This window comes from Phytophthora infestans, genomic scaffold (assembly GCF_000142945.1).
Source record: "Phytophthora infestans T30-4 supercont1.9 genomic scaffold, whole genome shotgun sequence".
Classification (NCBI taxonomy): domain Eukaryota; phylum Oomycota; class Peronosporomycetes; order Peronosporales; family Peronosporaceae; genus Phytophthora; species Phytophthora infestans.
This window is the reverse complement of record NW_003303750.1, coordinates 865108-926180: the sequence shown is the minus strand read 5'-3', so window position 1 is coordinate 926180 and position 61073 is coordinate 865108. Positions and strand designations below refer to the sequence as shown.

Below are 61073 nucleotides of genomic sequence, written 5' to 3'. Positions count from 1 at the left end.
GGCCAGGGGTAACATGAATACGCAATTACCCAGTGAATGTTGCTTGCAGAAACTGGGTGAAACAAATCTATCTTTTGATATAAGAATAACCCAATGGGTCAATGCCAATAAATCTCTACCAGTTGTGGCAGCAGTGAGACGACTGCTCATTCGGTAATGCTAAGTTCCAATTACAGTAAGCTCGGTTGCAGCGACGCATTCATGATCCTTCTTAAGTTTTTGGTTACGGCGATGGTCAGGTGCAAAATGTACTTCGGTCGCATCTACAGAAGCTACATCTCTATATCCCATCACGACTAGTGCCCTCACTTCCTACACCTTCCTTTATTTCAGCTCACTAATGTGTCGGAAAATGGACCCCTCATCATTCAGAAGTTATGGGTTTACTGTGGCATGATTGGAGTACCACAACACCAGCTATGCTATGGAGATTGAGAAATAAAGCAGTACTTCCTCTGGTTGGAAATGATCACGCGAAATTAGTATGATAGGTCAATAGTACTGTTATCAGCTAAAACCTTTTATTCGATTTTTATAAATTTCTAGATCACATTAGCTGTCTATTAAGATGATGTTGAATTGAATAGCAGTGCACTGCCACGGTTTGAAGAATTAGTAGCGCGACAACAGACTCATACAGCGCTTTGCTACACGACAAACTAACAGGAAGTTGTTTCGCTCTCCAAAGTTTTGCTTTCCCCCAGTGCGGTAGCTTGTACAGGCTGCCTCCTTCTTCTCGTAACAGTCCTAGCATACATACCTGTAAAGTAAAAAAATATAATCTACTATGTCAACCTTCAGCTGCTGAGAAACGTCCACCACCGACGCTATGATAGCGTTGATACCCTTTCTTAGTTTTCGATACTCAATATGTTGCATGGAGGCGAACAGACCCAGGTCCAAACATTTGAGATCGGGCGAGTTAGGAGGGGGGGCGGGGGCTCAGCAGCTTGATGTTCCATCCTCCTTTAGTTCCGGCCTTCATCACATTCTGGTCTGTTGGCGCTACGTGCGGTTTTGCATTGTCTTGTTGACGAATATGATTTTACGACGACCCTTCCTTGGCCAATTTGCCTCGATCGCTGGGAATACTTTCGTCAGAAGATAATCTTTGAGCGCTTCCCGGCAGACCATATCGATATTACAAGTGCAAAAAGTTCTTTTGTCTCTATTTTTGGTTAGCGGCTTCACCTTGCACTGCTCCGTAAAAGACCATATCGCAACCGTTCCGACACCCTACCCCTTTCCGACATGTTTCCGACAGTTCGGATCCGCCAATCAGATCATGACGGTGTACTCAGATTAAGTACGCTTACACTAAGTACGGTCGCTTTTATAAGTACGACCGTCCCAGTCAGCTTTGGAAAGGGAGTTCGAAGGCGCAAGGAAATGCTCAAAATAGGCCTGTACCGAGAAAACTCATTTTTTTTGTTTAGGGGCATTATAGCTTCACAGCACTGTGCTCTCCAGTCAGCAAATTCATGAATGAGACCCGAAGCCAGGGTGAGGGGCCACTATTAGAGGTTATTTTAAAACAATGACACTACCCCAAAAATAGTGACATCATTGTCGTAGGCCAGTCATTTGGATTAACCTCATTCGGGTTTTTTGCTCAGCCAATAAAGCAACGTCACTTATTAAACCTTGTCTAGGTTCTTTACTTAGCCAATCATACAGCGCTACAAATTACCGACAGGGGCCTTGTGGTCTCAGTCGTCTTTTTCCAGAGCCATCCCAGCAGATCTCCCGTAGCAAAGGACCAGTCCAGAGCACAGTATGCCATTGCGCACACGAATCTCGCCGGCACTGCTGGTGCAGCGCTCGGATGGTAACGGGTGGGGGGTCCACTTCCCTGCTGTCGGCTTATGATGTTTGCGAAGAGTTGCAATTCATTAACATCTACTCACTTGTCTTACACATGTCCTACGAATTGAAGTATGTCTTGGGTTGATGTAGGCGCAGGATCAGCAATTTTGTTTGCGGTGAGGTGTGTACGGTACGTCGTGATACGGCCGTCGAGGGCTCCTAAGCGATGAAGTTTGCGCATCTCACGCAGTACGCTACCGCTTCCCTTTGCTCGGATCCCTTGTCCACTCAGGAAGCCGAGGACCGCTGATTCTGAACGTTGGCCGACCTCGAGAGCGCGATCCTTGTAGTCCTCCGATCTCTCGTGAAGCTGGAACCCGCCCTTCAGGAAAAGCTTCATGTACGCGACGATCAAGCGGTAATCTGACTTCTTTTGTCGGTCGGTAGAGCTCCAGACGCGAGGCTGCCGTGTGTACCACTCGAATTAGATCGATGACAGGTTGGTAGTCGCTTTTTTTCTGCGTTTCGCTGCAGGTGTTTGAGCTGACGAAACTTGCTCCTGTTCTGTAGTGTGGGCTGGCTCTTCGTGCGCAGGTCGCTTAAGGATGGCGGCCTCTAGCACCAGCAGGCGTGCAGACAACAGCCTATTGCTTTCGATAAGCTCATTAATGACAGCAGCGTGATGACACTCCGCTCAATCGCAGCCGTTCTTTTCAGTGTCCTTCCTTTGTTGAGCAGGTTTGGAGGCGACATGGCTCAGCGCGACCGACCACGCCAGCAAGTCGGTGTGGGAGATGTCAGCTGCTTCCAAGCATTCTTCCACTCGAACAACGAACAAGCTCCTGAGCTCCAGAGTCTTCACTTCCGGGAAATGCCTAATTAGGTAGGCGGTAAGGACCCCAATTACCTTGCGACTCACGTTTAGCTTGTTGTTCTTCAGCCCTACACAGGAAGCGAACAGCAACTCCTGCAACCGGGTCATGCGCTCCTGTGCCCCATGGTCGAGAATGGCAACATCAAGAACCGTCGGTGCCTCGTCCGCAGCCCACCCGCTCAAGACCCGTGCTACTTTACGGTCCTCGCGTGGCGTGTTGAATACATAGGCGACTCCTTTGTTGGTGCGCGTCATGTCCCATGACCCACGATCAAAGATCCACTGTGCAGCCAGCCGCTCGTCCCCGTTTGCATGCTGCGCCCCGCCTCGCCTGTAGGAGTGCGAGGTCAAGTTGGCTGAGGCTCCTGCCGGCTCCGATACCCGCTTCAGGAACCGGCTCACATACGTATGAACCCCGTCGTCACCGCGAGCTTGGTTGGTCGCTGAAGGGTTGGCTGCAGCGGAGCTCGGGACGCTTCGCAGAGTGGCGGCCGCCGGGTCAGTCATCCCTGCTGCAGCAAGCTGCGAAGAGGTGGCAGCATTGACCGAAGGTACTCGTAGTACATCGAGAAGGGGTGCTCCTGCATCAAGTGAGGGTGCAGACGGTGTCACAAGAGAAGGAAGCTGGCTTAGCAGGGACACACAAGGCGACTCCTGCATCATCAAGGCTACTGCGAGCGTGTGCAGCGGGCAGGTAAAAAAATCCGCCCGATCAGGTGCGAGCGTGAGGCCTTGCTCCTCAGCTGTTTTCATTCGTAGAATCCGAATGTAGAAAACGTTGTCAGCTGACATTGTAATGTGCTGCTTTGTGACGTAGCCGAGATCTGATGAACGGCCGAAGCAATGCCACATATGGCACGCAAGCGCTGCATCTTCGTAATCCGAGGCGACGGATGCTGCTTTGTACACATAGCAGATTAGTGAGCGCAAATCCGCCTTTGTACAAGGTGGCGCCTTGTTAGTAAATCCTCCATTATCACGTTTTAAACAGTGTTTTTCGAGAGTCTTCCCTTGTTTAAGCAAAATTAACTCGGTTGGTACTCTAAGATGAGGATACTCATCGAAAAACCAAAGCTTCACGTTTCTAAAGTAAGAAATGGCGGTGTTGGGCGCCAACTTACCTTTCTTACCTTCGCAGGTGGCAAGATAGTAGCCAAAACGATCCATCACTGCCGCTAAGCTCTTTCCAGAGCTGTCACTGAAAATGCATGCTCGAAAACGTCCATGGATACATCCTCGACTTTAAGCATACGCTCGAACGCGCCTATTCCGGTAGTACGCGCTTTTTGCGTGTTTGTAGGGATAAGTGTGGAGAGGCTCATGCTGGTTGCTGCTTGTCTTTTCTGCTTTTTGCTAACTGGACTTGACTGGTTGAGTGTACCTTAACACTACTGCTCAATTTTAACCTAAAGTAGGAGGTATACCGCATTGCCGGAACCACAAAATATTGACATATATCTGACACGACTTAAATTCAGTATTGGTTTCGAAATAGTTAGCTCTAGCTTCCGACAAATATATGTCAGAAAGTGTCGGAATGAAGAACCTGCTCCTGTGCGACCTAATTGGCTGAATTAAGATAAATTGTAGTATATGATTGGATATTAATCACATATTCACAATCTTGCCTTTGAAAGACGTGTATATTCATCCATATCCCAGCTCTGCCATTTCAACGCTGCTTTCGGTGAGAATCGTACCCAAAATTAAAAAAAAACTAAAGCTTGTCTGCGTAAAGCCACTTCTCATATATACGCACTAGATTGTGCATAGGCTCGAACGGCAAGGTAGATTCGTCGAAAAATGACAACATCGTGGTCTACCTGCCGTATCTTGTTATTATATGCTAGTGCCAGTTTGATAAACGTGGTTCGCAGCGCTTCCATCCCTTCTTTCCGTTGTTGCTGATCTTTAGAAGCTCGTCATTGACGACTTTGCGCTCGCTTGATGGTAAGGTGGACTTCAGCATGCTTGTAGAGGAAGAAGCAGCGTAGCGCAGGCGTGGCGGGTCGCACCCCAAGCGAGGCTTGAGACCTTGAGACCTAAAAATAAAATGGCAGAGGCTACGGAAGTACGTTCAGCGCAAAACTGGTGGTTATAAAAAGAGGAGATACTGGTTCTTCGTTTTGTGCAATCAGATGCTGTATTAGATAAAGAGAGCTGAAACAATTGGTCAAAATGTTGTTTTCGCGTGATCATTTCCGACCAGAGGAAGTATTTGACAACGAAATTAACCACACTTCGTCAACTTATTAAGATGCAATTTATGCAGCAGGGGGGGGGGGTATCAAGTACAGGCAATAGCAAGCGCTTGGAAACGATTGGCAAAGACTAGGTTAAAGGACTATGTCTTAAAGTTTCCAGCTCATCATGACCTTAGCGGGGGAGAAGTGATTGCTCCGCTCGTTTCCGGCTGGATATTGGAGTGCTTCCAGCGTACCGGCCTGCACAACATGATACGTGGAGGATACTACCAAAGCCATAATACACGTTGTCAACCATGGATAGCAGGTTGTACGTACAGCCCTTCCCGTACACCCTAGTTTGTGGATTTTGCTCACGTAGTACACCAGGTCATCAGGTAGCTAGCCAGCACCACTCCCATACAAAATGCATTTCTGTGAGTGACAATGCTCGATTCTCGACTTAGCAAGCGTCTCTACCAAGATACTACTTCATCATCCAAGAAGAATTCTCTACTAAACCCTTTGCACAAAACACTTAGCAATGTGTCCGGGATACTACAGTATGTGAAAACCTACAAGAAAACGCTTTCAGAGGAATCTGATGTTTGGGAAAAACGCGAACAAACCAAACGCGTATTATTGGACATGCGATGGCAAATTCTGGATTCCCAAGCGAACATGTGTTCAAACCAAATGGAGCCACGGACCCCAAAGCGTTCTTAACTTTATTCTCTAGAGAAAGACACCCCCCCCCCTTTTTTTTTAAAATTTACAACATGCATATAAGACTTCTAAAGAATATCAGAAGGTTATGTTTATCATCATCGTCATTCATGATTTTTCTACAGCTAGTAAAATGATGGGAATTGTTTCGAGGAATGTGCGCCAAACAACGTCATCATGAAGACCGCTTTTCTTGACCAATGCATTCTCTTAACGGGCACACTCTAGAATTTACATTCAGCAACTGTGGTATCTTGAGACTCGTCTTTGTTATCTCCACCATGTTTGTTGACTTTTTGGTGGAGATTCTCGCACCGTGGTCCACGCAGTCCAGTAACGGCAACTCACAAGCTAGAATCACTAATATGACACTGGCGATTTCAGCTATAGCGAGCAGTAAAAGCCTTTTCTATTTACGAGCTTCAAGCTCTTTATGCGTTTCGAAGTTTTTAAGAAAGTGCTTTAAATACACGCTTTTTAAGCTCGAACGCTGAATCTAAAATCGCGATGCAATGATGTCAATTATATCAAACAGCTTTTCAGCGCATAGATGTCAAGTTCTCATATTATCGTTTGCAAGAGCTCCGCTGAAAACAATGGTGCTAAGATTAATGATCTTTACTCTCGTAATGGGGTTTGTATTTGTATTATATCTAGAATAACATGTATTTGATGCAAAAACCATGCATCTTAACAGCAGTACAATGCATTTAAGAATACGCAATCTATGAAAAGCGCCTCGCGAAGTACGTTATTGTCGTATTGACAGTGCATAACCCTGGTACACGTATTTGAAAATTGTTTGCCTTAGAAACGACTGGTATGATTTGTGCCAATATGAACAGAGGATCAAACCTTCTAATTAAATTTCAGACTTTGAATCAATAAATTTGTGGTTATCGTTATTTTTTACAGGAGTAAATTTACTTTACACCGAACTTGACCGCGAAACAACGAAGATGATCTGAAATTCATTCAGAGCTCGGGCTACTCGCTCATCATTGTACCACATTAATCCGCTAAACCCGTTAATAACCGGATCGTAGTTATTCAGATAGCTTAACAGCACGGTGTATTGCACTCTTATAGATGCCATGAGGTCCAACGAACAGGACGGCCGCAAAAAGCTTTCGAGCTTTATCGAGTTCGATAAACATGGTATCGACAATAACAGACGATCCGCAATTAATTGCTAACAGGATCAAGTAAAAGCGATTCAAATTCGCTCTTGGTAAAAGTGCGCTCATCGTATCTGCATCGTGATCTCCATAATTTCGCGACATACAAGAGCGAAATACTTCCCTCTCACACTAAATAATCGAAACGGATACAAGTACGTGAGCTTGTCGTAAATGTTTACAAAATTCGTGAGATTTGGACCAGATTTTTACTTAGTCGCTGGAATTTCTAGCTTTTGCAGAACGACCACGCGAAAAGGTTATTAATAGTGAGCGGCCGAGCATCAATACGATGCAAAGTCCGTGAGCCGCTGACGTAACAGCATACTTAAGTAAGTAATCGCGATAATGTGGCAGCAATGACTATAAGCAGTACGTCCAGTACGAGACATTGATGCTGACGGGTTCGTCGGATATTCGTCGCAAAAGCTGGCGGACAAACGCTGGGTATCACGGGTGAGTGACGATCTAAGGTGGCATGTGAGGCTACCACAACCTGTATATGTAGCGTTCGTTTTTTTTACTGGATAAGCTGATTGTGAATTCCGACTTTATTTTCTTTTACAAATTTGTGTTTGGTCTAGATCGTACTTAAGTCGCCGCTCCAATTTGTACCAATCAATCAGCGCCTCAGATCTGACTCCTTCCCATCATTTTGCTCATCTAATCGTGCAAAACACAAAAAGGTTTTGCATTCCAGTTTTTGCCACTTCCGTGGACCATGATCGATTCCCTCACGTCGCCCGAGATGCGGGAATTCGGAAGAGACTTGCGTCGTGCTCGCACCATCCTCATCAAGATTGGGACGGAGATCGTCCATTCGCCTGAAGGTCTTCTGGCCATGGGGCAGATCGGCAACATTGTGGAACAGATCGCAATTTTGCACATGCGTGGCCACAACATCATCCTCGTATCAAGCGGCTCGATCACTATTGGCAAAATGGTATTACGGCGTCAGTACCTACTATCGGGGTCGATGCAGTCTCATCTTGGAGGCCAAGTGGAGGATAACGTGGAATTCTATGAGAAAGCCTGTGCTGCGGCGGGTCAGAGTGGACTCCAGAGTCTCTACGAGATGTTGTTTTCTCAGTACCATTTGAACTGTTCCCAAATATTGGCGTCTGATGCGGATTTCCGAGAGCCTCAAGTACGTGAAAATCTCAAAAAGACTTTGGGTACACTGTTGGATGTGGGAATAATTCCCGTAATTAACGAGAACGACGTCATCACACGTCGAACGGCGCCTTTACTTAGTGGGGAAAAGATGGCGTGGGATAATGACTCGCTTGCGTCACTCTTTGCTCAAGAGATGCAAGTGGATCTTATGGTAATTATTACTGATGTTGACGGCATCTACACGGCCTCGTCACCTTCAGGAGAAGATCGAAAGCTCATCTCGCGCTTTAAGCCTGGCGACAAGACGTTCATCGTGCCTGAGTCACGAGTGTCGTCTATGGGTCAGAACGATAAGGTGCACTCGTGCATCAGAGCGGTGGACAGTGGCGCTGTCCGTGCTGCTGTAGTTGCCAAGGCCGAGCCAGGAGTCCTTCTGCGCATTGTCAACGGTGAACGTGTGGGAGCGCTCTTCATATCGCCGGATGGAAAGCCGATAGGAGATGCCACAACGGAGGAAGAACACATTGACCCTTTGTATACTGGCATTGCCAAACGCAGTCGTGGTCGCTTGAGTAAGTTGTAGACACACAACAGCAATTCTAGTCATTATTCTAGCTCCAATGTCATGAACTTGTTTGCCTATTGTCTACGTAATCTCTCGCAATGAAAAGCGAGGATACTGAGAATCCTGCACAGGAAAACTGATAACCAAAATTTCTGGTCAGGATTCGTACTTAGCAGCATTTGGTAGGCTTCGTGTTGCTTGGGATGGTTGACTTGGATGTCTGTTCGAGTTGGATAACGGGCGCTACGTCGGTCCTCTGCTGTTTGTTTTTATCAGCGTTGTAGATGGCCATCACGAGATCTTCAAATGCTCGACGCACATTGTGGCAAGTCTTGGCGGATGCACGGTGGTGCATGAGTCCTAGCGTTGCAGCTGTCGACTCGTGGAGTTCCTGGTCCACGTATTTAGGGTCTTGAAGCACGTGGGACGACTCCAAGTCCACCTTGTTCCCCACAAACATGACGCAACTCGATAACGTACTACTTAAACCTGCGGCAGCCTTGAGCTCTTTAAGCCAGTGCTCTTGTGCGTTGTTGAAGGTCTCGCGGTTGGTCACATCAAACACCACGAGCGCTCCCGCTGCTCGTCGATAGTGCCTTCCACAACGAATCAAACGCTTATCAGAATTTAAAATATTGGTGACAAAGAGCTTAAAATTATCCCTTACGAGCTTGTGATTGCACGATAACGCTCCTGTCCAGCTGACGATAGCAACGTTAGGCACGCGAGAGCGAGATAAGATTCTTCAGTCAGCTTACCAGTGTCCCAGATCTGCGCCTTGATGCGCTTGCCATTGGGGTGGCGCACGATGGCAGTTGCGAACTCGACACCAATTGTGGCCTTGCGTACGGCGGAGAAACTGCGAGAGATTCCTTGCTCGTTGGCGGCTTCGTCGGCGAGAAAGGTGGCGAGGAGGTTGGTCTTGCCTACACCAGGGTCGCCCACCAGCACCACTACATAGAGTTTCACAAAGAAGACCAATGCATGGAGTGAGTAGCGATGGTTATGAAATATACACTCAACTGGGCATTGCAGACCTTTGTACAGCTCGTCGTAGTGCTGATCCATTGTCGAGGTGTGACTAAGTGACGAGTGTTGCCTTTTTTGGATCAAGCCGTTACGTCAGAATGGTACCAATTTGCTGGTACGTAAATATTTTCACTCTAAATATTAATTTTTGCATAAAGACAAGCATTATGTTCGGTAGGTACAATAACATTGGTCAACGTAGGCTGAAGCAATGATTGTTTGCTGTTCTGAAGAAGGAATCGTAAAATTATCTGGTGGAACTGAAGTTGTCGTGAAAATAGTTTCATGCAAAGCGGAGCATTTCCGATAGCACAGCGTGAAGATGTTTGCAGAGCCGTATTTGCAGTTGAAGAGAGTGTTGGAAAGTTGCTTTGTTCATTTCTTAAAAGAAAAAATAAAGATTCTTTTTCAAAAGATCTATTTGCAGGATAAGGCTACAGCCTCCCAGTATCGATGGAGCTGCCAGTGGTACTAGGATTGCCCCTACAAAGTTTTGCAATACTCTTCAACTGATTTCGTCTTGATTTTTGGGACCCAATGAGCGCTTTGATTGCACTAAAATATAGTGTGCTGTTGTTCCGAAATCCGTTTGGAGTTGATGAAGACGGTACGTCGGTCCCAATCCGTTTGGAGCTTGGTCGTGCGGATTCGTTCGAAGCGCTTTGGATCGCAGCGCAGACTCGCCACGCATTCCATCTACACATCACAGTAATGATTTTTGCCCCAGCACCAAGTTCCAACAGTGATCTGACCAACGTCGGAAAAGCGTGGCGAATCCCGCACACGTCCTTCGGTGTAACAATTGTACTTGAATTGCTCACAACTAATATTTGTAAGATTCTGGGTGACAGCACCCTTAGCTCCAACAAGCTTAAGTTTTGTAAGCCACTTGACCCGAAAAGGATACCAGCAGCCAACTTGCATCCGCCAGACTCTGGCGGATGACTCTGGCCCAGAGTCAAGCGTCAGCAACCCAATCGTGAGGATTACCTGGCAAACAGAGCTTGCCCAACAATCCATGCGAAAATGGTGGAAAGGTGCGATTGTGACTGGTGCTGAATCAGCAGCTGACAACTGTTTTACGTACTGCTCGTTAATAATAAATAAATTTATGCGTCCTTACCCAGAGTGTGTCAATTGAAGTTTACACGTTACACTTAAGAATTACAAACCGTTTTCCTGGGTGATTTGCTGCATTTTCACGTGCTGCTCACAGAAAGTCGAAAAGTTGCCGCCAATCAGCACACCCAAAAATGCGCCTTTTCTCAAAAAAAAATTGAAAAAGATCCGAGTAAGACATCAAGGATTTTGGCAACTCCTTTTATCCCACAGTGTGTTGTCAGTCTGCTTGGGGCGACAGTTCCAGAAGTCTGACGCTGCTTTCGATGAATCCATCAAGATTTTCATTTCACCATAGTAAACCCAAGTCATTCTTAGCCACGCAAACAGCCGCAATAAAAAGAAGCACCAAAGACGCGTCTCGCTGACACTGACGTCTTCCCGACAAGCTCTCACATAGCAATCGGCAGGCTAGAGCTCCAATCAACGTCTACAAGAGCGCACACCTTGAAAACCCACGTCCAAGTCGCAGCTCTCCCCATTTTAAGCTTCCCACATTGAAGTTAGTGTCGAAACTTCAGAAACCCAAAAGCTCCGTTAAGATTTAAATTGCGTTCATGGCCACCAGCGTCATGCATCCGATCCCCAAGCGCACGAAAGACTCTGCGGCTCGCCCGCCCATGCAGCGCAGTCGAAGCAATGGCAGTCGCCCTGTCAAGCCCATGAGCCACGGGCTAAGCCATGGCTTCCAGATGGACCTTAAACAAGCGGTTCAGCTCGAGAAGCAAGAGCTCCAGAAGAGAGGTTTGTTGCCTCCCCGCTTTGTGACAGATCCGCTGCCCAAGATGACGACGTCTGAGGACGAATACGACGAGAACTCGTCCTATTGGCTCTTCAGTCAACGGAGACTCGCACGCAGAGCGGCGTCCTTCACTACTGGAGCCTGTCCGCTCATGCCGTGTTCGCCTCCTATGCCAATTCCACAGCACGAAGCTCAGCGTCGCCACAGCGCGGCAGACATGAAACATGAGAGTTTGAGCGCATCACAGTGCGAGGCCAGACTGTGGGATGAGTTCTGGAACTACAAACTGTCCTTCGAGTCACGCGAATCGCTTAACATTAGCGCTCAAGCCAGCGACCACCTGGACGGAAGGACAGCTCAACTCAAGAACAGATCTGAGTCATCTGCAGACACGGAGATCGATCACGAAGACATGAATGGTCCAGAGCAAGAAGAGCACGTCCATCGCTATGGAGATGTGTTCGAGATGGACGACCTATAGGTTAGCAATGGACGCGGAAGACCACACAGGTCTTGCATGTTTTGACAGTAATAGTAGTAACAGAGGTGACAAAAGTGGCACTGAAAGTAATATTGAACGACCTCTTGCACACATTTTATTACTGTACTACTTTTATCTTGTCACGTTGAGGCTTCGAGTTGCTTTCACAAGTTGCCGATGACGTTGCTGCAATGTGAGGAAACGATTGCGTCGCATTTCGGCGGCAACAAGTTCCAGTCGAGTTTCCAGTCGCTGGTGCGCAACTTCAGGGCTCGTCCGGAAGTTTTTCCAGCGTTGCAAAGCCATAAGCTGTTTGCCGTATCGCCAGTGAAGCAACACGCTGCTTGGCAACAGCGGTAGGGTTTTGGCAACGGATTCTTTATCGAGCCTTGCAACGTCACGCCAGTGCTCAAACGCCGGTTGAACGGCAGCCAACGCGATGATCGCACGCTCCGTTTCGTTCGTACCTGTTGAGCGCATGTGGGCGAGAGCTAGGCGGCGTAGCCATCGACAAAGTGCAATTTGCACAAGTTGACTCGGTCTGGTGGCAAATACAGGCAATTGGCAGAGACACTGCGAGGAATGTACGCTCCCAATCTCCTGCTGTAGCCACCAGGGGCCCGTAAACTTCCTACCACGACGATGAACACCTTCACCCTCGAGTTCCAAGTATTGATCTGCAATTTGTTGCAAATCTTGTGCATCAAACGTCACACAGTCTGACATTTCAGGCTCTTTTTTGGAAGCATGCGAAGTCAGCTCGCCGTTCTTGCTGTTAACACTGTCGATGACTGTTTCTTCCGCTATCTGAACATCGACAGCAACGGTACCACTAAGTCCGTTAGCCTGAAGGATGTCGCCATACTGGAGTACCGTTAGTCGCTTCAGTAGCTGAACGTTTAAACGTCCACGGTCGTTTTCAAGTACTGTTTCTTCATCTTCGTCAGTGGCAACGTCGTAGCTGTCCGCTAAATATTGTCGAGGCATTTCACTCTCACTGTCGTCATGCTCATCCGCGCTGGAAGATGGGCGTTTGCAGGTCGAAGACACAGTGACGTACGTGTCGTATTGATCTCGAAACCACGACGGAAGTGGCACTATCCGGTGACTCGTAGATTCATGACTGCAAAAGTTACACTGACGATACAAATCTCCGTCTTGGTCTTCACCTTCGTATCCTTTGCAGCCACAAGTTTTGTTACCAGCGTCACAATGAAGAAATGCACGATCTCGCTTAGTTACTAACAGTTCACGAGCGATTATGCGCCACGCGAAAGAGGGAAGGAGATGAAGCGCATAGTAGAAACACGACTGGCCTTCGTACTCCGCCTCCAATCGACACTTTGGATTCTTAAGAAGGAAACACGCGTTGCGAATAGATCCAGCTGCAATGGCATACGATACGGCAGTGTTTCCGAAGGCGTCGAGTGCATTGACGTCGCAATCCGGTCTTTCAAGTAGCAATGACATGATACCGGTAGCTAGCATTGTGTTGGAGAAACACGCCGCACGATGCAGTAAAGGAATACCGATGCCATCCCCGGATAAACGTCCAGGACTGAGTTGATGTTCCAGCAAGAGTAAAGTCATCTCGGCGTACACGTCGCCTGGATGTTTGGCTGTGGCATACAGACACTCGATGGCGTCATCGTCTGATAATTGAGTCGCAATGGGAGCATTCGCTTCTAAAATCCACTGCAATACCTTCAATGACGAGGCATTGATTGCTGCGAGGACTAATGTTCGCAAGGATATGTCGGGATAAGAGCTTAGAGATATTGCTTGCAGGCGTGAAACCTGGTTCTGTGTCACTGCAGACACCCACGGATTCTGAATTGTAACATTGCGATGGTATCCTTTGAAACATTCTTCTACCTTCCCGCGTGCAATTAAATCTTCGTTGATGATGATGATACTTCGTAGAAGACCCACCTGACCGTGCGCCTTTGAATTATTCGCGCTGCTTAACATTGATTCAGTAGTGTTAGCCTCCACGACATCATCTGTTGGAAGACTTGGTTGCAGCCGACAAGCTAGCAATTTGTACAAGTGATTGTAGCCAAGCATGCGACAAAGTTCCAGCGGGGTGCATTCATCCAGTTCGTGACGAAGTTGAGATTCTTCGTTAAATACCTGCAGCCACTTTACTTGATAAACTTGAAACTTACTCGAACTTTGTTCAGTCAGGCAAAAATCGGCAACTCGAATAGCGTTCCAACGTGCAATTGTGTGTAGTACAGCTGCTTCTTTTATAAAGTTTCCGAACTGCTCTTTTTCACTTCCCCAAAGCTTCAGCAAGCGTTCCAACAGTTCAGCTGAGTCGGTCGGGATTGCCCTTTTCACAATCAATATCATCAGTAAATTCTTCCTCTCGCTCACTTTGATATGTGATTGTAGATCCTCCAGATAAAATGATAACAAAAATGCTCCACAACTGCTCGCTTCAAGGAACATATTTGCTGTAGATGCAGCCACAAACGCAGCCCACAACAAAGCACGCTCGGTTCCAGGTGAAGTACCCTTAAGCAACAACCGAAGGATATCGCATCGCTCATGCACTAGCACCCACTGCATCATGGTTTTCCCTCCCACACGAGTAGATTTCATCGCTGTCAGTGCACTAGTGAAAACAGTATTGACACAGTTTTCGATAAGTACGAACGGCAAATTGTTTGCGCACATGTGCACGACTGATCGAGTAGAGGCAACTGGTGCTTTCATTTGTTGCCCAGTTGTTGACGTCAGCAGATTCTCAACACACACGATCAAAAATTCTCGGTGGTGAAGCAACTGCTCACCTGATCGAGTGTTTATTGCGGAGGAGTATACCTCGAACACTTTATCCAATAAGGCACTGGTGTCACCAAATCGATGCAGCGTTTCGAGGAGAACTAAGGCACAGTCGAAGTAGCCTCGCAGTATTGACGGTTTAAGCCATTGCTTAGCCTTGGACCGAGTCCGTTCATCCGTATCGTCGTTGCGCTCCCAGTGCTTGAATAGTGTCTGAATACAAAGTAGTAAGGTCGGTTCCCGCAATGTTACATTGCTTGTGTTAAAACGATCTTCATCTCGCTGCTTTAGAAACATTTCCACACAATACTCGAAAAGCTCCCAAGCGCAACGATCATGCAGAATATCACCTTTACCAGTAAAAATATTTCCACTCGGATGCACCAATCTGCATAAGAACTTTAGGTGTTTAACGTCAAGATTTCCAACTCCGATAGGTCTTTTCCTCGGTTCACTCCAAGATACTAATGCTTCATGGATACATTTCCACGGAGAACCGCAAGTCATATGCGCTTTGATGGACCACAACTCGCACAATGTGACAAAATGTTTCTGGTAGAAAAGCATCGTTACAAACTCGGCGCTGCTTGTAACATTATCGAAGTCAAGCAACTGGGATAGTACCAACTCAGCTTGGTTACTAGCAGTTGAAGAGGCTGAAAGCCACTGCATAATACTGTGAATACTAACGTCTTCAGCTCCATATTGACGCAGCATTGGAATTATTTGCGAACATCGGAGCGAGGATCGAAGACCTTCACTTAGTGCTGATGGATTGAAGGAGTTCAATCGATTAGTACTATCTGTAACAATTCCCCCATCCTGATTATCAGGATTTGCTCCATTCACGAGAAGTAGATCCACAATCGCCACTCGACGTTCCAGCATTGACCCACAGTCCAATTTCAACGCACACATTCGAAGTGCGAGCAACAAAGCAGGCAGTATCTGGAAGTTGCGAGAAATTTGGGTCGTTTTGGAATGTGTATCCTTACAGCGCCGACAGCTTCCGCCATATTTCCGGCATCCTAATTCTTCCGTGTCAATTGGCTCGCTATTGCTGCGCTCGTCTTCCTTGTTTCCGACACATGGTTTGTTTAACGTAGAGCGTCTTTGATTTGATCGTTGTGTCCAATGCCACATCGGATATTGTAGTTTCCAGTCAAGCGTTTGAATTTTAGAAATATTTTCGTCAGTACGAGTACGTACATCACTCTCTATCTGACGAAGACAGCGACGTTGGAAGACAATGCCACAAGGTGCCCAAGACGCTTTCTCTGCTTCTTTAGTGTCGGATAAAATGACAGCAGCACATACGTTCGCACCTAACGTAATGAATTCTTGTACCACTTCTATTTCTCCTCTCCAGATGGCCAGGTGAAGTGGCGATACACCGTCTTGGTCGCTGATATGCAGTACAGCTGGACACGACTGCCCTAAGAACACAGCAAGTTGCCGACGTGCGAACGGATCGTACGACCCTAAAAGACACCAATGCAACGCCGTTCTTCCGCGACTATCTTGAACAAGCACCAGCTCTTCTGTATTGTCATCTAACTGATAGTTGTAACCATTTGGTGACATGCTAAGGAGCATCTGACAGACGTCGAGAAACCCTCGACGAGCAGCACAATGCAACGCAGTACAGCCCGAAGTATCCTGCATTAGTACTGGTATTTCCATCGTCGATATTAGATAATTCACAACTTGAAGCTGTTGGTTCTCGCAAGCTTCGTGCAACAACGTCCGCTTCAACTCACTCAATTCCCAATCATTTTTGAGGCACCCAAAAACTTTACCAATCGTTTCTAACCGTTCTAAGTCCCCAGAGCGACAAACATCCCACGCATCTCCACGAGAACGCATATCCAGCACTTTAATACTCTCGCTATTCCCCTCACAGGTTTCTAACACCGTCCTATTGATCATCGTTAGCATTCGATCAGCCAGCGTCCATAGTCGTCGATACCTTTTGTTCTCAATTCTCATTTCTATCGTGACTAACGCTGGAGATTTTAATTTTTTATGACGTCGAGCTAAGGTCTCCATTTTCTCCAGTACGTAGTGAAGTGCGGTACGGTTCGAGTTGTCTCGAACATGAGCTTGCAGCTTGCCATCTCGGCGTCGCAGCATTTTCTTTGCGATCGTAAGCTGCTCGTTAATAACAGCGTGGTGCAGTGCGATGCGTCCACAGGCGTCGTGCTCTAGGGCACACACGCCTGGAGTGTTTAAAAGACTGCGGACTCGCTCTCGGTCACCATCGATGCACGCTTGATGCAACGCGGGGAAGTTCCTGCAACGCTCGAAGATCAGTCTGCGTCGTTGCAGTCTTCCTTCAGTAGTGTTGGCGTTTCTAAAGATTTTCCAAGGCTTGTCGTCACTAAGAACAAAGATGCGCTCTCCGCAACAGTCTTGTTGCTGCAATAATGCTTGGAATTTAGTTTTGCGGCGCTGGTAGGCCCGTTCGCAACGTTCATCTTCAAGCAAGAATGTGTCAGTTTGAGCTTGGGTTTGCGCTTGGCGGGTAGTTTTTGAGGCTGGTGATGCTGAAGTCATCGCCACGGAGGACGATACTATACGTGACAATGTCGAGCACTTACGACCTTTCAAGTATTGCTTACACTTATGCGTCATATGTTCTTAGATCGTCTGAAAGACAGTTGGCGACCCTTTTCGCTTTGAGCAACATATGGGCACAAAACCTTTTCTTAATACAAACGACCAATCACTCGTTCCCGCAACTTCCAGAGCAATTTTTTCTTCCGTCCGAGAGCGTAAGAGAGGTCTTGCATCTTTGCAACATGGCAATAGCGCGTCATCACTTGACCATCCAGGAGAAGAACCAGCTCCGCGCACACCACCGCGAGCGGCCCGAGTTGACGCAGGAGCAGCTTCGCGAATGGGTGCACGACAACTTCGGCAAGTGGATTGGACGCTCCACCATTGGCAAAATTGCCAGTATGCCCGAAGAACTGTGTGCCAACCCGACAGCAAAACGTATCCAGAGCGGTCGCTATCCCGAGATGGAAGCCGAACTATACGAATATATCATGATCAAACAGAGCGAAGAGCAGAGCGAAGAGCTGCTCCGAGACGACCAACCCATCCTCAGTGAAGGTCGACTATGGACTAAAGCCAACGAGATCCTCACTCGGATTAGAGGACCCTCCCAGTCTGTGTCACTGGGTTGGGTACAGAGATTTAAAAAGCGTCATGGCCTCCATCGATCTCAGAGAACTGTGAAAATGCACACAGAAGTGGAGAACACTGTCGCTATAACGTCCGATCTTGTAGAGACAGTCGTCACGGCGAAAAATATAGCTCTGTTGGAGCAAGATAGAGAGAAACAAAGCTCTTCGAAACGAACCAGAGACGAGAGCGATGGAACTGAAGTAGAAGATGAGTTATCATTAATCCCAGCACCGAAAAAGGTTGCGTCAACGTCACCGAAGTTGGCAGGTAGGAAGCAATTTGTGTCGGCTGATGACATTCTGTTACTTTCTCAAGTTTTGGAGACCAAACCGTGGGCCTATCCGCAAATAATGGACGGATGGCAAGAAGTTTGTCGTCAATTACGACAGCATTCAAACTTTAACTTGGATAAAACAGCAGGAGCTTGTCAAGCTCGCGTCGTGCTGCTACTCGATCATTTGCGAGCTGGAAATAGTATAGCATTGCGTAAATCCGGCACTTCGCAAGAGTATGAACGCAAACGAGAACTCTTGGCCGAAGTGCAGGCCAAGATATCAGCTTTTGAGGAGTTCCAGGAAGATCTCCGTAAGCGGAGAGGAGAGCCCACACCGTCGTTTAATGTTACGCAACACGACGCGGCTGTTGCCAAGGTGGGCGAAGTGGCAGCTGCCATCGCTGTTGCAGAGGCAACAGGGGAAGCCGATAGGGATGGCCAACGCCGCTTGGAATTACTTGAGATCAAGATGGAGCGGGAGTTGGCTGAACAGCGACGATATGCGGATGAACAAGTGCGGCAACTTGAGCGTTTGCAACGCGCACAACTGGAAGCCCAGCAGAACCAACACGCGCAGCTGTTGGCAACTATTCAGCAACAGCAAGCAATGATGCTGGACCTCATTAAATCAGTTGCAGCGCACTCTAAAAAGGACTAACGTGCAACTGATATGTCAGATGTTTTTTTTTTATTTTGAAGTTTTAAACATCGTTTTCATTGTTGCATCTTGCAAGATACGTCGATGAATTTCCCGGGAGTAAATGGGTCATGGAACCGAATGCGCGTTGCGTGTAGATACAGTCGGTCAGCTAAATGTCCTTGATACTTTGTGTCCCCTACGATCGGCATTCCAAGCTCTTGAGCGCAGTGTACGCGTAGCTGGTGCTTGCGGCCGGTGTGTGGGCGGAGCTGTACCCATGTACCTGCTGGCTGAGTATGGCGATTCTGTCTCCATACCTGCTCTACAAGTGTATGTGCCGGTTTGCCATCCACAGGAAGTTTAAGGCTTCGACCTTCAAACTTCTTCAAGCTCGAGTAGCCAGCACTTGGTTTTAAACTTGATGCAACCAGCGCCTCATATGTCTTATATACAGCGCCATTGCGTAGTAGCTTAGAGAACTTGGCAGCTGCGAGACGAGAGCGCGCTAACACCAGCACACCCGACGTCTCTTTATCCAGTCGATGCACCAGTCTGAGTTGTTGCTGCGTCTCCTCTTCCTGTTGAATTTTGTGGCTATTACCCAAGACTTCTGCAATCCACGGCAAGTAGAGTGCCAGTGATTCAGTCAGCGTCGAGCCGTCCTGCACAGCCAGTCCGTGAGGTTTGTTGAGCACCACAAACTGCGCGTCTTGGTACACAACGCATCGCTTCAGTTGCAGCAGCCTCTTGTCCTGTGCCGTAGTTAGATGTTGTCGTGTCGCTATGTCTTGTTCTACTTGCTGCACTACTAGTGGCTGCAGTTTGGAGAGGAAGAGGTGCGCATCGATGGCCACCACGGAGCCTTCGCGCAGCAGCGAATTGGCCCGAGTCGCCTCTAAATTCGAAGCTGTTGCGGACTGCAAACGGATTTTACGCTTGCGTAACTGCGTCTGTACGAAGCTTTGCGGAAGCGTAGGGAACTGATGCCGCAGCCAGCGGTCTAAACGCAACTCCTGGTCCTGTGCACGCACAACGTGCCGCATCCATCGTAGCTCCTTGTGCCACATGGACTCGATGGTGTTAATTAGAAATGGATACATCTTTGACAGCTGTGCAGCATTTTTGGAGCTCAACGCATTTCTATATCTCGGTTCTGTGGCGTAAGAGCACTTCTCCTTTGTGCTCTCGGACCGACTCAACAGCATAGCGTCATGTCAACCTCTCGCAGTCGCCATCACTTGACCATCGCCGATAAGAATCGGCTCCGGCGCCACCACCAGCTACACCCAGAGCTGACGCAGGAGCAGCTACGTGAGTGGGCGTATGCGACGTTCGGTCAGTGGGTAGCACGCTCTACTGTGGGTCACATCGTGCGCGCACCCGAAGAAGTATGCGCCAACCCGGAGGCCACACGCTTCCAGAGTGGCCGCTACCCAGACATGGAGCAGGAACTGTACGCGTTCATCGTGGCACGGGCGACGCAGTTGGGCGTGGACCTCAAACAACTGGACAGTAGTGGAGGGATACTGAGCGACTCGGAGCTATGGACCAAAGCTAACGAGATTCTCAAACGCACGCGAGGCAGCCAAGAGAGCGTGTCGGTGGCCTGGGTGCATCGCTTCAAGAAGAGACACGGCCTACATCGGTCGCAGTTGAAACGTGCGGCTACGGAGGCGGCAACTCTACAGACAGTTACAGAGCAAACGATTGAAGAGCAGGTTTCTAACAACTTCGTTCTAGATACAGAGCTTGCCGAGCCGGCCAGGAAGAAGGTCGCAACTGTTGCTGGCAACCGCTCCCACTTCGTCTCGTCCGACGACATTTTGCTGCTGACACACGTGCTGGCTATCAAGCCATGGACATTCCCGTACGTGATGGACGGATGGCAGCAAGTGACGCAGAACTTGCGACGGGAAGAGTCGTTCCGATTGGACAAAACAGCGGGCGCGTGTCAGGCGAGGTTGAGTCTGCTCTTGAGTCACTTCAAGGCGGACAATACCATGGCATTAAGGAAATCGGGCACAGATGACGAGTTCGACACGAAATGCGCGTTGCTCGCCGAGGTGACGAAGCAGACGGAGGAGTATGACAAAGGGAAGAGCAATTTGCCGGTAGTGGCCGCAGAATCGTCGCCCTCTGTCCAGCCAAACCCTGTAGCTTTGAATATCGCACTCCCTGATCTAGTGCAGGAGCGAGAGCGGATGGCTCAACGTCGTCTAGAGTTGATGGAACGCAAGATGGAGCGGGAGCTGGCTGCGCAGAAACGTCATTCGGAGCAACAGGTGGCACGACTGGAGAAACTGCATCACGAACAGCAACAAGTTCAGCAAGAGCAACACGCACAACTACTCGCGACAATCCAGCAACAACAGGCGATGATGTTTGACCTCATTAAGTCGTTGGCTCCTGCTCCCGTTGAGAGCCAAGAACAGGCACAAGCGTAGCAGACTGAGTTATACACTTTACTATATTTGATGTGAGTTTACAGAACAGTACCTGGAAGATCAAAGGATATGTGTTATTGAATTTTCGCGAAGATGAAGAACGAATACATTTTTGTAACATACAAATGTCACCTTACAGCTAAAACTTTGCGTAGTCCTCGCTCTAATGTTACGGGACTGCCGCGCCTTTTACAGCATTGAGCAACCAGCTTCTTATTACATGTAGTCAAAATAGGACAGTAGCTACCCTACATTCTAAAAGTAGCTCAGAGTTTTTCTTCCCTTCAACTCACATGCCATCCATTTGGACAATACTAAAGTTGAAATGCATTTATACCGAACATTTTTAATTGACTTTTTCTAACGTTTTTATTTATAGTTTTAACACCAGTCACATTAAAATAGAATATTGACATCGGTTTTCTTCACAAATCGAAGAGTTCCTCGGGCCGGGCAAACGCAGCGAGCGCGCTACTGTTAATTTTGCTGAATAAGCAAATACACCAGAAAACGTTGAAGTAATCCCTAAATAAGTGGTGGAACGACCGTCCTCGAGCTCCATCCTGTTAGAAGTATTCCCAAAGACCTAGTGACAGATACCCTTTCTCTAAACCCTGCTTATCACAAGCCGAAGTAGGATTCCTATCGAACCTGGCCAGTAACTGCTGCACTGTTGCTTTCAAGCCTTTCTTCTTGAAATGAGAGCTACACTTCTTGTCCTCGTCACAAAGATCCAAGAATGCTTCGCCAACCTCACTAAAACCGGCGCCGGAAGATAAAAACGTTAACGAATTTATCAGGCGTGACCCCTGAGGTCGTGACCTCACCGTCCAAGACGTATCCCGTAACTTTGGGAGGATTTAAATGCATCACCCGCTCCACCCACATGGCACGACAACCACACCATTAATGGTCGTACTGAACTTGTTGCTGTGCTTGGAGACGAAGGTCGTTAAATCCTTTGCAGCGCTCTGTGATGAAGCACAGCTTTGACGTGCTGTCTTATTCAACAGCATGCAATGGCGAGCGAAACCATTGAGTACATGGATGTATACAAGCTGCATCGGCAGAGGAAGTTGAAGCAGGACTTCCACAGGTGCAGCATTCATATGCTTGAGGTACGGGCATTCAAGTAGATTGTAGGAGAAATGGTAGCAACCACTTCTAGGAGAGCTAGGAGCAACTACTCGTAGGACCTCTTCGACATCTAACTAACTCAGTTGTCAATTTACTACAAACACAGCAAGTAGCCAAACCAACACGTGACATTTTGCTAGCAAATAACCGTAGCGTGGCTACATCGACCAACAAGAAGAACAAATCTCCCGTCACCGACAACTCCGCATGACGGACGAGATAACATTTACCAAGACCAAGGCAAATGGTACAGTGGTGAAGAAGAAGGTTCCTGTTTTCCGCGGCGGAGACTGGAAACGTGGCTAACCTGGGTGCTGAAGTTGCAAGAGTTCCAAGCATTCATGGGCTACACACTAGATCAAGGAGATCAATGGGCAATGGCCGAAGATATCCAGGTTTTACTGTTTGACGAGAGCCTGCGATTCTTCAACGACATCTTCAGGGAGGAAGCAGAGTTCCGACCAAACATCACCCTCATGGCACTTTGACAGCTAACGACCAGACACTGTTCTCTAGGAACGTGTGGTGTTCTCATAGACGAACTCATGCAACTGCGGAAGAAAAAGGGGACAAATGTGAAAGAGTACAGCCGAGAATTTAGAACTCTGCTACGAATGTTTCCATTTTTAGAGCACGGAGAAAACGAAGCCGTGCCGGAAGCAGACATCGTCAGGATGTACAAGATGGACATGCCGGTGGACTGGCAAGTCGAGCTGCACCGTGTGTCCCGAGGCTGGGATCTACCCAGTATGGAGGCGCAATTTGAGCTGATTGAGAGGAACGAACGTGACAGCGAAGTCCTGCGAGGGCAATGTCTTAAGCTACGTCCGCGTTTACTTGGACGATATTTTAGTGATCTCGGAAACGTTTGAGCAGCACATGAAACATTTGAAGATGGTGTTTACGCGCCTCATTGACGCAGGGTTGACTTTGCACCCGAAGAAGAGTAAGATTTGTGCGGATGCGGTGGCCTACCTTGGTTACAGCCTAAGTGAGGCTGACATTGAGCCGATCCCGAACAAGGTGCGAGCTATCACAGCAATTGCCCCGCCTCGCCACCGTCGTGACCTTCGACGATTTGTCATGGTGAACTACTATCGCGACATGATCCCCAAGCGAGCCGCATTGGTTAGCCCACTAACAGCGCTACTATCGCCATCAAAACCTTTTCGATGGACGACCGAGCTACAAACGGCATTTGAGGCAGAGGCACTCGCTGGCACAGTGAAGCTGGCATTTCCAGAGTCTGGCAAACCTTTTCACGTCTACACAGACGCTTCACAACTACAGCTCGGAGCCGTCATCATGCAGCATGACAAACTGCTGGTATTCTGGTCGAAGAAATGCAATGGTGCTCAGACGCTTTACCCAGCAAACCGACTGGAGTTACTGAGCATCGCTCTCCTGTTGCGCGAATTTCGGAGCCTGCTTCTTGGTCAAGAACTACATCTTTTTACGGATCCCTTAGACTTGACGTACTGTGGTGTAGTAGAACACACGAATACCGTCAGATGTGGATTCCTTACACAAACCACAACGAATCGCCGAGTTAGGTCGGCGGTTGTATGGCCTGCGCAGAGGGTGGCCCCCTCGCGGTCCGGCCCTTCCGGGACAGACGAGTGGCTCGCTTCCACTCGGTTCCGACTAATCAAGTCAGATCACTTCCGAGGATCCGCCGAGTTTGGATAGGCTGAGCTCGTTCACAACCCTGTGCCCTCCACCAAAGGATGGACGACGGCGCACGAGCGCTTTTACAGGTCACCGAGCGCAGAGGCTGCTCAGCTAGAAGTGTTACGGCACCTGGGCTATCCGACGTACCGGCCCGCTGAGTATGCGGGACTTTCTTTCGCGCGTAGCGAGACTTTGTCCTACCCGGACCGACCTAATATCTTGGCGCTACCAATCAATACCCTACAAGCTATGCCTCTCGAGTATTGACGGCAGGCGTAATCCAGCCCTATGCAGGGACTTACCGGAAAAGTGTACACGTGTCTTGGACTAGGAAAATTCTGCTTTGTTATCTTCTGGGAGCCCTTTCGGCTCCCCCTATTTAATCCTATGCTTCTTATACAAATATCTAGTGAAATGTAGTCGTTTCGGATCTCTACCGACCCTTCAGCTGAGTTCCGGCGACCGTTGAGCCCAGCGGCCATCCGGATAGCATATCCGGACAGATCGCCGAGTACTTACCGTGATCCTTTGCTCCTAAGCTCTGGGTTATCAGACCGAGCCGATTCTTGACCTAAAGTAGGTTGGCGTGTGGTCGAATCTGGGAATCCCTACACCACAGCTGCCCCGGTTATGATACGAGCCGAGCTGGTGAGTGTCTTAATCCTTCATTTGGTTCTGCCACCGTTGGTCCATACTCGGCTGATGACGTCCCGCGGCTCTCCACCACCTTCTTCGGTACGTTTGTTGCTTCCGCTGTCACTCCCTTGGCAGCTCCTTACTCCTCGCTTGTTACTCCAGCACACTCGCGGCACCATCCTTCTTCTCCAACTCCTCGTCGAGGTGAAGGCGTGCCAGCTGAGTCGATTTCCCGACCCGTCGGTACTCGTGGGGTCAGCGACCGGCCTGAGGCTGGGTTGGTCGACCTGACAACTTCTCATGAGTCTGACGCGGAGTCGGCGGGGTCTTCTCGCGTACGCCTTCCTGGTCCACCGAGCTTGCCGGGCGACACCACTTCGGGCGCCACCAGTCAGCCAAGCTCGGCTGCTCCAGTGAGTCTTGACTCCCTCATGGCCAGAGTAAACGAGCAAGGGTATGAGTGCCGAGAAGAATTGACCTTCTTGGCGAGGCTCATGGCCTACGGATTTACTCGTTCCGTGGAGCCCTCCAATCCCGTGCAGCGGCAAGCGACCTTGCATGCTGCCTCCGCGGGGGAACGGTTGGATATCTTGAAAGGCAACTACGCCGCTCTTGATTATCCACAGATCATTGGCGATCTCCGAGCTGACAATCAAGCTGTTCAGGAGGAGAACCGCGCACTGACTCGGCGACTGGACTCGCTTGCTCTCAGCAACGTCGACTTGTCAACTCAGCTCTCGTCGGCTCAACAGCAAGTGTCTCGATTGGAGGCTGCTGCCGCGCAGTCGGCTAATCTCCTTGCTTCACTGCGAAAAGCTGTAGCTCTGAGTGAGGCAAAACTTGCTCGGGCTATCGCAGCTGAGCAGAGCAAGGTTGACGCTGCGTTGGGTCAAGCTCAGCTCCACCATCAGCAAGTCTTGGATCGAGACGCTGAGATCGACGTCCTTCTCCGATCCATTTCCGAGAGGGATGCGGCGTTTGTCACTCTACAGGGCATCGCTTCCAAGCACTTCGAGCAACTGCAGGAGTCGGTGCGGTTGTATAGCTCCACCGGCACTCAACCTTTGCGGCACGCTCAGTCGGTGATCGCTGAGCAGCGGGCTGTGATCTTGCGACAGAAGCGGCTCATCCGTCGGAATGGTATTATTCCGATGCACGACCCTCACATGGCTGCTGCTGCTGGCGGTGGATTGCAGGTTCCTGGACTTGATCCGTCCGACCTTCTCCTTAACGCTCGGCTGTGTCGTGTCTTGGCGTCTCGCTTCCCTGAGGTTCTCAATATCCCAGCTGGTGAAACTCGGCGATTGGAGTTGATTGTCCATCCTCGCCGAGACGCTCCAGTAGCGAGTTCCGTTATCGGTCCTAGTGTGGCTCCCTCAGCTAGTCAAGCGTCTTCGGTGACTTCATTGGCAGACTCTGCGGAGGCTCCAGTCAGCTCAGCGGCGGCTACGAGCCAGGCTGAGCCGACTCTTGCCCAGCTTCACCGTACGCCTTTGGCGAACTTGACTTCGACTCAGCGGCTTCGGCGTTATGCCAACCCCAAGTCTCCCACAGCTGCAGGTCCTCGTCATCGCCCACCGGCGCCGCATCCGCCTCAACCGTACGCTTGTCCACTTCCCCGGGGAGGATGGACACGAGGCTATCAGTGCCCTTTTGCACTTAAGTTCTCCTCAAGCTACCGTATCCGATGGAGGAAGGCCTCGCTCTGGAAAGTCCCGTCGTCGGACTCGGCGGAAGAAGGTTCGTCACCTTCAGCTGAGTTCTGCTACTCAGCCTGCTGTCTCTGCTCGCTCTGAAGACGACGATGACGCTTCGAGCGAGGCTGAATTCGAGTTTGAGTTGCCTGAGCTGCCCGCCGACACCGTTCCTGCGGTTGCTTCAACGACTTCGGCGGGTTCTTCGTCTTCTGGTCCTCCGGTGACTTCGTCAATCGCGGCTACTCGCCCACCGCCGATATCTTCATCCGATGTCGTGGCTTCGCTGCCTGTCCCGGCTACGAGCATTTGTGCCCCAGGCTCGACTTCGCCCATCTACGCTGGGTTGCCCCAGTCAAGTGCACCGCTCAGCGTCGTGTCAACGGTGGTTGGGCGCTCCCAGTCGTCTTCTGGCCGATCCTCTCACGTCTCTCCTTCTCGGGGTCTGAGCGTATCCACTACGCCGACTGACCTAGTGACTCCGGCTGTGAGTATCCTCAGGCCGTCTCTCCCTGCGAGCTCGGCCGTGTTGACGTTCCCATCAGGGCGCCATATCCGAAGATCTGCTGCGACCGCCCGCACTGTGACTGCTCAGCTGCTTGAGGACCTCGACGCATCTGACGACGAGGTGTTAGGGCCTGGTGATGGTTCTGCACCGTCTACTGGCTCGACGAATCCTGCCGCTGGGTCGTTCTCGGATCCCATTTCTTTATCCGAGAACTCGGCTGGCAGTCCCTCCGTTTCTGACTCAGCGGCCGAAGATGCTCGTCGTTCTGCCCAAGCGAGGAGCCTTCATGCGACAATCTTCGGCTCTGACGACGAGATGAGTGATGAGTCCTTGCCGCCGAGTGATCGCCACTCCTCGCGGCCTTCATCAAAGGATTCTGGTGACGGGACGAGCTCTGCCTCTGCGCCGGCTTCGGGGAAGCAGCAGCATCGCAAACGTCGTGCCTCGTCGAGTCCTACTGGTCATCGGTCGAAGCGATCCAAGAAGCACAAGAAACACAAGAAGCATCACAAGACGCACCGACCCCACAAGCATCGACAGCTTCCGTTGACTCCTGATCAAGCTCCGCTCAATCCATTCCGGCTGCTCCTTCGCCGAGTAGGCTCCCGGTTATATCGATTCTCTCTCAGCCGAGTTCGACTGCTTCACGTCCGGCTTTGGTCGCACTACCCAGCGCTCTTACACTCCCGCTGGCGACGTTACGGACTCGAGCCTCGCAAGCGGTGTCCAAGTATTGTCGCTTGACTCTTCATATGGCTCAACTCCGCGAGGTACCATTCATGCATTTCGGCTCAGCCCGTTGTTGGAATGCATTATTGGATACACTGAGCGGAGGGGTGCAGATGGAGCTCGTAGGAGGCAACAGTCGTGTGCCACCTACGCCGTGTTCTCTTGACGGCATTCGAGCTTTCATGGCCGTTTTTGACCCGAGCCATCCTTGTCAGCGTCTTCGGCGGATGCTCCCTGAGCTTCCTTTCTTCTTTTCTCCGTCGATACTGGAGGAATCTCGGCGGTGTTTGGCTTCTCAGACCCGACCTCGAACTTTGATGCAAGTTCTTGGAGATATGTGGGTGAAGCTTCGTGGCGACATTCCCTTGAACTCGGCGGGGAGGCCCATTCAGACAGATGGCCAAATCACCCGTTACTTCGTAGCCCGCTATGAGCGCCTTCATTGGATCGTGGAGTCGAGTGTGTTGATGGGTCTCCATCCTGACGTCAACCCGGCTGCCACGCCCGCTCAGCTTGCTGAGGTGTATGAGCTGTGGCTGGTGTACAAGCGTGAACGCAAGCGTCGTAGTGACACTCTGCGATCTTTGGTTGTCGCTGTCTACGATCAGCTTTACTCGGCGGTCACTCAGAAACTCGGCGATGAACCTGCTCCTCTGGTGGACGCAGAGGTTTATTTCGACCCGTCCGTCCCCCATTATTCTCCTGTTAAACCTTTCGTGGGTTCCTTCGGGAGAGACTGGGTCCAATGTGCTCATGATGTGGATCTAGCCGAGCCCTGGCGGGCTTGGTGGCTAACTGACCCGGCGGTCCACCCGTATAACACCTGCTTTGTGCGCTCGAAACGTGGCCTTCTTGGTTTTCGCTCCGCGCGGTATAGATCCTCAGGCTGTTGACAACGCGATTGAAGAAGACTTTGATCTTGCCGAACAAGCGCCTCCTGCCTGTGCCCCGGGTGCTCCAACTCGGCTGAATCGTCAAGGCATCCATTTCTTCACTGGGTCTTCAATCGGTGAGCTCGGCTCAGATGACGAGAGTGCGTCTGATGACGACTCGACGGACGATGGGTTGGGTTCTCCCAATCTCCGAGGCGCGTCTCCGAGTATAAATCTGTTCGGCACCCCACTCCCCAGTGGAACGGATCCGCCTCAACCCACTTCAGCCGAGTCGGGTCCTGAGGCATCTGGTTCGGCTTCAGCTCCGTTGGCTAGCTCGGCGATGATACTTCTTGCCACGGCTGCGGATGTTGCATCTCCTTCCGCAGTTTCCCAAGGGATGACGTCCGCTACGACGCCACGCCTCTAATCGTCGAGTCCGCTGAGCTCTTCCCAGCTGTCTCCGTCGGGTTCAACTCACTTGGAGTCCGGATCGCCAACTTTTTAGTTTTCTTCTTTTGACTGGGCGTCCCGTAGGTATCGTTCAGGACTTCATTTCGTAATTATTCAGTATATGTAGTTTCGACACAGTAGCATTTTATCTCAACTTGGCCTGTGTCGTCCGCTGAGTTGGGGTAACTTTTGGTGCAATAGCTGTTAATCCTCATCTGCAACTTGCACCATTTGCAGACGGTTTTCACGCTTCTTCTGTCGTAGATAGTCAAACAGGAGACCTCCACATGACAAATTCGACAGTGGTTCCTAAGTAGGCTCATCGTAGCCGACCCACTAAACTTTAAACTTCCGTTGTGATCGTGACGTACTCGTGGATAATGGTAGCTCATCGTCGAGAATTGCTTCGACTTCATACTGGTTCGTACTTGTGTCTGGCTCCCAGCTGTCTTCAGGCAGTAATTCTTCGTCAAAGTCAAATCGCTGAGTCTCTTCGAGGTCGGCGATTAGTCTCGTCTTTGGTCTTCTGCCGAGTTCGGTGACTGCCTTCAGACGTGATACATGGACTATTGGGTAGAACCTATATCCGCTCTTGTCGGGCAATCCAATTCATAGGCGAATTCTTCCACCTTCTTCTTCACCCTGAATGGTCCATGTCATCGGTGGGCTAACTTCTTGGTCAGGCCCGACTTGACTCGCTCCATAAACAACCAGACTTGATCTCCCTTTTTGAACAATGATTTGGTGGATTCATCGCCTGGTTCTGCAACTTCATCTTCGTCATCTGCTGTGTTGGGAATGGATCTTTTCTCCTTCTTGCTCAACGCTTCGTTGTGCTCTAGAGCTCGTCGTGCTTTCTCTCGCACTTGGAGCTCAGCTGCTAATCGAAGTGCCACTTCTCGTTGTCAGTTCGCTTCTCGGCGCCACTCGACTGCGTCCGCCGAGTTGACTGGGCGTCCCTGTCCACGTCGTATTGAACTCGTCATAGCCTTGAGTGTAGACTTGGCGTCCCAGCCATGTACCAGATAAAAAGGGGTTTCTCGCCGAGTCGAATCTCTTGAGTTGTTGATAGCGTGTACCATCTTCTCGGCGATGTCATCCCAGTCGGCTTGAAGTGGGTCTTCCATGTAGACCCGTATAGTCTGAGCCATTGTCTTGACTGACCTCTCTTGTTGACCGTTGGCTTGTGGTCGGTAACTCAGCGTAGCTCTTGATCTCGACTGCATCATCTCGGAGAACTTTTCGAATACCTCACTCATAAACCTTGGATCTCGGTCGTGCCGTATCAGAGACGGAGCACTGAACTGCCTGAAGACGCATTCCTCAAATACCTTGGCCACTTAGAGTGCTCCGGTGTCATTCATAGCTTTAGCGATAACGAATCCCGTGAAGTGGTCCTGGAACAGCAGCAGTGCAGTATTGCCCCGCTGAGTTCGAGGAAGGGGAATCACGAACTCCATTGACACGACTTGGAATGGATGGTCTGACACCACATTTCCCGGCGAGTAACCTCTCAACTGCGGCTTGCTCTTACTGGTATTGCAGTCCTCGCAGGCCCTAACATGTTTCACCACGTCGGCGTAAATACCAATCCAGTAGTAGTCGGCTTTGCCTCGGTGATACGTTCTGACAATGCCTTGATGCCCTCCTTCGATCGAGTTGTGACAGTTATGAAGTATTTCGTCGACCATAGTTGACGGAATCACCAATCTCAATGAGAGGTTCGGCTCGCCGAGTTCGCCCAGTCGGCGAGCTTCATCTCGGCGGTACAACAGGCCGTCTTCGCTGAGTACAAAGACTTCTGCGACCTTGCCGGCATTCTGAGCTCGACGGTGTGTAAGGTCCTCAAATTCATCTCTCAGGTACGCCTTCAGATCGGCCCACCTGAGTTCTTCATCTTGTGCCTTCGCGATTCGTCGTCTCCGCTCCGTCTGTACTGTCACTGGATCAATGTCGTTGGCATTCCTAGCTGTCTGGGCTGACTCCATCTGCGACCCTGTTTCGACATTCGGGGTCGTGTGGTTAGTCCGCCGAGTCGACGCCCTGCTGACTTGTTCGAATTCATCTCCACTACTTTCAAACGCAGATTCTCTAGGATTTGTTGCCAAGGCTTCGTGATCCTGACTTTCTCCTCTTGCTCTAGCCGAGTCTTTATCCAGCTCGTCCTCAAAGTGAACTCGGCGTACTCGGCTACGAGTGACTGCCGTGACAATCGGGGTTTCCGCTGGGTTGCCTGTGGCGTACAGTTCTTCGGCTACTCGGTTAATCATTCTCAGTTCTGCTTTCCTATCCGTCCCGAGAATTACTCGTCCAGCTTTAGCTTCCAGTGCTTCTGTAGCGAGCGAATCAGCCGCTGCGTTATAGTGTCGCGCTATGTGTCGATACCGGACCGAGTTGAGTTGCTTCGTGAGATCCTTGTGTCGAGCTAGCTCCACTTGCAATGTTTCCTTCTTGCATGCTATCACCCCCATGGATTGCTGGATTGCAAGCCGGGAGTCACCCACGATAATCAGATCGGTTATCCCTCGGTCAATCGCCGCCAAGACGCCATTGTTCATGCCAGTGTACTCGGCGATGTTGACTGTGGTGGACGACAGGTACGCACTCGCAGCGATCTCTATGTCCCAATTCGGAAGGCGCCACAGTATCCGTGAACAACTGCCATACCCGCCGTACTTAGCTGTCTTCGCTGAGCCATCAAATGACAGCACGCATCCCGCAAAGTCAGCTGGTATGCGGGCGTAGAGCAGTTCTGGGTCCATTCGAGCTATCGCCGAGTTCTTAAAGGGAGGGGCAAGGTGCTTCAAGGAATCGTCGAGTCCGATAAACGGGGTTATCGACGCCTGGAGCAACTGGGCGAAATCTACATCTCGTTCACGTACTCGCTTCATCTTAAATCGTAGGGCGACAACATAACGGCAAAACTGACTGCGCGGCCGTACAGCAACTTTGACTTAAACACCCACTCCAGCGTGGAGAAACGGGTGTAGACGTGTAGCGTCTTTCCCGCCAAGAGAGTGTAGCACACTTTCAGCAATTGTAACAGCGCGACTACTTCTTTCTCGGCGGGATGATAGCCGAGTTCATTCTCCTTTAGTACGCGTCCGCAGAAGCGAACTGGGTGCAGCTTGTCGTCGTGCGGTTGCATCAATGTACTGCTCAGTGCCCACTCATTGGCGTACAACATTATATGTACTTCTTTCGCCGAGTCGAAATGACGCAGAATTGGAGCTTCTGCTACCCGTCTTTTGAGCTCGGCGAATGACGCTTTTGCTGACGCCAAGTCACCCCCAGGGCCAAAGTCCGTATCCTTGAGCTGATAGAGTACTGCTCCGTAAACAGCCAAGTTCTGGATGAATCGGCCGTAATAGTTCAGGGCACCGAGGAAAGCTTGCATCCCTTTCTTTGATTTCGGGAAGGCGAGCTCGGCGATCGCGGCTATCTTCTTCTCATCAGCGCGTATGCCACTCGGCGTAATCTCGTGCGATAGGAAATCAACCTTGGGTTGGACGAAGATACTCTTGGTAAAGCTGATGCTAATTCGACATTCTGTGAACCGGGCTAGTAATCGGTCGAGTGTCTCCAAGCAGGCGTCGAGCGTCTCCCCTCCAAAAAAGATATCATCGACAAACGACCTCCGCTTGAACACCGGAATCAAGGAAGACTGGTCTGGCTCTCCATTAGCAAATATGTCGCCGTCCGGTCCGTTGACCAGGTCTTGGACCGGATCGCAGTCAGCTTGTGATTGGTGGTCAGCTTCAAACTTCGTCAGCTGACTCCGCGTTGAATCGCTGACTCCGCCGAGCTCAACTCGCCGAGTTCCCGACTCGGCTTCAGCAACAGCCATTCGTTCAGCAAACAACTGCCATCCTCCCTTTGGTTGAAAATATCCCCATAGAGCGTTGTCAATCAGTCGTTGGTAGATCATAGGCGCATTCTTCAATCCAAACGGCATTCGTAACCATTCAAAGTGTCCAAGCGCACAGACGAACGCTGAGATCTGCCGAGCTCGGCGTGTCATCAAGACTGCCCAGAACCCACTCGCAGCATCGAGCGAGCAAAACCACAAGTAGCTCTCCAATTCGGTAAGCAGGTCATCAACCAGTGGTATAGCGTATTCCATCGGTGTCGTAACCGCATTAACCAGTTTATAGTCAATGCATAGCCGAATATCCACACCATTTTTCTTGAGCACTATCACCACTGGCGAGGCCCAAGGGCTGCCCGAGAATGATATCAACCCAGCTCGAAGCAGCCCCTTCAGCAACTCGTAAAGTTTGCTCAAGTGGCGGAGAGGTATCCGCCGAGCTCTCTGCTTAATGGGTGCGTGTCCTTGAACGTCGATGTCGCACAATGCTCCGTACGCTGGAAGCGGCAGGGCATTACCACTTGAAATCATTATCCCTTCGTGCTTTTGTAGTTCTGCCACCAATTAGGCCGACTGTGCCGGCGTATGACTACTCGACTTGACGTTTGCAGCGCCATAGTCGAGTTCGGTAGGCTCAACTTCAGTGAGGTCGGGAAGGAAGGCCAGCTCGTGAGCGTAGTCCGTCAATTCCAGATCTGTTCCACTACGCTCAAAGGCGTTGGTCGTACCATCGTCAACATCATCCTCTTGCTCCTCTTCGGTCGCGGCGATAGCCAAATAGTGTTGTCTTAGGGTTTCCGTTGGGTCTCTCGTCGAGTTGCACTCGTCATCTTCAGCTTGGTTTAAAACGTAGTCAATTCCGCCGGGGTCGAACACCGTCGCCGCTGAGTTCGTTACCCCGACCTCAGCTATAATACCTTCCAACAGTGATACCTCTGGTAATTCATAGTTGTCGGCTGCGTCAGGGCCCGTATTCGCTGAGTTCACTGCGATGGTCGATCTTACTCCTGCGTTTTCTAACTTGGCTCGTAGGTAGATGGTATCATCGTCACGCTGTCTAACTACTTCCGGACCGGTCGTAGTCTCCATAGTCTCCAACGCTGAGTCCGCCGTAGCTGGGTCGTCGCTCGGCTTTATTCCTTCAGGTGGTAATACCTCCCGACTATCATAGTCCTTGGTCGCGTCGGAGTGATTATCCGCTGAGTTGGTTGTGACGGCAGAACTAACTTCCGTGCATGCAAACGCGTCTTCGGCATAGCTGACATCCTGACAACATGCTATGGCCGCGTCCGACGCACTCTCAGTGTTTAGATCTGCTGACGCCGAGTCCACTGCCCCCGACTGGATAATGCAGGCTTCCGGTGTACCCATCGCTGAGTTCACCACGGCTGCGGAACCTGGTCTAATGACTCCAAACTTGGCTCGGTTGTCAGCAACGGGTTGGGCGTCACTTAGGGCGCGTTCCGAGCGTCCTTCAAGGTCTCCTTCCGTTATAGCTGAGTCTTCAGTCGCCGACACGTCTTCCTTGGCCCTTACTTCACTTGTTCCTTCAACCGCTGAGTTCGTGTTGACGTCAGAAATGGCGCCATCGTCTTCAAACTGGACAGCTGATACGTACGCCGTGCTACACGATGGCCAAGGGACATCTTGGCCATCGTGTAGCACCGGCGTACGATCCGCTCGGACGTCTTTCAGCTTGAACGCTGAGTTTATAGCCGGGTCACCCCTTGTCACCCCTGAAGTCGATATGACGTCTGCGTTACCGGGTCGCCTCTTGTCGTCGCTGGCTTCAGTATCAGCTTCGATCCTTCTCCAGCGTTCGGCGCATGTTAATTCTGGACCACTTTCCACTGGAGGAGGTCGTCTTTCCACCGCCGTCGGAGTTGGGTATTTCTTTCTCTTTCCACAGCTGGCGGCTGGTGTGACAACCAGTCTTCGTACAGTCGTTGTACTTTCTGCAGCAAATCCTTATCCATCGCCGACTCAAAGGCCAATGTCTGCCAGTCACGGTACTTCGCCGAGTTCACGCGGACCTATCCCTCATTGGCCAGTACTCCGTGTGGCTGCCATTATATCACATAAAAGTGAGGTGGGCACCAGACTGACGTCTGTCGTACGTTCGTAATCAGGACATGGGTTGGTCTTCCTCGGCGATTAAAAACAACCGTTGGAATCCAACCCTTCGTCCGTCGCACCCACAAGTCATGCGTCGACTCACTGGGTTGTCGCCTGGGCAATTTGAACTCAGCGGTCATTCGACTTTCGATCGTTAACCCGTCTGGTGGTCCGCATGGGACATTTGGTCCGAACTCGGTCTTGGTCGGCGCATTACTTGATCGGATGAGTGGGATCACCATCTCTTCGGGTAGCTTGACCGCCGAGTTGTACAGATCCAGACGGATCCCAGCTGGGATCATGAAGTCGGTGCCGAGAATCAAATCGACTCCGGCATGATGAGGCATTATCCATACTTCAAACTCGTATGCCACTTCCCAGCCGAGTGTCATCTTCACCACTGCTCTTGACGTTGTCACCATTCTGTCCTTACTTATTCCTTGTATGTCGATTCGCTTATCTCGGCTGGCCACTCTCTTGAGACGCAGTTTCCTCGCGAAGTATTCACTAATCGCCGAGACATTTGCTCCGGTATCCAATAATATCTTGGTCCTTCGGTCGTTCACTGAACCCAATACGAGAGCTCTCATTCTAACTCGGCGATCAAACGTCTGTGCTGACCACCATCCCAGCCGTTCTCCCGGAAGCAGCTTCATAATTCTGGTACGATGCACAGCCTGGTCTGACCGCCGAGTTACACTTGCAATCGCTCGGTGGTTATCATCTAACTCACCGAGCTCACGTTCAATTCCGTCGATTTCACACATCCAATTGCCATCCCCGCTTCTTCCCTCGGGCCGTCCTGTTCGCCTACGAAGGCAAACAAGAAGTTCGCCTCAACTGCAGGTTCAGCTGACTGTGGCAGCCCGGCATATTCCAACCCAGTCAGTGTTGGCGGGCCGCTGAGTTTAAATCACTCGGCGCGTAAAGGTTTTGCAGATCTTCTGGCACTAGCGACTTGTCGACGGAGTTTTTCACGAACGCAGCCAGCTTCTCATATTGACGAAACAGCTCGCACTGGCCGCCTTCATGGATTTGTCTGCAGAATTTGCAGCGTCGTCGACAGTAGTGAGCCGAGTGCCCCATTCTTCCACAAGCTGCACAAGGTCCTCGTTGGGTGTTGTCGCGTGATCCATCTCCACGGTTTGACTGTTCTCGTTGGTTGTACGGTCGCGGAGGTCGGTTCGCTGAGTTTCCCCAACTTCGATTTGAGCCATTCTGGTCTCCCGCCGAGTTCTCTAGCCGGTCCGGTGTATTTCCTTTATCATTGGAAACACCGGCGTCAATGTAGTCGTCGTCTTCCGCTAAGTCGTGTCCTCCGGACTGGGCCTCATCATTCCATTCGTCTTCGGAGTTGTACGGACTCGGCGGGTTCTGATCGATGAGTTCCTCCCCGTCAGAGTCAGCGTCTACGACAGTGACTCGGCGGTCGCGGTTTTCTTCCTTGCGACTGCGCTTCTCATCTCGACGTCCATCTCGGCGTTCATCTCGGCGGCCCTGATCCTTCCGCTTATCGTCTCTGCTTCGTGCGATCACGAGTCGGTCGCGTTGCTTCTTGCGCTTTTCACCGAGGATCCGACGATTGATTATCTGTTCCACCTTACGGATGTCTTCCAACTGCAAGGGGTACATCAAATCCATCACATCGTCATCACCACAATGCAGCAAAAAGTGTTCGACATGGTCAGCCGCGTCGGCGCCACCCTTCTCGTACTGGATCTTGGCTGTCCGAGCATACCCGTTGAGTCGGATCAGGAAGTCGCAGATCGGTTCGTTGACTTTACGTCTCGCCGAGTAGTAACGAGTGCGGGCGGATTGGTCGAACGGTGAGCAATAATAATCCAGGAACGCCTCGCGGAGTAGTTTCCAACGTCGCTGAGTCTTCTTCGGCAGCTGCCTGTACCAACTCTTCGCCGCGCGTCCCAAGCATAGCGAGAAAGGTTCGCACCAGGCACTTTGGGGCATCCTGGTGCTCTTCATCTCGTAGATGAAACGCTTGAGCCACTGGAGCGACGCATCAGAGCGGTAGCGCTTTCCTTCGAGCTCGGCGATTTTGTCGAGTGAGGCGTGGGTTCGGACTTCTAGGTACTGCGTCGAGTCTTCTTCAGCCGCGTCAAAGCTCAAGTTTCGGATGTAGTCCTTCACGGTTTCTTCACGGTTACCTTTCATGTCGAAGGCGTCGTCGTCTTCTTCATCCTCTTCGTAAGCCTCAGCCTCGTCAGCAGCGTCATACAATTAACGGTGGTAGCGACCAACATTCCGCTGTCCACGACTCGGTGCTCGCTGAGTCGGGTTTAGCTTCATTGGAGTCAGCATGTGGGAGCCTTCGAAGTACGGAGTCCCTTGCGTAGCGCGGAACACTTCACGTCTCTTCGTCTCCGGGGTCTTCGGCAAAGGAATTTTGCTTGGGTCTTCGCCGAGTGGTTTGAACTCGGCTACTCGGCTGTACACCTTCTTCGTTCCACCAGGGGACTTCTCCAACCCAAACGCCACTCTCAACTTCTTCTTCCATTGCCAGAGCTCAGCTCCGCCACGGGTCAGACTCCAGTCGGACAGGATGAGGCTGTTTGGTCGGCTGTTGCACCGATAGCCCATCGCCTTCAACAGCAGCACAGTTTCTTCCACCAACTGATTGATGTTGGCTGCACGCACCGGTTGAGCTAACTCGGGACCCAACATCGGCCACTTCGCCTGCGCCATCGCCACAGGCGCGAACATCATCATCCATTCCGATCTCGTTCTCATCTCCTCGCCGAGTCGAGCCAACACTTTATTGGCGCTCGGCGTATCGGCGTTCCTCGTCGCTTTCGGGATAAGGGGCGGACGGTTCCCTTGAGCAACGCCGTGTTCTTCTTCATCTTCTTAATCGTCCGCACCTTTGTCGAGCTCGGCGGATAAGTTGCGCTCGACAGGACGTGGGACTCCCATGCGTCCCACCTGCAGCGTCAACTCTTCCACCTCGCCAAGTAGCTCGGCGGTAGTCTTCGGTTCTCCGAGCTCAGCGGTCTCGGCCTTCTCTTCATACTCTCCTTCACTTGCATCTCCGTTCTCGCTCTCCTGTCTTGGCCATCCTCGTCGAACGGGACGGTTCGTCCCACCTCCATCGTCATGGCGATGAGTCGTTGATCCGCCGGGTCCGACCCCGCGAGAGGCGATCCTCCAGCCGTCGCTGGGCTTCCGTCGCTCGGAGTTGCTGATCCCTTGACCATTTTCACTCTTCTCTTTCTCTTCTCTTCCTCTTAACTTGGTTAGCTGGCACCTATAAAAACAAGCACACACTCCTGTTCCCGGGTCGCGGCACCAGTTGTGGTGTAGTAGAACACACAAATACCGTCAGATGTGGATTCCTTACACAAACCACAACGAATCGCCGAGTTAGGTCGGCGGTTGTATGGCCTGCGCAGAGGGTGGTCCCCTCGCGGTCCGGCCCTTCCGGGACAGACGAGTGGCTCGCTTCCACTCGGTTCCGACTAACCAAGTCAGATCACTTCCGAGGCTCCGCCGAGTTTGGATCGGCTGAGCTCGTTCACAACCCTGTGCCCTCCACCAAAGGATGGACGACGGCGCACGAGCGCTTTTACAGGTCACCGAGCGCAGAGGCTGCTCAGCTAGAAGTGTTACGGCACCCGGGCTATCCGACGTACCGGCCCGCTGAGTATGCGGGACTTTCTTTCGCGCGTAGCGAGACTTTGTCCTACCCGGACCGACCTAATCTCTTGGCGCTACCAATCAATACCCTACAAGCTATGCCTCTCGAGTATTGACGGTAGGCATAATCCAGCCCTATGCAGGGACTTACCGGAAAAGTGTACACGTGTCTTGGACTAGGAAAATTCTGCTCTGTTATCTTCTGGGAGCCCTTTCGGCTCCCCCTATTTAACCCTATGCTTCTTATACAAATATCTAGTGAAATGTAGTCGTTTCGGATCTCTACCGACCCTTCAGCTGAGTTCCGGCGACCGTTGAGCCCAGCGGCCATCCGGATAGCATATCCGGACAGATCGCCAAGTACTTACCGTGATCCTTTGCTCCTAAGCTTTGGGTTATCAGACCGAGCCAATTCTTGACCTAAAGTAGGTTGGCGTATGGTCGAATCTGGAAATCCCTACACCACATTGGGTTTTCCTCCTAATCTAATATTCTAAGCTAAAGGTATTTATTAACGAATGATTGACAGAATCATATTATTCTAATTGGTTTAAGATATTGACTTTCAACTAATGAATGCCTTGAATGCATGCATACCAACAGTCTGCGAAATGTAGCCATTGGTGTATCTCACACCAATGTGGAAACCTCTTTCGTAAGCAAGTGTGTATATGTAGCCACTTGCGTGTAAGCCCGTTACACCCCCCATTCAGCTAGGACTTCTCTAGTCTTGACACATCATTCAAAGTATTGACGAGGCCGTCAAAACGTTTGAATAACCCGATCTCATTTCGCAATGAGCTCGCCGAGGAAGACACCCGCGCAAGAGTATGCTCCGGCAGACCCTGTTACGTCTGTGCCTGCACCTGCAGGCTCCACCACTTCAGATTCCGCGCAAGCGAGCACGCCCGCGACAGAAAGTAATATTTTTTGTCATCACACAGTACTACGCTATGCTTTAGCAAAAACATGCACAAGCTACGACTGACAAGCCGTTCGTCGTCATGGAGGGAACCGATGGAGACATACCCATTGAATATGGGTCTGACATCGAAGACGTCCCCATGGAAGACGAGGACACCCCATCCCCAGCTGTCGGCTCTAAGTCGACCGAACTAACGCCCGATCCCCCTGCTGGATCGCGGCGTGGCCGTGACGATGTACCGGATGCTTCTGAGTCGAAGCGTCTGACATCCATCAAACTCTGATCGCAGCGTGCAAAAGACGCAGTGTCATTTTTATCACTTATCGACTAGTATCAAATGTGCGTTACGCAAAACAACATTTTCGTTTTAGACAAAAATGGTTGTCTGTCCACATTTCGCGATGATATGATGCTTAGCTTTGACATTTTTGTTCTTTTATTTAGCGTTACCAAGAATATGTTATAGCTTTAATTTTTACAACCACGTTTTGTTCCTACAGCCAACTATGGGGGCGTTTGAGGTATCGGAGGAGAGCTTGTCAATCGAACCGAAATTGGCGATCTCGCTCTAAGACACGCCGTATTAATACACCGAGCAGACCACCAAGAAGCTTTACTTCGCGCCCGAAGATGCGGCTGGTCGCAACAGTTCGATGGCGGCGGGAAGACAAGAACGTCATCCCCTCGTACGCTGGGCCCGGGCTTGCGCCAAGTCTCTTCGTCACCGTCTCTAGCACTAACCAATGTTATCGTCTCTCCAGAGCCGACTCGAGCTTTGACCTCGTCGCACGATGATACTGAGTCTCCCCGAGCGTCATCTTCTGTTGACCTCACGAATTCACTTAGGCGAATTGCTGGGTCTTGCGAGAAAGAAATCCAATTAGCGGCTCCGGACCACCAGCAAAGACGCCGAGCAGACTTAAAGTACAGAGATTCTACTTCTGTCTACGGATATTTGGTTATGTGTTCATTACTCCTTTTATTTTTAAGAACCTCCGCAAGCATTGCAAGCGCAGCTATCGAGAGCGATGGCTATCTCCAACTTGGCATTAAGCTGGAGAGACCACGACAGAGTGGGATGACAACAGGAGATCGGTTGACGACATGTCGAGACGACAAGGAAAGTATCCTGGCGCTGCTTTGGCGTTCTTCAATCAGCTGCGGTGACGCGAGCAGAGTGACAGGACCGCCTGTTGCTATTTATCATGCTTGGTGCACTAGCTGTAAATCATGCCCCCCCCACCCCCTCCGCTAATATGTTCAGGTAATTTTAAACATGCTCAACTCATTGTAAGACTATTGTGGCTTAGCATTTGACTAACGGTAGCGTTGGTTTAGCTCTAACCTTGACATGTGTACCAAAATGCGTCGTGGGGCTTTGTGGACCAGGACACGGCAGCTGCAATAATCTGGTGGAGCTGCCAAACAGAGCAAAGTGCCCGTTTGCACCCTTCACGGTGGCGCCAGCAGAAGTTTTGCGTGGTTACAAGGCAAGTTAAATAAGGAGCGTTTGCGAAGCAAATCTTCAGTGCGCCGTTAGTCGATGGATCAAATACCAAATTATTGGTGTAAGCGACCGTGGTTAGCTGCATTGCTGCATCTGTAACATCACACTTTGTCCGAATATCGTCTTTGTAGATAAACAGTTTAGCAAGCCGGGAGAGCCTTGATGTCGTAGTGTAGATGATATTCTTGGACAACTTCGCCAGGTGACCTTGAAATTTGATCATTACCAATATACCGACGTGGGTGGCTAGCGCCACTTGGGCAACAACGTTTCCTATGCCGGAGTCAATATCGAGAAAGCTGTCTGTTCGTGATAGAGGGGGTAATGCAGATAAAATCGCTGTCACGCCATCTAGTGTGAGCTCGCTAAAATGAGCGTTAGGCGAGCCGATTCTTGAACGAAGCCAAAATCGAGCTGAACAAATGTAACACTTGACGGTGACAATCATCCTTGCTTGGTAAACAAGCCTTGTCTGGTAGACGAGATATTCAATAAAACTTGGGCGAACATACTACATCGTTAGCAAAAATCCGCCTCGGGAAATTGCCCGAATCTTTCCCATACGTAAGTTTTAGTGTTTTAATCGAATTTGAAGCTGTCGTTGGGACTTCGCCGTCGGTGCCATTTCTTCCCAAACCTGTCTCCAGTCGATCTTGCGATATAACTTCACGTGTGCCTTCGCCAGCCGAAACAACAATCGATTAATTAGAATCGGAAAAGTCTGCCATCCCACCCAAGAACGAGATCCGCCGATAGCGAGCACAGATATTCAATTTAAAAAACGGTTTTATGAAATCAGAACGAACATGACATCTTCCTTGACCATATCTCTTCTGGCTAATAAATCAATAAATATTTCAACCACAACAGCCAACGGCTGACGGTCCTCCTACTATCCTGATACGGATTGGCAGATTTGTTTACATCTTGGAGCTGATTGGCGGAGCCCACTTCAGCCGTATCTTCAGCTACCGCTTGGCCAGGGCGCTCATTTAAGCGCGCTATAGTAATATTAGTCCCAACCGGAGTCATTCTTAAATTTGCCGTCTCCAACCCACCCACCAAGCGGCTTGCACCCACGATCACCGCTGCGACTACACCGCCCGCCGCGGCCATTTACAGTGCCCAGTGCGATGCTGCAGTCGATGTGACGCTGCTTTGTGCTGCTAGCACCGAATCTGCGGAGCGAAGACTCTGCGATTGCATGCTGTCCGCTGGTCCTTTCCACAAATGTTCTTCTGTCACCGCTACGTTTCCCACGCCACGTTGCGCACCGCTTGCCTAGTCAATACTGGGGGAGCGATGATGCTACTGAATACACCGCCGGTTTGTTCTTACAATGTCGATGTTTTGGTCGCTAGACCGCTACCAACGCTCCGTTCGCTCTCGCTCATTACGACGGCGCTTCTACTGCATCTACATGACACGCGCGGCGCTACGGTTGAGAATCGCGCTGCTACCTACTGCTCCTACCGTCTCTGCGAGTTGCGCTTGCAGAATATATGAAGGTGGGCTGCTGCTTGGCTGCGAGGTTCGCATCCCGATGCTGGTACGGAAGGGCTCTGCTCTGATTTGATAGTAGCGACGTTTCTATACAAGTCCGTGTAAGCGCAACAGTAGCTAACGCTGTGTGCAAACGTACTGCTACTTCCAGTGCGTGGGGCTCGAGCTGCCACGAACCTTAGAGTACCCTTCCTACAAATACCCTGGTGTCACACTGGATGCACTGCTATTTTATTAGCTGCGTTTGGTATGTGCACCGTTGACAAAGGTGCGTCTGGACGTCTGTAACCTCCGAAGGACTCAGTATACGCATTGTTTGTGTTCTGTGGCGTTTAAGCCGGTACCGCTCCGACCATCCTGCTAGAACGCGACGTTGCGACTGTCACAACCGCGTGTATTGTCTTTAATGTGCCACTTAAGCTGTAGTTCAATCTGCATGTACTTTAAATATGCGATAAAACATCAGATTGCGATGAAATATTCTCATGCCATTTCGCTATTGTACTTGCTTGCCAATAATGCTGATGGAGAGCCCAAATTGGCTTAGCTTAGAAGAGATAGTTTTGCAAACAGCAGAAGTAGTAGTTTGGATTTATATCAAACTTGAACCTGCCCGACACGTACAGGTAGCCGCTCAAATCGCAGCAAGACACGTAATAAACTTTGTTAACAGTAAGGTTTTTAAAAAATATAGCAGGCAGTGTACGATCGCCGCTAAATACCGGACCAGTGCATGCATGACGAGCGCCCTACCCACGCGTCTCCTTATTAGAAAATGTTTTTGTAAGCGTTTTTTTAGGACCTGCAAAGTACGAGCCATAGTCGTAGCTGCGGGCGGACAACAACAATATCGCGCTGGAAGCAGAATGATGATTTACTTCTCGTCCATCCCTTCCACGGCTTAGGCCTACGGCTTGCAATACCTGGGATGAGCGGCTCTACTTTTGCCGTACTCAAGAAGGTTCCACTTAAACGTCCATACACGCCCTCGAGCAGTGCTATAAGCTACCAAAACCAATGCCAGCAACAATCTGCGCATTGGTCACGAAACGAATGACGAGGTTAGTCACCTACATCGGCGAAAGGCCTTGTGCTGTATCGGCCATCATCGGCCCGCAGCAGCATCACATTTAGCGTCAACACCACCAACATCATCCAGCATCACTCAAATACTGCCCAGTGCACTCGACGTCTTCAGGTACTTCGGCTTGACGTCGATGGTGAACTCGCTCTGGCTTGAGTAGCGAGAGTGTGAATAGATACAGTAAGTACGACCCTGCGACCTTCGTCGCAAACGTGGCGTTGTTTGTTGTCTTTGGCGTATTTGCATGTTCTCTACGGTACTTCCCTAGCGTCATTTTGTCCATGACAACTGTGATTACATGGCAACGGTGTAGCATCGCATATTTTTTAAACTGTTATTGATTGCCTCCTTCATATGACAAATCAAAATCATTGCATACTACATAATATGGCAATTGACCTGCTGCGGTAGAGATATAACAACTGCCTCAACAATCAAAGTAAGTACTTGTTTTTTCGGCGGTATCCATGACAGCATTACTACTGGTGTCACCCGCGCTTGGACTCATCAATACAATCCATCAAAGTCATACGCAGACCGCGGGTATCCTAATGCTAAATTTTCCCTTCCCCCCTCAGCAAAACGTACGCCAAACCGACCACTAAAATAGGTCACCATTGGCGCCTTTTACTCATCACATTGCTAACCAATCATCAGTTAGAATTGATTTTGATTGGTTACCTGACGATGTTCGAGGACATGGGCGAAAAACGAAACTTCAATCGTTGAAGCTCATGCCATTTTGGCGCGAAAAATGCAAGCCTTTACAAACTTCACAGCAGGGACGATTCAAACCTGCGCGCGCCAAGGCACGATAAACACGTTTTTCTACAGCTTGATCGCCCCGTATACCCGGTGCAATGATGACTGGTCGCGACATCCTGCTACCCACGCTACTACTCATCGATCCCGCGATCCAATACACCGCTTGATGCTGACTGGCATGATGTCCGACCGTCATGCTAACGTCGCCCCTGGCAAGCACGCTACCCGATTCCCACGCTGAGCTAGACGCTGTCGTCAAACCGCCGTCAAACTGCCCGCTGCGCTGCCTGACATCATCGATGGAGGTATCGCGAGAATGTATGTTTGCCTGTGCCTGCGCTGGACGCGCACACCCACCGACGGAAGTCTCCACTAGAATTCGTGAGTGCGCAAAAGCTCAAGCTCGGTTGAATTCCTGCACCACCTTTCTCACTAATTTTCGCCACAATGGCACTATTCCTCGTACTCGGTCGTAGTACTTGGTTCTACGATCGCACACGCTGATCGTTCGCTAGATATCGATGCTATGCCGGCCGCTGGTCTTCCCAACTGATGTCCATGCGCTGCTCGAACACGCATGCTGCTTGGCGTCGTAGCTCAGCATACCTGCAGCTACGACATTACACGCAGCGCCTGCAGCCGCTACGCTAAGCTCTGGTCTCTTAAACAGCTGTTAATTCGTCGTACTGTAGCCGTCTCTACGATAGCGCGTGTAATGATCTTACACTCGAAAATTTGACCGGTGGTCTGTTGTGCCAAATTACTATTCGTGTTGAAAACAGTGGGTATCCCTATAGTGCGCATGCACAATATAGCATGGGTGGTTTCGCCACGGACCGTACCTCAGCTCGACAACAATTGTATCAGGGTTGCCGCTCTTCAAAACGGTAATTATTGGTAATTAGTACACATGGCTGTCCATGTCGATCGGAACGGAGGGTGTAAATTATTGTTTTGAAAATCGGTCACTACTGGAGCACTACAGCAATACGACTTGTGGACACATCGATACGGATGGGTGTAACCTGACGGTGTGTGGCGACCGACGTGCCGGAACTGTTGGTGATCGAAATGAGAGACGGCAAGATGTCACTTCACTTTTCAGAACTTTAAAGAGTGGTGCTCACGCGTGCGACGGTACAGCCAATATCGATGTTAGTGAACTGACTACAAGTTCGCAGACAATATCTGGCAACGTCCTACCGGATAGATTCGCGGATACGTTAGATCAGCTCGCGATGTCGGATAATAGATTCTCTGGAGACCTGGCTGCAGCAAGTGACCACACAAAGTGTGTATACTGCAAGCACGAGTGTAGCATGGAGCACACCTGTCCGTGGTGCAAGAAGTTTATGCACCACTTCTGCAGGAGGGTGCGTATCATTAAAAGTCCCTGCCCCATGTGGTGGATTTCTTGCAGATTTCGGTGATAGTAGCTATTGTAGCCAACTGTGGTACTCTAGCGCTACTGAACGATAGAGTTAGGATATGGGCATGGGTTCAATACTGGAATGACTTGCTTCACAAAAGCACGATGAAAGGAACTTCGAATACATTTTACGTCCGTAGTTTCTTCTGAAACAAAACCTTTGTGATTTACAGCGGCATAAACTGAGCGGTGCTTTCCTCTTGAAAACGGGATTTTTACCACGCTTTGTATTCCGGGCAGACCATCCATAACGCCGATAAGCGTGACGCCCATCCTTGGACGTCCACAGGCCATCGTGGTGTCTTGACAAGGCGGCTTGTCGTCTTCAACAACATCATTGACAAAAAACAAATTGTTCCATCGAAAAATAGACCTTGGTTTCGGCCCAAATATATCACTGATAAACTGAACATCGAGGCCGTATACATGCATAAGAGAAATCGCACGCCATCGATAGTTTGCTGCGTAAGTCATGCGGCTTGTTTGAATAGGGTGTCGCAAGTGGTGGCTGGTTGGTCAATTCTGCGAGTGGTGTTAGCTTAGGGCTAAGAGCAACAGCTTCTCTATAATGCACTATCGACTCTGCATTGCCCCTTATTTTGCCAGTATATCGAACCTTTTATCAAGTTTTCGGGCACCTTATTGTGGTAAAATCGAGATTTGCCTCGTAGCCAGAGTTATAAAATCGAGAAATAATGAACTGTTTTGCCAAGATATCTACAAAGTACAATACATGTATCTGCTACGCTGGCGACGAATAAAACGGAAAAACTGTACAATAAAATGTCTCAAGTTTTCGTTGAAAAAAATGTGGTTTATGACTTTCATGCAACATTGTTTTTTAATACGCGATCAGTTTCGTCAGCACTCATTGTTGGCTGCTTGTTCCATTTCAAGCGGCCGTGTAGCAGTAAACTTAAGGAGTAAAGTATGCTGAAAGATGAAGCTGCAATTGCGATGTCTTTTGCAGTATTTGACATGTTCACCGTAAATTGACCCTGACAAGATTTCGGTGCAGGGGGTTGCGTGGGTAAAACGCAAGATTAAAAATCGTTGCAATCGAAAAAGTCCCCCGTATTCTCGGGAAAAGAGGAAAACGTTTTGGGCATACTTTGACAAAACATGGTGCACAGCAATAAAAAAAAGCCATCTCCAGTAGCTGCTTTAGGCCTGACCTAATTGTGGTAATAAACGTCGGTGACCAATGTACACAAAAGGATCTCACACTGGGGTAGGTTCTTCAGCAAGAACCAGTATAACAACGAGATACCAAAGATAAACGCTTTCAATTTTGATTACCAACCGAACACGTTTTCTTTCACTAGACAAATGTTGCTTGTTCTGGACTAGACGCTTTCAAACTGCTTAGCTTCCAACTGGTTTGATGCGTCCGTATTTCAGCTTCTTGTAAGCCTTGTTCAGCTCGTAGAGCGCGGTCTGGTACGCTTGAAGCTTCCCGTGATCCAAACGATTAAACTAGCTTAGGTCATTCGCCGCTTTTTGCTAAAGCCTCCACTTTGCTGGAAGGGGCGCCTCTCTCCTCGAAGTCTGCATCTGCCGCATTCTCGGTCCTGAGGCGCCCTAAGTGCATCACTTTATGCGAGGAGAGTAGCCGCGATAGCCACAAAGACGTAAGAAATACGCATGGGGAGGAATTCAGCTGGAAAAGTAGCGCGAGGGCAAATTTTGTAGTGAGGGAGGAGTAGAATTGCACCCAGCTCGTCTTTCATACCTGAAGCTTCTACACCATTTCCTGGGCTGACTAAAAGGTTTTCCAGGCATGTGAAAAAGGAGATGAGAGGCAAAAAAAGGTCACCGTCTTAGACAAAAATAGTACGCTTCCCATCCTGATCATCTCTTGTCCCAACCAATGTGAGAGGTGCCAAATTTAGGTGCCAAAACGAACCCATAGCACAAGTTCATGTACTGCTCACATAAAGACAGCGAGTGGCTCACAGATACGTTGTTGGCACTGACGCAAGGTTGAATATTCTCATCCTCAATTCGATTTTAACAACGCCTTCTCCCACCGTCAACGCAAACTCTCTGCACGACCACGCTCGAGAGCAAGCCAAGCAGCGCGTCCTTTTTCGTGACTTCCGCGAAGGTGGTGATTGGAAACTTGCTGCAATCCACAACGACATACCCTACAATACTGCTCGTCGTGCTATCCTAAACAACGCTGCGACGACCAAGCCGCGAGGTGGCGTCCGTCAGGCTTGTGTGAAAATGACGGTTGAAGTGATGGCAAAGATTGAGGAGTATATTGATGAGGATTGCAGGGCCACTTTGACTAACTTGTGTGACAGACTGCGTAACGACTTAGGTGCTGTTGTACGCAAGTCATCCGTTTATCGTGCTCTCCAAGGCATGCTTTATAGCACTAAGAAGATACGCATTGAGACGTCCACCATAAACAGCTCCGATAACAAGATCAAGCGCAAAGCGTTCGTAGAGAAGCTCGACGACCATGTTGCCAAGGGAAACATGATCATCTATCATGACGAAACCAATTCCAATCTCTATTTGTCACGGTCACGGGACTGGTCCCGTATCGGCGACAGGGCCGTCGCGCAGCTTCCACCGTCGCAGGAAAACAAAAATTTAACGTTTAAGGTGGGGTTTCAGCGCTTACGGGGCTGGTGCTATTGCGAACGCACGAAGACTTCATAGCCAAGAAAGAGAACACCCGCTTCATTGCTGACCCCTTCGTAGCAGCGCTGCGAGCGGAGGAGTATCGAGAGCTTCCTGCCGACAACAAGATCGTCATTGTGACGGACAGCTCGCCAGCACACAGCAGCGTCGAAGATTTAGCCCTCCAGTTGCTTGTATCCGATGGCATCCTAGACGGCCACAACCTTGAGCTTCTGCGGCTCGGTCCTTACAGCCTAATGCGAAACCCCATTGAGGGGTGCTGGAACGTCATCAAGTCCAAGATGCGCCTCTTCATGGCGTCAAAGAAGGATGCGATGCTTGTGCGAGATGAATACAGTACCTACACAGCGCAACGACTAGCTATCATGAAGGAGGCGGTTGATATGGCGATGCCGCGGCGCCTCGTGTGGAGGCTCGAGCGGCATGCGGCTAAACTTGGCTGAACAGCTAAACGCGGCGACGACATGGAGCTGAAAAATTAAGATTTTCACTATGCCTGGCGTGATGGGCAAATGTTCAGCTGTTGGGAAAAATGCACTTTTCTTTTCTTTAAACCTCATTTTACGTTTTCCGATTAAACCATCATTTTCACATTGCCTGGAAAACTTTTCAGTCAGCCCGGGAACGCTGTACTAGAGATGCCTTTTTTGTATCTCTGCTGTTGTCTCAACGGTTAGCAGCAACAACAGAATATTTAATTTGCCGAAGCCGAGCTGATTTAAAAGGTACTGTTAAACTCTCTTCGCCAAATCGCCAACTTTTGATAAAGTAACTATTAGTCGGTTAGAGCGTTGGTCTTACCGCTCGAGGACACTCACAACAACAGTAATGACAACGGCGATGGAAAAGCTGTTGCTGTCAGACATCTTTCGCAGAAAGTCCGTTATAGTACTCATCAAAAGCGTTTAGCAGTACCTTTTAAATCAGCTGGGCTTCGGCAAATTAAATATTCTGTTATTGTTGCTAACCGTTTGGACAACAGCAGAGATACAAAAAGGCATCTCTAGTACAGCGTATAGAAGCTACAGGTATGAAAGACGAGCTGGGTGCCATTCTACTCCTCCCTCACTACGAAATTTGCCCTCGCGCTACCTTTCCAGCTGAATACCCCCCCATGCGTATTTCTTACGTCTTTGTGGCTATCGCGGCTACTCTCCTCGCATGTAGTGATGCACTTGGGGTTTCCCATAGGAGTCTCAGGACCGAGAATGCGGCGGATGCAGACTTCGAGGAGAGAGGCGCCCCTTCCAACAAAGTGGAGGCTTTAGCTTAAAGCTTTGGGATCAGTTTGCAAAAAGCGGCGACTGACCATAGCTACTATAGCCGTTTGGATACCCGGACGCTTCAAGCGTACCAGACCGCGTTCAACGAACTGAACAAGGCTTACAAGAAGCTGAAAAACGGACGCATCAAACCAGCTGGAAGTTAAGCAGTTTGAAAGCGTCTAGTCCAGAACAAACAACATTTGTCTCGTGGAAGAAAACGCGTTCGTTTGGTAATCAAAATTGAAAGCGTTTATCTTTGGTATCTCGTTGTTATACTGGTTCTTGCTGAAGAACCTACCCCAGTGTGAGATCCTTTTGTGTACATTGGTCACCGACGTTTATTACCACAATTAGGTCAGGCCTAAAGCAACTACTGGAGGTGGCTTAAATTTTTTATTGCTGTGCACTGCGCATTATACTTAGGCTGTTTATCAAATATATATATTTAAAGTAGATAAAGGATACATCACTTTCCGATCAATATGATAATAGCTTAAATATTGTAGTAATTTTAAAATGATAATATACAAAGGGAAGCGTTTCTGTTGTGCAGGCTTCAAGAGTGTAGTTTAGCGGCTCAATAAGCAGCACGCACATCATTGCATTCACGGAACGCCGCCTTGCTACTCCGTGAGCGATATCTCATCATTACACGCACCACAAACAAGTTTTCAGATTTTTTAGGGTTAACGTTATTCCTCCAAACTACTCTACTGCGTGGCAAACAAAAAGTACATGAAATTTTGGATTTTAATGTCTGCCAGTGCTGTGCTGCTCACAAGGAGAACTTCAAGAAGCGGCTGACAAGTCCAGCCGCTTCCGCATTATTTTTAAGATAGACTGCTCATGGTAGCAGCCAATTCACGTAATTCCTGGCGGGTGGTTTCCAATTTGACTGCCCTGCTGGACTCGCTGGACTGCAGAATTCATGGCAAGGGTATTGCCTATTTATCGTAATTATGTGACTCTGAACAGTTCTACTCGACTTGTGCTGCATAGCTGTTGTATATACTCAAGTTGAGCTGCATTATATGTAAATGACCCCTTTGCGCAGGATTTGCGCTGGGTTGAGGGCAGTTCGTTGAATATTTGTCGTGGGTCGAGTGTGCTGGATTATTTAGTCAATAAGGTAATTTGCCTAAAATTTTGAGCGGATGGGCTCACCATCTAACAATTGACAATTTGATGTGTTTTGGGCCATGTTTTGGGTAGTTTTTACCTTTCCTCTGGTAGTTAACTAAAGCCCAGCTGATCTTCTAGAGCATACAATGCTGGCAAGCTGCCAACTTGGCTATACATCTATGACTTAAACAAAGGCGCACGAACTACCATAATCCGCTACGATTTGATCATATTTGTCAAATATTCTGAATTTGTGATGTCACTAAAGTGCAAATTCACGACGAATTGCGGAGACCGGAGTAGAGTGTTCCAGAGACCATTCAGAATTCAATTGTGCTAGGTGTCAGAGCCTCCACGACTGACTTTCAATACTAAAAATACTTGATTCGGAACGAAACCCGCAATTATTTACCAATCAACTTTTTGACGTTGAAGAACGCGTTAATACAAAGTCGCGCGGTGCACGAAGAAGCTCTAAAATTTGAGAAACAGCAAAATTTTGTTTTAATTTAACTAACCACTGTCTGATAGTGAAGAAATGTACATAACTCCGCAGACATGTTTGTGATTTCTAGTACACAGTAAGAGGATGGAGATCCTCTTGGAAGATGCAGGTTCCCGAGTGGAGCAAGAAGACGTAAGAGTTACATGAACAACGATGAGAAGAAGGAGACGGCGGAGAGTGGAGACGAGTTGAAGATTGACGGGTTGCCGAGGCTGACCCACGGATGTGAGGATCTTGCCCGCGCCCTTTCGAGTAAAGACAGTAGAAGACAGTGGTACGACGCAGATGCCAATGCGCAGATGGACGACACTCAGGGGAGGCACGACGAAGTCGACGTGAACCTGGAGGTCACGTGAGGGAGTGAATCAGTTCTAGATTCACGCTGAAGTGCGCAAGTGCTCCGGTGAACTAGGAAGAGATTAGCTGCGAAGTGCGCGAGCACCTAGTGGTCGAGCGGTTCCGCCGTGCCGGCGATGTACGCGAATAAAGAGATTGAAACCGAGTGTATTGCTTGTTGCGTGTGTACTGAGCTAGTGGACGCGTCGGGTGTGAAGACGCGGGTATCTGAAGTCCCGTAAGGTCACACACTCGCGGTATCAGCAGCCCGCTCGTGGTAGCCGCAGCGGTCACGGACCAGAGCACAGTTCTCTGGAGAAGAGATCACACACTCGCGGTATCTGCAGCCCGCTCGTGATTGACTGTAGTTGCTGCGGAAAGAGTACAGGCCTAGGAGATCCTGACGCCCCACGCCTCTATTCGGTCGGCAAGATTTATCTCTGGAGCTGTGCATATTTCTTGTCGTGTATATTTAGGGCTCTAGGGGTTTGTGTGATTGCAGGACGGAGTAGTGGTTACGCTGGTGGTCATACGGAGGAGTGAGTTGCTTGAGAAGACAACAGCAACGAACAACAAGAGATAAAGAGAAAAGAGAACGCTTACAGAAAATAGAACGCTTACTTGGTGGTCATACAGGGGCCTTCTAACACGGTTGGCTCCCGAGAACATCGAGACCTTCACGAGGCTTGGCCCAGAGGCACGAACGTAGCTGGAAGCGGCGAGTGAGTGGAAAGCGATCTACGGAAGTCCACGGATTGGGCTACGGAATTAGACAACGGATCTGAAGCAGAGAGTGAGTGGGCACAGACCCCTGCGCGGATAACAGAAGGCGGATAAGAAGAGGAAAACAGAAATATTGAGCAATGGTGAGCACGAGATCATCACCGAGAAACAGTACCCCTATGGCAGGAGCGCCTACGAGAAGACAAGCAACCACGCCAAAGCGTGCTAGACGTCCGAGAACCCGTATTCAACTAGCAGATGATGACGACAGTGTCCACGAGAATGACGAGATTGCAGTGAGCAGCGGAGTTGTAGTAGCGGCAATGAGACCCGTCCTGAGAGACCCTGCTGATGACAGCGACAGCGACAACCAAGCACAAGACGTTAACCGAGCGGGAAGAAACGATGGAGGAAGAGCGCAGGCTAATCTACCCGCAAGAGGCAATCAACCAGGCGGCAGTGCTCCACCAGCTAGAGCGGCGGCACCAGCAGCTCCTAACCAACGGGGTGATGACTTGGAGACGATGAACTGGTGGGATCAGCTGACAGCTCCACAGCAGAGAGCGATGATGAAGCGGTTCTTGATACAACCACCACTTGCAGCACCTGCACAGTCAGTGATAGCCCAAGCACCTGCGACCCCCGCACCTCGAGCAAGGATGAAGACGCTGAACTTAACAGATTTCCATGGGAAACCGAGCGAATCAATTGAGGCATGGCTGGCGAAGATTCCGCAGGAAGTTGAGCGGCAGGCAGGACTAGGCGGAGATACCTGGACGGCAGACAACCTGTACTTGGGTGTCAGTGCACATTTGCAAGGGGAGGCAGGCGACTGGCTGACGACGCTGACGGAAACTATGAGAGGGGAGGACAAGGCGCTCAGCTACTTGGTTAAGAAGCTCCGCAAGAAGTACGGCAGCCGGGATAACTTGTTCAGGACACAGCAGAAACTGGTAGCGAGAGTGCAGCAGCCAGGGGAACGACTTGGTGATTTCGCTGGTCGACTGAGACAGATTGGCTTCGGCAAGAGAGTTCCTGAGGAGTCGTACGTGGAGGCGTTCATGAACGGCATTAACAACGAGATGGTAGGAATGCAGATAAGAGACCACCATCCTCAGACGTTGGACGAGGCTGTGCAGCTGGCAGAGGATGCGAGCGGAGTATATGGCGAAGGAGTGAAAGTGACTGACTGGCGGGTGGCTCAAAAGCGGTACCATGACGACGAAGCCATGGCGAGCAACGCGGATGAAGCTCCGGCAGCCAAACGGAAGGCTTCGGCTACGGCGGTGATAGACCAGAGTGACTGGGCGAAACTGGGCCCTGGGTGGACTGGCAGCGAGCGAAGAACAGCCCATGTTCGACGCTGAAGGCGGCGCTATTAATCGATGGGAGAAGTCAGCAGGGAGAGACCCACTGTCTATTGCAGCTTTGCAAGCACTGATATTGACAGCCCGCAGTGGTCCTGAAGAAACGAAGCCAGTAGCAACGAAGCCAAAGGCACGAGTGTTCGAGATGAAAGCCGAATCACACGAGGCCACCAGAGAGGATGATTACCAGCTCCACTCGAAACGACCAGCCAACCCAAACTGGCAGGAACGAGGCGGACGCGGAGGTACTCGGGGAAGTGGATATTATGGACCGATGGACACGCCAGAGATCCAACAGCGAAAAGCGAGTACGAGATGTAGTTACTGTGGCAAGCCTGGACACTGGTGGCGAGAGTGCAGAACACGGCTGAAGGACTTGAACGGACAACAACCCGTACAGCAGCTTCACCAGCAGCCCGTGCAAGCGACGACTAGCAGTAGCGGGAGAGGAGAAGTCCCTGCAGCCACGACACCAGCAGCTCCAGCAACGACGTCAGCAGTAGTTCCGGGAAATGGCCAGCGACAGTAGAGATGGGAGCTCTGCTGTTCGCGACCAAAGGACACACCGACGCTGAACAAGGAGGAATGAGAAGCGGCCGTACACGAGTCAAGAGGAGGAACACCAAGCGCAAGCGACGGTGGACGGAGCACCAAGATGACGGCTGCGAGATAGTTGGTTCAGTCGAAGAGCGGAAGCCCGGAAGGCCTGACTGTGACAGCGTGTGACACCTTGGGTAGTTCAGTGCAGGGGAAGAGTGAGGCGGTCGGCGCGAGTGGAAGTGATGATCTGGTGGAGATCAATCGACCGAGGAGAGCGGGAGGGGCTGATGCAGCCGAGAAAGGAGGAGAGACCCCAGCGGTAACGAGTGAGCAATTGAAGCGGTGGAAGAAGCGGACAAACCAGCAGATGCGGTGGCTGCGGGTCCCCGAGAACAGGTGACGGCAGGCCCAGTGTCAGCTGAGCGCCAGACGGTGCCGATAAGTGCTGGACGGACGGCGTCGGCTAGACGGAGGAAAAGACGAGCTGAACATGAGGCTGCGGCAGGCAAAGACATTCTGGTCGCAGAGCTAGCCATGAAGCGTGAAGCACGTGCGAAGATGCTAAGGACGCGAGTGCGACAGCTGATTGAAGATCTACGGATACCCGTTGACCTGGAGCACCCGAAACAACATCGAAGAGAAGCGCAGATCGCCACAGAGGAAGTAAAACGGGTGGAAGCAGCAAAGAGGAAGCAGGCCGGTAAGGACGCGGTCGTGGACAAGAACACCTCGGATGGCAAGACAGATGGAGATACTCCACTGACGAGTACTAGCGAGTTCTCGACGAGCGGATGGCTAACGGTAGTTGCGAGGTTTGAAGAAGAGGCACCTGATGAGCTGATTGAACAAGGGTCATTAGCAGAGATGCGAGCTGCCAGACGGAAAGCGGTAAAGAAAGCCAAGCGTTTCCGGTTCACGAGACGGCTTCGACGGCTTCAGCAGCGGAAGGAATTACTCGGTAGTGCGGTAGAAGCCTCGGCGTACGTACGAGTACAAGCAACATGGGTGCTACGGCGATGTGGAACTAAGAGATGACGGCAATGGCAACCTAGTGAGAGTCGCACCATTACGAGCAGTGGGAAGTGATGGATTGAACTGTTTGCCTACAGCATTACTGGCACTGACACGGAAACACACGCAAGAGGTTCGGCTGAATAGCTGCGCCCAGTACAGTGTAGCCGGCGAAGAACTGAAGAAGTATGGCAGATGCATCATGCGGAACGCACCAGTAGACATCGTGGAAGGATTTGGCGGAGGCATCAGCCGAGTCCTGATAGTTTGGCGATTTGTGGGCACTACACCGCTTCAGCAAATAATAAAAGTCGACGTGGAGGGACAGGGAGATGAACTCCTCGTCGGTGAAGATTGGATGGTGCAGCATCAGATCAAGATGGACTTCGGCAAGCGAGAGCTGAAATACATTAGCAACACTGGAGAGAAGGTGATTTGGCCGTTTACGTGCCATGGAGTTACGAGCTTGCAGCCTAGGAAGGTGATGGTGCGTCTGGCGAAAACCCGGAGACTAGCCAATAGCACCATCAATGTGGTTCACATGCGAGTGGATGCGGATGATGGCACTGAAGGGATCTTCATACCGAAGCCGACCCATAGAAGACATATGTTGCTCGCACCCACCGTTGACACTGTGAAGAATGGGATGGTACGAATCTCAGTGATGAATGTGGAAGGTCGGCGTGAAAAGCTGCCAGCGAGAGAAGTTCTGGGCACGTGGATACCCGTGACGGAGAATATGCAGCTATTGGAACTGAACGGGGAACTAGAGCGGGAGCGCGTAGCCAAGTGGGTGAAGACACTGCGGAAGGAAGATGCTGAGCCCCTCAAGGATGAAGACAAGTTGGACATTGGCGAGATGGAGCCGAAGGACAAGGATTTGGTAGTTGCTCTGTTGAGGCAGTACTCGGAGATAGTGGAGAAGAAGCAGGGATGCCCACCATTGGCGACAATAGGCGTGGAGCATCACATTAACACGGGAGATGCTGCCCCGATCATGATGCGGAGGCGCTGACATGCGGTGGCCGAGAACGAGTTGATCGACAAGGAGGTGGATGAGATGCTGAATCAAGGTGTGATCGAGTATGGTGAAGGCGCCTGGGGATTCCCAGTGGTGATTGCCAAATAGAAATATGGCAGCGTCAGGTTCTGCATCGACTACAGGGCCTTGAACGCAGTGACCATCAAGGACGTGTACCCGCTACCGAGAGTGGACGAGACTTTGGAAGCCCTGCACGGAGCTCAGATGTTCTCCAGCTTAGACTTACACGCAGGATATTGGTAGTTGGGGGTAGCTGAGAAGGACAAACCGAAGACGGCGTTCACAACCAGGAGGGGGCTCTTCCAATTCATTTAGGACTCTGTAACGCGCCCAGCACCTTCCAACGACTGATTAACTGTGTACTACGAGGACTCACGTGGATCTGTTGCTTGGTATACCTGGACGATGTGATCACCTTCACCAGAGGTTCAGTGGCACAGCACGTAGAGGGTTCACCGCGACAGGACTTGGCGGATGGACATCAGAGGGCTCTCGGGAGACGTGTGATGAGCGATGAAGGCGCACGTGACGTTCCTGTCACGAGCGTAACGACGGAAATTGTGGAAACTATGAGTGGAACGAGCGGAGAGAGCAGTCCGACGGAACGGACTGGGCTAGAACGAGACGAGAAGATCGAGGGCTCTACGGAGAGGCCCGCACGAGACGGAGTGGTCGCTGAGGTATCAACGGAACGTTCCTCTGCGACGCTGAACTGGGAAAACGAAAAGAGGGCACGTTCTGAGTTGGTACAGGACGTCAGTAAGGGAGCAACGGAACGCCCCGAGACTGCGTCAGACGCCAAGAACGAGTGTCTAGAGATAAAGGGCTCTATCGAGAAGCCCGTACGAGAGAGAGTGGTATCTGAGGAAACAACGGAACGTTCCTCGGCGAAGCTAAACTGGGAAAACGGAACAACGGAACGTTCCAAGTCGATGGAAGACGTCAGTAAGGGAGCAACGGAACGCCCCGAGACTACGTTGGACGCCGAAGAGAAGTGCCAAGAGAGTGAGGGGGTGGAGACGCTGTCCACCCGCTCAAAGCAGTACGAAGGAGCACTCGAAACGATCACAGAGGACGCATCTGGCGCCAGGTCAAGTCAGTTCTCGGCAGTCATTGGACAAGTGAGTACAGGTCAAGAAAGGACAGAAGCTCGGAAGGCCGAGGAGGACGAGGAACGTACTAAGGGGAAGGATTCGACGCAGCACTACGAACGCCTGTTTACCGACGAGGAGCTGGATATGCTCGAGCACGGTAGCAGCCAGGTAGTGAAGAATGAACCCGAGGAGTACGAGAAGGAACTGGAAGAACGATTGTTCCCGATGAACGAAGAAGAGGTGCTGCTACGTGCCAAGCGGAACGCGGATGAACAAGGGAAGCCGACACTCGCGGAAATGAGTGCCGAGCTTGGGATACCTGAAGACGTGTTGGAACGTACCCGGGAGGTCTCATCTGGAGATCTCGGAACGCCAGAGTATTGGCTGGACTGGTACGCTCACACGCTAGAGACGTCGACTGAAGCGAAACGTGCCAATCGGGACTTCAAGGATGTCGAAGGAACAGGAGAGAAGTCGACGACGGTTGTTGGTTCCGTTACGACGGACGAGGACGAGCGTAAGGGTTGTACGGAGATGTCGGAGGACGCGCTGGAGAACGAGTTCGTGCAGAACGTTTGTGTCGGACTCGAAGAGGACGTCGTGCCGATCTCGGAACTCCCTGCGGAGGAGAAGGGAACGTTACCATTTCGATGGCGTTCCATGATTCGTAACCGAGTGTACGAACTCCTCAAACAAGAGCAGAACTCTTCGAAGGACCGTCAATCTGACGTTCCTGAGAGCGGGGAGAACGGTGATGCTGAAGACGACATCCCACCTTTGCGCGACAAAGAGGACGGAACTCAATTGGACGAGGACTCGTTCCGAGGATACCTCGTCGAAGTGGGTGGAACGCTGGCTGAGACGTTCCAAAATCGAGCGTTGGCCTGGGCACGTGACTATTTCGAGACAAAAGCTTCCGTTATTCGCGACAAGCTATGCGACAGACGGGACGAGACGTCAAAAATAGTGGCTGCGACCGTTGCGACAAGTTCCAGGAAGAGGGTGACTTTCGGTGCGACTATCAAGGACGGAGATCCCAAAATAGGAGAAGAGGAGCCCGAGGTTTATTCCTTAAACGTGAGAAGAGCTCCCAAGCCGCGGAGAAGCCCTGGGCTGCGCGAAGTGAGCGGCGATGACGTCTTCGACGACGGTGAAAGTGTCGTGTCGGATGGCAAGCGTGTCATCTGCAGCGTCGGTGGCGTGCAAGCGCTGTCGGACGGCTTTATCGATTGCTGCCCGTCCGAAATGCTAGCCGATACAGGTGCGGTCGCCAGTCTCGTCGATAAACGCGTGCTGAAGCGTCTCGGACGAGCCTCCGAACCTCTACGACCTTATACTGGGGGCTTGGATAGTGTCTCGGGGCACAAGATTCGCGTTAGTGGGGTTATCGACTTGCCCGTCACGCTTGGAACGCTGGAGAAGACGCTTCCTTTCGTCGTAACCGATCACTTGTTTGTGGACGCAATTCTCGGAACGGACTCGCTAAGGGCGTTCCGCGCGGTGATCGACCTCGAGGAGCAGTCGATGACACTGAAGGAGACGGGGGACGTGGTCCCGTTGGGTGCGACAAGGGTAAAAGAAACCTACGCGGCTACGATATCGTCGACGGTGCGTTTAGAACCCGGACGTCAGGCCTTAGTGAGATCGAGCGTTCGCGGAACGATGAAGGACCACTCAGTTGTGTTGGTCGAGGGCGTTCCCGGAACGGACGAGGCTTTGAGAGTCGCAAGGACGTTGTGTACCGTGACGGATGGAACGGTGTTGGTCGAAGTGTGTAATGCTTCCGCGGAAGAGGTAGAGATCAAGTCTGGCGCGTACGTCGCTGCTGTAACCATCGTTCCCAAGTCGGCGTTCGCAACTAGAGTCTCTAAGTCAGATGAAACGACGAGGAACGTAAGCGCAGTGCTGAGTACGGTGAAGGGGAACGTGCCGGCTGAAGCTGGAACGATCGAGGCTGAGATGAGTGCCGCCATGGACGACAGCGAGGAAGACGACTTCGAAGTGGACTTCGAAGACTCGTCACTCGGAGCAGAACAGAGGGGTCTCTTCGCGAAGATGTTGAAGGGCCTGAGAGACTTATTCGTCGAAACTTCAAAGAAGCCTGGAAGGACGGACCTGCTACGTTTCAGCATCGACACCGGAGATCACGCGCCTATTAAACAGCCTCCGTACAGAGTGTCGAAGGCTGAAGGAGATGTCATGGAAGCAGAGATTCAAGAGTACCTAGATCTCGGACTTATCAGACCGTCGACTAGCCCGTGGGCCTGTCCTGTGCTGATGATACGGAAGCCTGATGGTGGCGTAAGATTCTGCATCGATTATCGGAAACTAAACGCTGTGACCGTGAAGGACAGTTACCCAATGCCTTTGATCGACGACATCCTGGACGTTCTGGGGAACGCGAAGCTTTTCTCCACTATGGACATCGCTTCGGGATGTTGGAACGTTCCAATGGATCTCGACAGCGTGGAGAAGACGGCTTTCACGAGCAAATTCGGCCTCTACGAGTGGTTGGTTATGCCGTTTGGCTTGTGTAACGCCGTGCCTGCATTCGAGCGTCTGATGGAGAATGTTCTCGTTGATCTCAAGTGGAGGACGTGCCTCGTCTACTTGGACGACTGTGTTGTCTTCAGTGACGACTTCCCGACACATTTGATTCGAGTACGACAGGTTCTGGAACGTTTCCGAGCGGCAGGGTTCAAGTTGAAAATGAAGAAGTGCCATTGGGGACGTGACCAAGTGGCGTTCCTAGGGCATATCGTGACTCCGACTGGAATCCTACCGAACCCTGAGAAGGCAAAAGCGGTGATGACCATCGAGAGGCCGCATGACTTGCACACGGTTAGAGCATTCTTGGGTCTGACAAGCTACTTTCGACGTTACATACCGGGACTCGCTGCGATCTCTGCGCCGCTGGAACGCTTGAAGCAGAAGGACGTCGATTTCAGGTGGAACGACGACTGTGAGGGCGCGTTCCGACAACTACAACGAGCGTTAGTGAAACCACCGATACTGGTGTATCCAGACTTCAAGAAGAGGTTTTAGCTCTATGTAGATTCGTCACACTTAGCGGTGGGAGCTTGTCTGATGCAAGAGGTCGACAAGAGAGACAGGGCGATCGCGTACGCGAGTAAGATGCTGGTTGGATCACAACGGAACTGGGTTAACAAGACAAGTGGAACGACAGAAATTGAGTGCTGGGGAGTCGTATGGTCGACACGCAAGTTCCGGTGTTATCTGAGTCACGCAGAATTTGATCTGTACACTGACCATCAAGCTCTCATGTGGATCTTTGGCGAGACAACACGAACGTCAAACGCCAAGTTGGCACGATGGGCCATGGAGCTGTCGCAGCTACGGTTTAAGATATACCACAAGCCTGGAACGTCGATGGGACACGCGGATGTCGAGACTGTATCACCGACCGGATGCTGGTATTGTTAGCGCCATCCGAATGGCGGACCTTCTCAACGACAGTGAGGAAGAGACTCCTGGAGTGCAAGTGCCGATTTCGGACGAAGTGCAGACTCAATCGGGAACGCAAGCCTTAAACGGAACGCTGGGTCGGAACGTCACCGACGTTCCAATCCCAGTCGGGGAGCCTGCCGAGACTACGGATCCTAACGGAGAGACTGAAAGAAGTAACCAACAGACAGAGGATGCGTCCGTAGTTGTCGAGCCTCTCACGCAAGCGGACCAGGAAGAAGACT

The 61073-nt window shown here is 50.5% G+C and overlaps 10 protein-coding genes across 10 annotated transcripts; 6 read left to right on the top strand and 4 right to left on the bottom strand.

Moving 5' to 3' along the window:
- Positions 1–7515: 7515 nt before the first annotated feature.
- Positions 7516–8466, top strand: PITG_05832 (delta-1-pyrroline-5-carboxylate synthetase, putative; the record flags this gene model as incomplete). Its single annotated transcript, XM_002998028.1, has 2 exons — positions 7516–8109; positions 8206–8466. 2 exons carry the CDS (start codon positions 7516–7518, stop codon positions 8464–8466), a joined length of 855 nt encoding a protein of 284 aa, XP_002998074.1.
- A 645-nt stretch (positions 8467–9111) lies between these two features.
- On the bottom strand, positions 9112–10168 carry PITG_05831 (uncharacterized protein; the record flags this gene model as incomplete). The annotated part of the gene is made up of 3 exons (XM_002998027.1): positions 9112–9149; positions 9207–9401; positions 9988–10168. The coding sequence occupies 3 exons, from the start codon at positions 10166–10168 to the stop codon at positions 9112–9114; spliced, it is 414 nt and encodes a 137-aa protein (XP_002998073.1).
- A 927-nt stretch (positions 10169–11095) lies between these two features.
- Positions 11096–11819, top strand: PITG_05830 (uncharacterized protein; the record flags this gene model as incomplete). The annotated part of the gene is made up of 1 exon (XM_002998026.1): positions 11096–11819. The coding sequence occupies one exon, from the start codon at positions 11154–11156 to the stop codon at positions 11817–11819; it is 666 nt and encodes a 221-aa protein (XP_002998072.1).
- Positions 11820–12622: 803 nt separating this feature from the next.
- On the bottom strand, positions 12623–13790 carry PITG_05829 (uncharacterized protein; the record flags this gene model as incomplete). The annotated part of the gene is made up of 3 exons (XM_002998025.1): positions 12623–12626; positions 12880–13514; positions 13752–13790. The coding sequence occupies 3 exons, from the start codon at positions 13788–13790 to the stop codon at positions 12623–12625; spliced, it is 678 nt and encodes a 225-aa protein (XP_002998071.1).
- A 2368-nt stretch (positions 13791–16158) lies between these two features.
- On the bottom strand, positions 16159–16598 carry PITG_05828 (uncharacterized protein; the record flags this gene model as incomplete). Its single annotated transcript, XM_002998024.1, has 2 exons — positions 16159–16166; positions 16211–16598. The coding sequence occupies 2 exons, from the start codon at positions 16596–16598 to the stop codon at positions 16159–16161; spliced, it is 396 nt and encodes a 131-aa protein (XP_002998070.1).
- An 812-nt stretch (positions 16599–17410) lies between these two features.
- On the top strand, positions 17411–18733 carry PITG_05827 (uncharacterized protein; the record flags this gene model as incomplete). The annotated part of the gene is made up of 2 exons (XM_002998023.1): positions 17411–17848; positions 18077–18733. 2 exons carry the CDS (start codon positions 17411–17413, stop codon positions 18731–18733), a joined length of 1095 nt encoding a protein of 364 aa, XP_002998069.1.
- Positions 18734–19037: 304 nt separating this feature from the next.
- PITG_05826 (uncharacterized protein) lies at positions 19038–19782 on the bottom strand (the record flags this gene model as incomplete). The annotated part of the gene is made up of 3 exons (XM_002998022.1): positions 19038–19088; positions 19144–19278; positions 19324–19782. The coding sequence occupies 3 exons, from the start codon at positions 19780–19782 to the stop codon at positions 19038–19040; spliced, it is 645 nt and encodes a 214-aa protein (XP_002998068.1).
- A 119-nt stretch (positions 19783–19901) lies between these two features.
- PITG_05825 (uncharacterized protein) lies at positions 19902–21159 on the top strand (the record flags this gene model as incomplete). The annotated part of the gene is made up of 1 exon (XM_002998021.1): positions 19902–21159. One exon carries the CDS (start codon positions 19927–19929, stop codon positions 21157–21159), a length of 1233 nt encoding a protein of 410 aa, XP_002998067.1.
- Positions 21160–49472: 28313 nt separating this feature from the next.
- PITG_22768 (uncharacterized protein) lies at positions 49473–49631 on the top strand (the record flags this gene model as incomplete). The annotated part of the gene is made up of 1 exon (XM_002998020.1): positions 49473–49631. One exon carries the CDS (start codon positions 49473–49475, stop codon positions 49629–49631), a length of 159 nt encoding a protein of 52 aa, XP_002998066.1.
- Positions 49632–51393: 1762 nt separating this feature from the next.
- Positions 51394–51606, top strand: PITG_05824 (uncharacterized protein; the record flags this gene model as incomplete). The annotated part of the gene is made up of 1 exon (XM_002998019.1): positions 51394–51606. One exon carries the CDS (start codon positions 51394–51396, stop codon positions 51604–51606), a length of 213 nt encoding a protein of 70 aa, XP_002998065.1.
- Between the last annotated feature and the right edge of the window lie 9467 nt (positions 51607–61073).